This window comes from Periophthalmus magnuspinnatus, chromosome 3 (assembly GCF_009829125.3).
Source record: "Periophthalmus magnuspinnatus isolate fPerMag1 chromosome 3, fPerMag1.2.pri, whole genome shotgun sequence".
NCBI lineage: Eukaryota > Metazoa > Chordata > Actinopteri > Gobiiformes > Gobiidae > Periophthalmus > Periophthalmus magnuspinnatus.
Window position 1 is genome coordinate 27,714,082 of NC_047128.1, and position 71,514 is coordinate 27,785,595.

The following is a 71,514-nucleotide window of genomic DNA, read 5'->3' on the forward strand; positions in this document are numbered from 1 at the left end:
ATGGCTGTACCAAAGGCCCATCCACAAAGTTATGTATTTAACTGCATAGAGAGCTTTGTTGTTATGTAATTCAGAAACGTTGGCAATAACATGAAAAAAAAAAACTTTTTTTTTTTTTCTGACATGGGCCTGCTAAGACATTCTTTAAGTTTAGTTCCTCTGATAGAACAATGCTTTAAGGTTGTCGGTCTCAAGATTAGGAAGTGAGAGTTAATGAGCTGAGTATTTTTTTAATCTATGCATAAGCACAGTTGCACAGCATATTTTTTAATTATTTGATATCTGAAATGACACACCAAATCCTTAGAAAGAACTGAAACACTGCAATGCAATAAAGTCAAATTATTATATTCAGAATAAACTTTCCTGGAGTTTAAGGAAGTGGTGAAAGATGTGTCTTTTGCAATCTGAGTTTAACAGAAATGCACATGCTGATGTAACCTCTCACCCACCAAGGCTTAACTTTAGCTGTTATTAATACATGTGTGTTTGTATTTGCAGGTTCTTGTGCCAGAATGTGATGGCTACTTTGGGGAGGTTGTACTACTTTAGTATGGGCTTCAGGGTGATAGTGAAGGGGAAGCAGGTGAGCAGCAGTGAGGCTCCTATCCTGGCTGTGGCGCCACACTCCACTTTCTTTGATGGGATTGTTTGCCTTGTGGCTGGTCTGCCCTCCACAGTGTCCCGTGTGGAAAACCTGGCTACACCCATCTTTGGCCGTGAGTCAGTTTACATTTCCCACACTAATGACAAAAGAGTTTATGTGATGGTGTGTAATAAAAAATGGATGCCTTTTACAAAACAATCTTGTTTTGTATCATAGGATTTGTGCGCTGCCTTCAGCCTGTGCTGGTATCCAGAAAAGACCCAGACTCTAGGAAGAATACAATAAAAGAGATTGAGAACCGAGCTAAGTCTGGAGGTCACTGGCCACAGGTCAGTAAACGACTGTTAGATTGCACTAATTAGAGTTACATGAAGATAATCTTTTGATTTTTCTGTAGCTTCTGATTTTTCCAGAGGGAACTTGCACAAATCGCTCATGTCTTATTACATTTAAACAAGGTGTGTAATTGTGATACTATTGGTATGCTCAAAGATGGTACCTGTCTTTTCCATTAATTATTTTTGAAACATTATCCTATGTAAAACATTACAGTATTTTACTTTAGATAATGTTCCTGTTACAGAGGTTAAGTATGTTACATCTTGTATTAAATCTTGTTTTGTTTTAGGTGCCTTCATTCCAGGTGTTCCTGTACAGCCTGTTATTTTAAGATATCCAAATAAAATGGTAAGATATTGCCAGACAAAACTTAGAGTGATGTAATTTTAATAAATTAAATCTCCTTAAGCAAAGCTGAATTTATGAATGTGTTTTTGCAGGACACAGTGACCTGGACCTGGCAGGGATTTGGCTCGTAAGTTTCTGACTCACAGGTATTTCCTCACTTCTTATTTTAGAAATAGTACTACTGAATTTCACTGTTTACACAGGACCACTCTACTTCTCCTTACATTATGCCAGCCCTACACCACAGTGGAGATAGAGGTAACACGTGCATCTCTGTTTGGTGTTTTTTCACTGCCTTGCTGACCCTAAAACATTTCTGGTATTAGTTCCTTCCTCCATGCATTCCCTCAGAGGAGGAGAAGAAAAGCCCCACTCTGTTTGCAAACCATGTGCGAGATGTAATGGGCAGGTAGGTGTTCATATACATTTTTGTTAGAGAAAAACATTTGTATCTTAAATATTACACATGATATGAAACATAACATGATCTTTTTTATAGAGCTTTGGGTGTTCCTGTTACTGATCACACTTATGAAGACTGTCGCCTCATGATCTCTGCTGGAGAACTAACCTTACCAATGGAGGCTGGGCTGGTAGAGTTCACCAAAATTAGTCGCAAACTAAAGTATGACTCCCTGAATAATATGAACCAAATCATAGTCAACAAATACTACAAGTTTCTGTTGTATTCACAGTTTAAAATGGGATAATGTGAAGAAGGAGCTAGAAGGATTTGCTAATATTGCGAGATCATGCAAAGGAGGGCGCATTACCATAGAGGAGTTTGCCAAATTCCTTCAATTGCCTCTTAACCCAGCCCTCAAAGAACTATTTACACTTTTTGACAGGGTGAGGAAAAAAATATACAACATTATAAATTGTATATAATATTATAACTTTTGGTACTTGATATCTTCTAGGATGGAGATGGCACCATAGACTTCAGGGAATATGTTATCGGGGTAACAATCTTGTGTCGCCCTGCCAACACAGAAGATGTTCTCCGTATGGCTTTCCGGGTAAGAACACAGATTTCAACATAACTTTGTTGGTTCGTATATGAAATCACTTAAAGCTGGGTTTTCTGATTCAGAGTCTTGTTTTTGGCTCTGTGTTTGAGTTTTTGGCACTTGTTACTGCATTGATAAGAGATAGAATACATAACTAGATGCAGACAGTACACAGTGGTCTCATTTCATCACAAAGTGCTGCTTTTACAGTATGTTCTTTGGAGGAAAAGAAAAAGTCAGTTATCCAAGTTCTAATGACTGTTGGCTTAGTTAAGAGTCAACATGTAAGATACTATATTTGATCAAAAGATACATCCCTTGCATTACAAAATACATTTTGGCATACATAAAAGTGTAATATTTGTATGGAGCCAGAAAAATATAAACAAAAAATACATGCATTGTTTCCACTAAAATTCTCTAAAGAGCAAGTGATTTTTTTTTTTTTTTTTTTACATGGATCATGTGAACTACATGTCTATCCTTTTAATCTGCAGTGTACAGTACATTCTGTAGAAATCCATTTTAAAAAAGTGTATTGTTTAATATAACTCTTTTATAGCTGTGTTTTTTTCCAATTTAATAGCTGAATCTGAGGAGGATGTATGATCCAGGGGCAGGAAGAGTGTGCTAAATCACCCAGCACTTTACTAAGTTGATGTGAAGGCCCAGCAGACAGTTGGTTCTATAGTACTGAGCCAGTGTAGACAAAACAGAAGCAGCAGTTGCCGCTGGTTGGACAATGTCATGTTGATAAAGTGTTGCGGTTGTTAGTGTGACTGTTTGATGCCTTTTTAAACGCCACTTGTGGTGTTTATTTACTGTAGATCTTTATAGTAAAACCAACCTCCAGTCAGTTCAATAAATCTTGCTCTTATTTAGACCGACACATATTTGGAGAGCTTGATTTTTCTACCATATATAATGTAATTTATTAAAATACACATTTATTAAAACAACTTTTTCCATAAGATGTCAAAGAATGATGGACAGCATGACATTTAAATATGACCAAGTACTATGTCATGTCACTGATGATTATTCATGTGTATGTTTTGTTTCTACAGTTGTTTGACACAGACGAGGATGAGAAAATCACCCATGAGGAGTTCACTGCTCTTCTGCGCTCTGCTCTGGGTGTGTCCAGTCTCAACATGACCAAGCTCTTCAAGGACATCGATGCAGACGGTTCTGGCTTCATCACATTCAGTTAGTATTAGCGTTGCAAAATATTTATCAAAGATTTAACATAATATCCACAGATCTTATTTTTCAAATTTTCCTTTTTTTTATTAGGTGAATTCCAAGCCTTTGCATCGACACACCCAGAGTATGCTAAGCTGTTTACTACTTACTTGGAGCTTCAGAGATACCAGGCCATTCAGGAGGCCCCACCTGGGGATCTGGAACTGAGCAGTCCCAGCATTTCAGAGGACAAGATGGAGGACAGCGTTTCAGACAAGAAAGAGGACTGACAACTTGGACTGAGGAGTTACATTAACAGTCAAGGGTAACACTTTACAATAATCCACATTCAGTTATATCTCAGAAATCTCAGTAGTATTTTAATTCAATACTTTATTAACAGAACATGGGCAATGTATTCACCGCTCTGGAATTATATTTTAATACAAAATTTCAGTAGAAAATAGACAAAAAAGTAGAAAATATCAGCCAAACAATAGTTACTCTGAGTTATTTCCATGTCATTACAAAGTTACACAACGGTTACATGCTTTTTTACTGAAACATTGCTTTGAGTGTGTTTATGCTATGAATTATAGTGCCTTATATTTTAAAACCACTAAGGGTTAAACTGACGTAGAATATGAATTCACACCCATGTTCTGTCTGAGCTGTGAGCTTATTCATCGTGGTTTCCTGTAAATAGATGTGAAATTTGCCACATCGACATCATTTTAAACAGAAGCAAAGACTCCTTGTGCTTCTGTGTTGCAGTATAATTAGTACTTCATTATGGTCTCCTATTGCTAGCCCACCATGTTCTGTCTACTACACATGCTGTGTTTTACACTTTTTGCAGCGCTCAGGGACACAGACCGTTGTAAGATGGCTGTATAATTAGCCAGAGGTTTGCTTTGCATGTGTATCCATTTGCATTTCCACTGAAGATCCATGTTGCTGAGTTTGCAGTACAGCTTTAACTTCGCTAAAGCAAATCCACTGTGGAAAAAATGGGGCAATTTGTGAGCAAAAAGGCAACAGCACTCCACGCATCCAGCATTCCAACAGGGTATATAGTTATTTATACTGTGCAACCATTAAGTCATTATTTTATCTTTTTGTTAATACAGCAAAGTTTGTGTTCAAAATAAACCACTTTGCTTTTTTTTTTTTTTTTTTTTTTTTTTTTTACATTTTTGCATTTTATTAAATTACTAAGAAGCTCTGTCCAGACTAATTAGGTACACGTGTAAATAATTCTCATTCTCACCACAAGGTGCCAGTAGTTACCTGTAAAAAGTTGTCCTGTTTTATTCTTACATAATCTTATTTAATTATAAGGTAAACTCAAAATACGTAAATATATTTGGTCTTAAAAAAGAAAAAATAAATATTCTGTTAGACAAACTAAAACAATATAAAATACCATATCATGATGCATAGATTCTACAGCAGGTCAATATTAACAGGGATCTTAAGCTTTGAAATGTTTTTGGGGTTTTTTAAAGCTGACATGACAAATTATAGTTACAAGGTGAGATTGTACCAAACAAATGTTCTAAGATAACTGTGTGCCAAGTACAACTGAATCTATCATGACAACACGTTCTCTCCATTATGGTCTTAAATCTTAACATTTCAAGAATTTTTTTGAGTAAATAAATGATATGTCTGTGTTGACTTATGTGTGTGCTCTTGTACTGTCCTGTATGTCATTTTGTATAGGAATGACTGAAAACTATGGGCATACAGGTTTTACAGATTTTACATTTAATGATCATCTTTTTTTGTTCTTTTTTTATCAAACATCAAATAAATCATGAAGAAAATATTAATAAAATAAATGTATTTGGGTAAAAAACACTTGCAATAGTATTATTTATACAAGTTTATAATAACTACACCTTAACTAGTCTTATTAAACATGAACAAAGACTTAATTCATGAAGAAAACAGTTTATTTAGAATGATTCAGAGTTAGTAACTACAGTAATTACTTAATAAAAAACCCTATGATAAATACTCCTAAACTCTTTACGAAGTTACCAAGCCCAGACCATTCTTTATAAAGTATTTTTTCATTATAATTTTAAGTATTTGTTCATGTTTTATAAAGGCTAAAGTGGATTTTTTTTTTTTTTAGTTGTGTTCTGTCACTGTTCTGTTGTTTCTGCAAATGCATACAGACTTTGTCCTATAGCCTAGTCTTTATCAGCCTAATTATATATGCAAATGTAAATTGGCTCACATTATTAAAGACCTGTTGCTGGACATACTGTCATTATCAGCCGCGGATCCCACCTTCAATTTGCTGTAACCTTTTCCAATGCACAGAGCTTCATTTCTTTTTAATCACAATTGATGAGAAGGCAAGTAATCAATTAGGTCCGCTGTTACAACTGTGTGCACCAATACCTCAGAAAGAGACATCTTTTTCGTCCCTTTGGTCCCCGTTGCCTTAGTGCTGCTCTGTGGATATTGCTGTATCCATTTGAGCCGTGGCCGGAGGCTGGCCCTGTCACGGCTGATTGTGGGAGATATGCATGGGTAATGTGATTTGGCCTCCCCGGGACCTGGATGAGTGAGTGGTCGCTGCAGGTACGGAGGGCCGGCTCGACCGGGGCCTCACATCGCCAGGCAGAGGTAAAGGTCACCGCAGACAAGCCGCTGTGAAACTGTTAAACTGAAGTGACACCGGGAGTGGCCCCTCATGAGCAGGTGCCCCCACGCTCACGGGGCAGAGGAGAGGGCCCGGCTCCAGCCGCGTGGCATTTGGGACCATCTGCACAACACTGTCCTCTGTGTCCACTGTGTCCTCTGTGTCCACAAGAAACTGAGGATTTACTCTGTTATCCGCTGACTTTTGGGCGTAAAGTCACGTTTCTCTGGTCCTCGTTGTTTTAGGCCTACATGTAGTTGTAGTAGTAGTAGTCGTAGTAATAGCAGTAGTAGTAGCAGTAGCAGTTAGTAGTTGTAGTAGTTGTTGTTGTTGAAGGTGTAAAGTCAAGTCTCTTGTTCTGGTTGCTTTAAGCCTACATGCTACAGTAGTAGTAATAGTAGTAGTATTAGTAGTTGTAGTTGTAGTAGCACTAGTAGTAGTAGTAGTAGTAGTAGTAGTAGTAGTTGTAGTAACAGTAGTAGTAGTAGTAGTAGTAGTAGTAGTAGTAGTAGTAACAGTAGTAGTAGTAGTTGTAGTAATAGTAATAGAAGTAGTAGTTGTAGTAATAGTAGTAATAGTAGTTGTTGTAGTAGCAGTAGTAGTAGTAGTACTAGTACTAATAGTAGTTCTAGTAGCAGTAGTAGTAGTTGTAGTAATAGAAGTAGTAGTTCTAGTAATAGTAGTAGTAATAGTAGTAGTAGTAGTAGTAGTGGTTGTAGTACTAGAAGTTGTTTTTGTTGTAGAAGGTGTAAAGTCAAGTTTCTCTTTGATTTGTTCTGGCTGCTTTAGGCCTACATGTTGTGTAGTAGTAGTAGCAGTAGTAGTAATAGTAGCAGCAGTAGTAGTAGTAGTAGTAGTAGTAGTAGTGTTGAATGCATGGTTTGTGGTGAAGGGTCTTAAACTTCTTTGTCTCCATGCAGATGTTATTGTTTTGCCTGGAATTGTCATAAAAACCATCTCCATGGAAAGACTAGTACTGTTGCCTCACAGTGAGAAGGTTGTGGGTTTGACTGCCAGACAGGCTCAGCCCTTTTGGTGCAGAGTTTGCAGATTTATCCCCGGGCTCTTCGTTTTCCCCCATTATCCCAAAACATGCACAGGAGGTTAAGCTAAAGTAGTCCTGACCAAGCCTAGCTCAAGATGTGCTCCGGCTCCTGACAGATCCCCCAGAGGTAATGAAGGACAGGTCAGATACTCAGGATGAATTTCACTACACGAATAATAAAGTATAACCCAAAATACTTACCATTACTCAACACTTTTTGTCAAGTAATTATTTCCTACTATTCAATGCTAGAGTGGTGTGATTTGTCATGTACAGTGTTCTATTTTTATAATTATTTCAGTTCTTTCACTTCTAAGAACATATGTCCAACCGTGTTAATTACGAGACAATGATAAACAGAAGATACACGTCCAAACTCTGATGACCCCAAACCTCATATACGATGACAGTTTCCCTTGCATCCCCCGCTGTTAGAAAAGTGTTAATAGGTTTCTTTCCACAGAATAGTTTCTTTTCTCATACATTATGCAGCCAAAACTATGGGCAGTTCTGGCAGCTCTTTTATTCCAAGAGCAAAAGTTCAAGAGACAGTTTCTTTTTACTTATTAGACTTTTGTTAGCACAGGGATATTTTGGGAAGCATTGCACAGGGAAGAACACATTTATTTTGGATTTATGTTGACTTTCCTGTCTGAAATAACAGGATACCTCAAAGTGTGTATATTTGACCAGGGCTTTTGTCTTGTATGACAAACATTTTTCAGATTGTCAATATCCTATGTGTTATAGGTAATTGTTTGAAAAGAATGATTCACTTTAAGGATATGTACACCTAGATGTTTTCACAGTAAATGGCTCCATCAATCTTACAAGGAAAACATTTGGAATACACTTTACATCCTCACACGCAACGGATGGGTTTCCACCCGTTGGCATCGCTGGCATAATTTATTGTGTTTTCTGATTAGTGTCTGGCAGATTAACTACCATACAATCAACCTGTGGAATTTGAGACAAACATGGCTTCTGTCCAGCACAGAGTTAAATGTGTTTTGAGTTGTTCAGGGAGCGACTCAAGGTGCAAGCCCCTGGTCATGGTTCCTGATCTCACCCTATGACTCCTTTTTAACAATGTCTTTTCCAGTATTTTCTTTTTTTCCAAGTATTGTTTTTGGTAGACTTAGGGGTCATGACACCATGGGACAAGGCCAATAAAAGTTTGTAAACCTCTTGAATTAGCTGGTGTTGAAAGTGAAGTTGCACGGCGATATGGAACTGAAACTACAGTATGGTGCCTGTTACTGCTTACGGGAAAGTTTTGCTTCATACGATCCAGTCACAGAACTTGGTTGCAGTTTGAGAAATACTTTATAACTCATAATAAAAGGAGATAAGTAGCACTGTATATCGCTTAAACACTAAAGTTAAATGACTTATACTGTGCATTGTATCTGTCTCAAGTTCAAATAAGTCAAATGAGCCAAATCTGTGTAAAATATATGCTAAAAAACAGTCCATAGAATTACTGCACCACACACAAAAGCTGAAAGCAAAACACAAAACATAACTTGTCATTGAAAATAAAGACTTAAGTGGATAATAAAAACTCTGTGAGCCTTGCAAAGTGACTACTATGTTCTCTGCATTTGGCCCATTTGCTGGGATATGCTTCAGCCAGGCATGACTTGACTAATGGAAACAAGCAGAAGAAGCAGAATTAATTATTATTAGGACAAAGCGGGTCTGAACAAAACCGTAGTACACTGTCCAGCAAGCGCACATCAACCGCACACATGCTTGAATAATCATAATAGGTCACTAAAAGTCTTATCACAAGCAGCCGACGTTGTGTTATAGAAACGTCATACACCAAATCTCTTAAGACATTCCCATTCCCGTTTATTAATGTACTAAAAAGGCCTTCAGCTAAACTTCATGATGTTGAATTACACTCGTCTCTGGATAATTAACTTTTTTCTACTGTCTTGCTTCAGGTACTTTCATAGAACACAATACACAATAACGCACTGCAGTTCTGAGCCGTCCATTCTCATTAGTGCGACTGTAGTTACTGTTAGAATAAATGTGGTTGCTACGATGGAGTAATCAACAGCTGAAATTGTGAAATAATGTTCTTAGTTTATGCATTTTGATCAAGGGAAATCATAGAGCGTCAGAACTGCAGAAGTGGAACGTAACAAAGCAGAAATTGCAAAGTATTATGCAAATTTTAGGTATTATTATTACATTTTTAAGCGGATACTTTTTACTTTTACTTTACTACATTTGAGAGCAGTTTGTGTATTTTCTAGTCCACTACATTTTTGAGCAGGATTGAAAACGTAAAGTATTTTTATTATTCTTTGAGACCTGCTGAAAATGCTGAGGGGTTTATTTTCATCAAGTTTATAAATTGAGCAAAGAAAACTATGCAAAAAAAAAAAAAAAAAAAACCTAGACAAAAACAAAAATTCAGTTGTTTCTGCAGAAATCTTTACCAAAGTCAATGCATCTGAAGCGTTATCAGATCTCAGAATCTGTGTGAAATACTTTAATCTTTACACCTTATGTACTTTTATGTACACTTCAATACTTTTACTTAAGTAGATTTTTTCCATGTGATACTGCAGAACTGTAATAATACACATTGCTCATCCAGTGACCTTTATATTTGATAGAGTCACCAGATGTGTATTGTGATATAAAGCGTCAACATGTATATGGCTTCAGACTGTCAAAAAGTAGTATAGGTACAAGCATAAAAAACAAAAAAAACTAAAACAAAAACAAATTGTGTAAGATTATCCATTATATTTTGAGGCAGGCTATGCAAAATTGAGAATTTTTTTAGCTTTCTACCACATTATAACATTGTTCTCTCATCAAAAACATGTCTGAAGAAGTTCTAAATGTCATCCTTGCATGTTTGAGTAATCTAGTGATCTCTCCCGGGGCCTATTCAGATCCTCCTTATGGTCAGCTGTAAGATTCTGTGGAATACTCAGCCCACAAACCTACGTCATCAATGCTCCCACACGACAATTATCCATAAATATACAAAACATGATGCAAAACTGTTGACAAACCTAATGAGATGTGCAGTAGTTTCAATAGTGACAGCGCTCTGAAGGGGGAGTGACTTAACGTGGAGAGCAAAAGACTAAAAGTGAAACTAGAATGAAACTTATACAATATGTTAATATGTTGTTTTTGACAAATGCAGCATTTTCAAAACAATAAAAGGTAACATGGTAATCTAAATATGTGTTCGCAGTTAATACCCCCACAATAAAATACTCCCTCTATGAGTAATCAATGAGTAGATTTAACTTTATACTTTTACGTAATGTTTTGCAACCACCAAGACTAGTATATCTAACTCAAAATACCAAAACTTAAGAATAGAGGAAGACATTGTTTAATCCATGAGCGGAGACAAAGGCAGAGCTTCTAAGACAATCTGAGTGTGATGGGACATGGGAAAGCTATTTCAGCCGGTTCAGAGAGCTTTAACTAGGCCCCCAATATAAGCCCACTTAATGCTAATGCTATGGCCGAAGGAACGGGGAGTCGTAACTTGAGTACACACACTTTAAACTGTACAGATGCCATAAATGGTAAAAAAATATACAATAATACTTCAACTGATTAACAACTACTGCTTCCTGTATTATTTTCCACTGTAATTACTCCATATTGTGCTATAATACTTATAAAGAACAGCTAACACAATATACATTTATTAAAGATTAGATACACTACCCTCTTTTTACAGCTTACCAGGATTGTTACGAAAGACAAGTAGTGTTTGCTCTCAAAATCCAAATCATCACAAATAAAGTAGATAAAGTAGATCATTTTAATAATCCTAATTTTTGACCATTACAAAATTGTATTTGTTTTGCATCATGGTAGCAAGTGGGTCAAGAGTCATGAAGGGATGAGGGGAGAGTTAAGTGGTTGAGAAAATCCACATAACACTGGATTTATTGTAAAGGAGGTAAAGTACCAGTACATGAACTAATTTAGGAAGGTCCCAAGCTTAGTGACATATAATTAAATGTTGTTTTACTTTGCTTAATTGTGGGATCACGCGCAGTATTTTTGATATGGTAAAACGGAATACATACATACATATATGTTTAAACCTGTTGCAGCTCTACATTGTATGTCTATGTACCTACACAAATTATTAACGATGGGTTTTGGACATTAACAAGCTGATGAGCCAGAAAACAACAGTAGCAACACATGAGACATGTCTTGTTACATACTGTGTGGCTTTACCATCAGTGCAGATATTCAATCTTCACAAACAAAACACACAAAACCAGCCCTATTAGGCTTTTGTAAAAACAGAAGCAGAGAGCCAAAAAGACATTCATTGACTTTAATGGGATGAAGTGATCAACCATATCTAATAGAAATCATTGCCCCTGGCCAAAGCTGCTGTGGAATTGGATTACACATGGAACACAATGCTTTTACGGCTTCTAAGAAAACTGTAATCCAATCAGTTTAGTACAGAGAAGAAACAGATAAACTCCAAATTATAACATTAAAAAGTTTTTGTTTTATGTAGAAATTAACTATTGATATAAAATGGGAGTAAAGTGGACTAAGCCTGGACCAGTGCAGGTGTCAGAGTGGTTGAGCCAGGTATCTTGAATCTACCGTCCCAAGGATGTCTTATCAAACTGAAGAAAGTTCATGTTTTCAGCATATGTGCCACTGAAACGAACAGGTGGTTTAGTAATGAACCAGTGTTGAAACAACTGCTGTGTGTTGCTTTTTGTACTATCGGAGGAAGTCCCAAATAAAACCAATTCTCAAGTGTACATCACATTTGGGAGGACAGTGTTCAATTATGATGGATCACGTGAGGGAGAGAGAGGAAAAGGCGGTTTAAAAAGCTCGCTTTTTAATGTGGTCCATGTTAGAAGGAGGCGAGTCTTGGTTGCTTTAGAATGGGCAGTCTTTCATCACACTCTTCTGGACGTCAGGGGCACAAAGTCATGGAGAGCTGCCTGTAGCTCGAGCACCAACGCCACACGCGAGAGTAACGGTTGGTGATTTTTTGAAATGACAACGTAGACACCTGGCCGTTTTTATACATTTCTTATGCCGTTCAATGGCACATAGGATTTTGCATTTTGACTTATCTTCTTCCACTAATTCATTTGTTATTATGAATGCACAATCACAAGGAGTTCCAGTGATCTGTCGTGCGTAACTGTAATCCTCACAACTTTACGCAAACCTCCAAACCTCTCCAAACCTCACTTAATCTTCCTTTCTCTGCAACCAATGTGCACAGATGTGTGGCCAGTAGTTCCCGGGGACAGCACTGGCCTATTTCATTTTTTAAAGCAAACTCTTGGCGTCCTTCTTGTTCAAACGCAGCGGCTCGAACCAGCAGCTCCACCGCAGGGGGCCAACACGCAGTGTGGGCTTTCCGACGCACTTCTCACCAAGAGAAGATGAATATCCAAGTCGTGCCAGAACACAAGCTCTCTTCAGTAGCTCCGCTTAAGCAATGCAACGTGGAGAAGAAGGAGGTAGAACTCATACTCGTCAAAGACCAGAATGGCGTGCAATACACCAGCTCGTCCATCATGCCCACCACTGGACACCGGTCAGGTCCGCCCGGTTCTCCCGAGGATGACCGAGAAACATGGGGCAAGAAAATAGACTTTCTCCTGTCAGTGATTGGTTTTGCAGTAGACCTGGCCAATGTTTGGAGATTTCCTTACTTGTGCTACAAAAATGGGGGAGGTAAGTGAACAAACTTGTGATTATGGTCAAAGTTCGTATTACTGTTAAAGAGGACATCAAAATCTATTATCTTTTGAGATCAAAAATGTTCTGTAGTGTTTAAACCCGCGTGCCACGTCTTCAGTTTAAATTATGAATCAGAATAGACATTTCACGTGATCATGTTGGGAAATAGTTTCTTTGCGAATTGTCAGTGCGACAGGAGTAAATAACAAACATGTAAACATATAGTATATACGTAAGCAATGGAAAAGCTTTAGTTCTGTCTTTAATAAATTTGTGAATCAGATCAAATGTCTTTAATATAATTATAGCTGTGCATTTTGATACTATGCAAAGGTAAAGTGATATGACTTTAGAGTAAGACAAGTGGCCACAGCATTTCACTGTACTCATACTGTACATTATTGCACTGCTCTGTTTGTGTACCTGACATCAGTGACCCCCGGTTGTACTCATGACCTTTCACCTCGTCTGACTGACTAACAAAGTTATAACTTCCTTGTCTTTCAGGTGCCTTCTTGATCCCTTATGTCCTATTTTTGTTCATTGCGGGAATGCCATTGTTCTATATGGAGCTAGCCCTGGGCCAGTTCAACAGAGAAGGGGCAGCCACAGTTTGGAAGATTTGTCCTGTTTTCAAAGGTGATTTGGACACACAGACTCTCACATGCACCCACCTGCTCACCGCGCACATAACAGACCATCCACCCACCCCCCCACCCCTTTCACTCATCTCTGACAACCTCTCATTTGCTGTTAATCTCTCTTGGGCCCTGGCTTTTCATTTTATCCCACAGTTCTGTTTTTTTGTTTTTTTTTCCCCCCTCAAGGTGTCACTTAAAACTAATCTCTCTGTCACAGCAAGCCCCATGTTTCACCTCTGGCTTTTTCTGCTTCCCTTCTCTTGTTCTTGAACTCCTCACCCCCGTTCATGTTTTATTGTAAATGTCAAATCAATATCAATTCAACAAGAGCACTGTTTGTGTTCATTAGAAGTTGAATCAATCCATCTGAGACATGTATCTGAATGAGCTTGATCATGAAAAAGGTCAAATTATATACAGTTACATTAGAGGTTTTTTGCGTTCAGTTTAGGAACTTTGTAAGTGGAATGCCAAAAGTGCTGAAACGGGAGGGGATACTGTTTTTATTGGCTGCAGTGGTCAGAATGGGTTTGTTTTTGTGCAGAGACAGATGAGAGTTTGATGTTTTATGACTTTTGGTTTTGTTAAAAAAAAATAAAAATAAAATATTGTCTTCCAAATTTAGCAAAAATATTTCCTTAACTTAGCAGAGAAATATAATGAAACATTGTACTGACAACAACTAGGAGCGTAAGACTTAAGTACTTTAGTCAATTAATCGGTCGATGGTGTTTTAGTTGACCAACATTTTAATTTGTCAACTTTATTTGAATTATGAAGGATTCATGGGCATGGCAGCAGAAAGTAGAGGGGATGGAGGGAGAGAGTTGGAGTTTTTAAAGTTAATTGAGTGTTAAACTCCTTTCTTATCTATGAAGACATAGTTTACTGATATTTCTCTGTAATAAATTGTTCTTATTTTGTCTTGTAAGGACAGTCTGGGTCAGATCATACAGAAAATGAATTGCTTTGAGAGCTCACGCTACGCCCACTTTATTCGACTAATTGATGCACAGATCATGTCTTTATTCAACCAAAAATTGATTTAGTCGTCTTTATCCCTACTTGTAACCCTAATATCTGGTATTGTGCCCATCAGGTGTGGGATACACCGTGATCCTCATAGCCCTGTATGTGGGCTTCTACTACAATGTCATCATCGCCTGGTCACTGCACTACCTGTTCTCCTCCATGACAAGGGAACTGCCCTGGCTCAGGTGCGGCAACAGCTGGAACAGTCCCAACTGCACTGACCCCCAGGCCATCAATGGCTCTGTCCTCGGCAACGGGACGTCCTACGCCAAGTATAAGATCACCCCAGCAGCAGAGTACTATGAGTGAGTTTTCATTTATTCTCAGATTTCTAAAGCCATAAAGTAACGAGCAATATGTAATCCAGGCACTCTTGAAGAGGGCTCATTTTACTTCTGTGGGGTATATACATATTTAGATAACCATGTTAACTTGTATTGTTTTGAAAATGCTATATTTGCTGAAAACAACATATTAACATGTTTTATAAGTTTCACTTTGGTTTTTGATGCTCCACTCTCTTTGCTCTCCATGTTAAGTCACTCACTCTTCAGAGCGCTATTACAACTCAATCAGCATGTATCCCGCTAATGAAACTACTGCACATTGCATTAGGTTTGTCAAGTTGTTGTGTAGTTTTGACTCATGTCTTTGTATATTTATGGAGAATTGTTGTGAGTGAGCATGAGTGATGTAGACCGGTGGACTGAGCATTGCACAGAATCTTACAGCTGACCGCAAGGAGAGTTCGAATAGGGCGTGAGAGAGAGGGGGCTAAAATACTCAAACATGCATGAATAACAAATGAAACCTTTTCAGGCATGTTTTTGATGCATGGTAGAAAGCAAGATTTTGTTTAATACCCCGTCTTTAAACACCACAACACTGCTCTCTTTTGGCAGTGTATGTCCTGACGCATGTCGTAGATCCAACAAGATTATGGATGTAGTTGTGCGATTGTATGATAGGTGCTGGTGCAGTGAGGCTATAGGTGCAGAATGGCACCAATAGGCTTGCTCTTTGAGTAAGCTGAGGTACAAATAAGTCAAAACGTTTTGTGTTGTACAAGTTTACGATCATTGATTTAATTTAGATAACACCTTTTATGCATCAATTACATTTTTTTTTTATGCAGACTTTGTAGACCACAAAGACCGCTTGTATTCATGATTTGCAAATGTGGTTCCTTGATCCCTATAATTGTCTATGATGGCCAAGTTATTTTTGTGGAAAATCCAGCTTCAAAAATAGTCGCTCATTTTTGGTATTCCTATCTAAACGGTGAAATATGCAAGTGTTCCTGGAATGATTCTCTGTTGAAAAGTGTAAACCCCAGACACTGTAAATTGAAGACTCCTAAAATTTTCCACGCTTCACTGTTTGTCTTGTGAAAGGTGTGTACATAAAAAGTTCAAATGCACTCTTTGAAGTATGCAGGAAAAACAGTCCATCTGTGTATGCTTCAAAGACAGCTCGCTCTTCCCGGCCTCTGTGTGCATTGGTGGTGCAGCCCAGAGGAAGTCTGTTAGAGTGACCAGGGACAATACCTGGGAAATGTGCCACTGAGGAAGCAATATGATGACAGTGTCTCTGTCTCTCAAATAATATTAAGCTTCTTTGATTTCCTTTTACTCCTCCAAATCATTCAATCCATAAGTTTTAGTTTTTCACTTTGAAATCAGACTGGAACCAATCTAAAGCCTGATATACAGGTCTTAGGAGTTGATATTGGTCTAATTCCAAGTGGACTTATCTGAGATGGACAGTGTAACAATGGGGCCCTTCTAGACAGAATCTGGTAAGGGGTGAGCCTCTGTTGGGGGCAGTAAATCCTTCTCAAGCAGTGAAGCAATGCCAAGGCACAGCATGAACCTACTGAATCAACAGTGTCTGGCTGCACCTCTTTCACTGACATGCCCAAGATGTAATGTACAACTACAGTAAATGTGTGCTTTATGACAGCTAATCTTCCAAAGTACAAACGTTTGCATGATGTGACTATTCATCCATCACTCTTTGCCATCACTGCATTACGTCATTCAGTAACAGTCCTAAGCTGGTGCAGGATAAATCATATTAAGTTTTGGGCTTAAGACATCTCATTCATTCATATTCAAATACATGAATGATATGTTAGAGAGGCAGGAGCAGGTTTAATATAAAGTGGGCAGGCCTTCAGCTTAATGCTTTGTAAAAGACACATTTCTGACCATTTTAAAGTGTATTATTTGGCAGCATCAAGTATCGCAGTGGAGATGTTTGAACAGTTGGCACTAGTGCCACTGTAGATCACAGGTTAAAATGGCAGAGTTAGACAAAAATGGGAAAATAATAATGAATGAATAACGAAATGAATGATTACATCTGGGTTCATTATTTGTCTTATTATATTTTCTATTTTGATAATTGTATTTATTTATTGCATTTATGTGCATTTGTTCATTTAGGTTTATCGTGTAGGTCTGGTATATGAATATCATTTCTCTCTTCTCCCTATTCTCTCTGTATTTGCCAAAAAAAGGCTACAGTTTGACCAGCACTTAATATTGTGACCCCCATTACCTCATATTCTTGTAATGGTTTATACAACTTGACATTATGTGAATAAAACAATAGTATTATGATTCAAATCATGGAACAATATGTGTCAGATATTGAGGTGGGGAAAAGACTGGGAGAAAAAACAGATCTGCCAAAGAAGTAGATGATGTGGGCATATTGCTGTAATTGTCTTAACACCAGGCTTCAGGATGTAAAAGTAATCTCAAACCTGGTCTTTAGCTTTGCACATCGCATGATTAAAGGAACAGAAATAATAATATGATTATTGCCCTGGAACTGGAAGTCAGCCACAAGAGGTCACAAGCCACTGTACTCTTTGTGCTTGTGCCAAACCTAAATAAACACGGAGGTTTGGGTCAGTGAAGGCACCCGGCATTAAACATATTCTTTTACAAATCTTTGCACGCAAGGGGCAAGGTTTAAAGTGGAAAACCCTAATGGGAAAAAAACAAGTCCATAGTGGCAGAGAGAATTTGGCATGACAAGCAATGTAACATTTTTTAAGTTATCGTTCCCATAAGGATATGTTTTAAATTATCCTCTCTGCTGTTCACCCCATTCTTTAATGCCACTGACCTAGGTACCCTGGGTAAGCAGTTGGGTAAGCAGCTTGAGAAGCAGGGCGCACAGTACTTTGCCACAATCCACCACTATACTCAGCATCTTCATTTAAAACAGCATCATTAGAGAAGCATGTGCACTTCATCAGCTCTGACCAACAGGCCACAGCTAATGACCTTTCATGGTTTGATGGGTTTACTTTGCTCCTGGAACAAATAAAGTGTGTTGAAAGAGAACTGTTTCTGATTTTATGGATTGGAGGATTACACACACTGGCCTTGGCTTAACCACAGGAGTATCAGTTAGACAGCTATGATGTATAGTCAGGGAAATGCATTATGTGAAAAGCGAAATGTTTTATTAGAAAGCCGTTCTTCATCAGTACAGACTAAGTACTGGCTTATGATTCTCATAGCTCATTTTTTATCTATTTTGAAGACATCCGTTTGTCTCATTTGCAAATTACCTAACATACACTGTCATTCGCATCAGGGATTCCACTTAAGCTCTAAGTAGACTTAATAAAATGTGCACATTTATACCAAATCTAATTACACACAGACTTGAGGAAATTGCATTTAGTTTTAGCAGACAATCCCCATGGTTCTTTAAGTAAAGCTTTTAAAATGGAGTGGAGACAACAATCAATTAAAATATTTGGCTATTACTGATAACTTCATATACTCGTAATTATTTCTTTATTTGCTTTTTACAGCTAGTTTGGGGTAAAATATTTTATGCAGTACGCACACAACACCATTCCACCTTTGAGTACACAAAGGACAACTAATGGCAACAGTGAGTTTCAGGAAAGTGGCGTATAGGCAGCTTGCTGAGTGATGATAAGAGTAAATGTGTTTAGAGTAACAGGACCAAAGGGACAGGGATTGATGTTACAGCACGCACTTACTTATCAACTTTATCAAATGAACAAGGGGACCTAGGGGCATTACAACGCTAATTCTAGATGTCCAGACTCTAAATTTCCCTTACCAAACAAATTGTATCCTCTTGTCACTATCTGCTTCCCAAAAGACCTAATGTCTTTGAATGTATTATCAGATGAGATACAAGAGAAGAGAGGCTGCATCAGACACTTGTGTACTTTAGGGTACATGTTAGCGTGTTGAGCTGGAGCGTTCCGTGATTTCATCTGTTGTGTAAGGAGGATTCACTGTATCAGACCAACGTCACTGTTTACGAACCATACATCACTGTACATGCCAGTGTAAACCCCCCTTAAAAAGGCACTCGGGGGAGAAAGAGCACTTAAGGGAATAGTGTTGCTCTGGAAAAATGAAAGACCAAATTAAAAAATAATATATTTACAAGAAATGAGCACCTACTTTAGGAGACATAGTATGATACATGTACATTGTCAGTCACAGACCTCACATGGTGTGGGCCTGTCTCACCGGACCATCCATGGCATAAACACTGTCTGCCACAAACCAGCCACACGTCAGAGATTTGTGTCTACTGCCAGGAATAACAAGTGTAAGTGCATTCCAATATGTCACTGGAACTGCAGCTACTGTGTTTGCAGTATTCCACCCATGTGTAAAGACCCACGCGGCTTTCCATGAATATGTAGAAAAAAAATTATGCATCATTGATAAATCTGTGTTTATTTGAAGACATGCTTGTAGTTGTTACAAATGGAATAACCACATACTTTTATATTTAACTATGACAGTGTGTTACTATTAAAGATCTGTGTAAAATGTGTGTTTTGTTTTTTTTTGGAAATAATTATTTTTCAGAATCCATTTTCTGTATCATTGATACATTTGAAAACATAACGTGGAAGAAGACCAACACAATGTTCACTATGTTGGACCTTGAGCACATTATAGGCCTCTAAAGTGAGAATTGGATGTGCTGTTTTTGTCCTGTGAGCCCTGGGAGGTGGATGATACTCCCTTGTATCAAAAGGCTGAACTCTTGTTGTTGCTAGTGTTCCTGCAGACAATTGCATTTACAATTGTCCAGTCTGAGTCTGACCAGAGCTGGGGCTGGGTCCCTGGGTCACAGTTACATCCAAACCTATATAACTGAGAATACAATGTGCCAATAGCACAATGTATCCATAATCAGATCAGATGAGCAAGTCACCTCTGCTGGGTCCTCTACATGTAGAGGAGCAGCAGCTATACACCAAGCTCTCTTTGGGTAACAGTGCTCCTGTGGTACTTTTTCTTTTTGGTCATGAAAAGCATGGGTCATGACAATAGACCACATGGTCATTGATTAGTCATTGAATGAGTCATTGATTAGTAAATTCAAAGTCTTTTTAGCTCCCTCATCAAGTCTTTACTAAGTTCTAAGCTAAATGTGCAAGGAGTTTGATATATATATATATATATATATATATATATATATATATATATATATATATATATATATATATATATATATATATATATATATATATATATATATATATATATATATATATATATATATATATATATATATATATATAAAAAAGAAAGCATGAATGATAACTCTAATTCTGATCAAATGCTTTGATCCATGACTCTTTGGTTTAACATTTAGATTTCAAATTAAAGGATAGATATTTGTGGGTAACAGTCAACAATATGATCAGGGAATGATTTAGTGTTTTCCTCCTGTGCAGACGGGGGGTGTTGCACCTCCACGAGAGCAGAGGGATCGATGACCTGGGCATGCCACGATGGGATCTGACTTTATGTCTGATTTCAGTGCTTTTCATTCTGTTCTTCAGTCTGTGGAAAGGTGTCAAGTCATCAGGGAAGGTATGGCCTTCTAAAATCTCTTCCCCCACAAACTTACTGAGAAAAGTGAATTGTGAAAAGTGAACAATTCTATTGTTAAACTAGTTGTCATGCAAACATCTTTTGTAGTTACTGTTTACTTTTTCTTTTCCTTCTTTCAGGTGGTATACATTACTGCCACTATGCCCTATGTGGTGCTGTTTGTGCTGCTGATCCGTGGGGTCACTCTACCAGGCTCTATGGATGGAATAAGAGCCTATCTCCACATTGACTTTAAAAGACTCAACAATTTAGAGGTTAGTAGTGGTACTGCGCTAACATTCAAAGTAGTTTTCTTGGTAAGGGAGACATTTCCTACTGCCACTTTGTAATGTTTATGTCGGCAAAGCTTTCCACATGCCTGGTGACTGATTCATGGGGTGGAGAAAACATACTGAATTCACGAACTGTTCTGTGTATACATTTCACTGATATAATCTTGACTCAAAGTGTACCATGTATTTGTCAGGGTGAGGAAAAGTTTACCCCGTTGAACATGTACGGGCAGTTATGTAAATACTAATTTAACCTTTAAGCAGTGCATGCAAATTGAGTCCTCACAGATGAGTAATAACAGAAGCTACTTATACCAGTGTCAGAAACATTCTTCTGTAATGAAGAATTGTTCTGATTATATTTGCATATTTCAAAAACAAGTATTTACTTGAATGAATAGTTGAGTTTAAATTAGCATGCATCTTTCGCTACACAGCGGAGATTTGTAATCACTGACAGCCAGTCAGTACTTTTTATTATATTTTTTACATTTTATCTAGGTATGGATAGACGCTGCTACCCAGATCTTCTACTCGTTAGGAGCAGGATTTGGTGTTCTCATTGCATTTGCCAGTTACAACAAATTTGACAACAACTGCTACAGGTGAGACAATGATAAAAAGGTATAATACGCTTACTAATCCAAAAGCAAATATCTATTCATACCATAGTGTGCAGCCATACAATACCAACTGAAAACACGGGAAAAGTCATGGCCAAAGGCAGTGTTGACTGTTTGGTGCTGCTCTGCCTCACAGAAAGCACACATTGAATTGAGGCCGGCTTATCTTTTTTCCACATAATTGGTTGCAGTGCCTCAGTTATAAGAAAATGCTGTCGGCAAAACATCAGTCAAGTCAATTATTTATTTTAATACATTATACCCCACAGACAAAACATATTTTGCTGCAGCTAAAGTTTATAAATTCTGAATTCTTTTGCCAGTACAATGGTTTGGCTGATTGGTTTCTCAAATGCTATGGTCTTGTCCAATTTGTCTGCTTTCCTTTCATGATATCAGCTTCATAGTTTGAAACCTAACAATAACAACACAGTATACACGCACACGCACACACACACACACACACACACCCCCCCCCACACACACACACACACATATATACATATATATATATTAATATTCTCACTTTCAAATATTTGATTACTGTTTCTTAATGTTTCATTGCATTGTTTTCAGGGATGCCCTTCTGACTAGCACTGTGAACTGCGTTACCAGTTTCTTCTCTGGATTTGCTATTTTCTCAGTACTGGGCTACATGGCTCACAAACACGGGGTGAAAATAGAAGATGTAGCTACTGAGGGTAAGAAAGTCTATACATTGAACAGCAGTAATTCTCTTTTGAAGATGTTTTTCTTCTATGAATGTTTTTTTTTTTTTGTTTGTTCCAGGGGCGGGCTTGGTATTCATCATCTACCCAGAAGCCATATCCACACTGCCTGGCTCCACGTTTTGGGCCATAGTCTTCTTCATCATGTTGTTGACTCTGGGCCTTGACAGTGCTGTAAGTTCACATGAGCTGTAAATGATGAGGCAACAATCACCTCACATGTCTAATTTTGCTAGTGTTGTGTCTGCGTTTATTTTCTAGATGGGAGGCATGGAGGCCGTCATCACAGGTCTGACCGATGACTTTAAGATTCTCAAGAGGAATAGGAAGGCATTCACCTTTGCAACAGCCTTTGGGACCTTTCTTATTGCTCTGTGCTGTATAACAAATGTCAGTAATAACTTTTATTTCACTCTTTTCACACCTACGTTTAACTTTTTGAGGTTGATGCCTCTACCTCAAGTTTTATTTAATAATATGATGTATATGGTCAAACATGCTTTTTAGGGCTCTGTTTCAGATAAAAGCATGTCCTTTATTGAATAACTTAAGTAAATACTGCTAAAATGCTGCTATATTTCAGGTAATAGAAACTTGTGTACAAAGCAGCAAACTGATATCTCATGATACTGGGAGCAAAATGTGTCAAAACAAAAGGTTTTCTTAAAGAAACATTCAAATAGCAGTCTAACTATGAACTTTATGATCTATTAAAATTAGATTATTAACTATATATTAATTCAATTGGTTATAAAGGAAATTACAGTGCATAAGGTTACAATGCATAAGGTTAACTAATAAATCATTATTTAAACCAATATTACTCTTGCCAATGCCTTAGCCAGCAATGATGGGTTCATGGTAGTAGTATACAAACTCGATTCAAATATCATCAAACATAAAAAAGTATAGTACATATACAACAGTGTGACAGCAGCCCTACTGGGCAAATCACTGCTGTGCTTATGCAAGTAGGTTCCTAGAAAGTTTTTATCTAGAAAGGTTTTTTCATACTATTAGAATTAGAGAACATGGCTTTGCTTTTCACCAGTTTACCAATTCAGCACGTTAAAATGTTGTATGCATCATTTACTGTATATGAGCTGTTGAATAATTATTTCCAAATACATGTTCTATATAGTAGTATAAATATAAGTTTGCTTAATAAATAGTTATTCTTCACTGCTAGATCTACGAGACAATTGTCACTTCAGCCTTTTTTCTTGCATTGTCGATTGTCTCTTCAGTGTTTTTTTCTTGCATTGTTTGAATAACATTCTCTTCACGTATCACACTGTAGCAGAGACTAGAGATTAGCACAGCACTAACACTGAATATGTCTGTCTCCCTGGTGCAGGGTGGAATCTATGTGTTGACTCTTCTAGATAAGTATGCAGCTGGGACTTCCATACTGTTCGGTGTGCTGATTGAGGCTATTGGAGTGTCATGGTTTTATGGTAAGAAACTCACAATCACACTCACAATACAAAACAGAAGAGGGAGCACATTTGTTATAGACAGAGGATAATCTTTACAGACATCACCATGGTACTTTTGATACAATCACTAAGCAAATAGATCATGCAGTGTCCTGGGGTGTAGCCAGTCATTGTTTTACTATATCTTCCCGTGGGAATGTATACAACAAAATGTATTGTCCCGAACATGTGTGATGTAACATTTGTTCTGTATCTGCCTACAGGTGTGGACCGCTTCAGTGATGATATTGAGCAAATGATGGGCTTTAGGCCAGGCCTGTACTGGAGGCTATGCTGGAAGTATGTTAGCCCAGCTTTCCTGCTGGTGAGAGAAACACAATACAGCTCAATAGTTTATGAATTTCCAAAATATGCAATATTTTCTTAAAGCATGTGTAAGTAGACTACTGGGACTTTATGATATACATAATGCCCCATCATATTTTATTGGATATAATCCATCTATACATTTAATATAGGGTCTAATAAAATTATATAGTTACTTATTTATTTTATTACTTCAAATACTTGTTATCCACATGCTATTCAAAAGAATGCAAAATAATATGAAAGTCCTTGCAAGTGACACCCTTAAAATAAAAATAAAATTATTTGAAATATGAAAAATGTCATTACACTCTCAAAATGTAAATTACTGACATCCACTGGTACTTCTATGAACTTACAAAGTACACTTATAGCATTTTAGCACCTCAAACGAGTTTCTGTGTGGTCTGAAGGGGGGGCAGTCCACGTGCATTAGCGGAAGAGCATAGCTGTGTCAACTGTTGTCCAGCGGAGGGTGGAGAGATCACGTGCTTCCTGTCATTCACAGGGCTGTCTGTGCCATCATCCAAATTGTGCAAATTAACAGCTGTAGTCAGGGATAATTGTCCATGAGACAAAAAGAACAAACCATTATAAGTGAACATAGTGCCAACGTTTGTTTTGGTATGTAAATGGACCCTGACAAGCTTTTGTGTCTCAGAAGAAAGTAGTGTGCTTGTCCGACATATGACCTTTGAATTAGCAATATCACACAATCTAACTGCAAACAGTGTACACTGTGGAAAATAGGCAAGGCAAGTTTATTCGTATAGCACAATTCATACACAAAGTAATTCAAAGTGAAAGAAAATAAGAAAGAGAATAAAATCACAGAAATCAAAACATAAATAATCACAAATAATCATCATAAAATTTACATTAAAACAGAAGAGTGCAGAATAAAAACCTTTCAGTCATATGCACAGCTAAACAGAACTGTTTGAGCTTGGGTTTAAACATTGTCAAAGTAGAGGCCTCTTCGGGAATCTTCAGAAATATTGTTGGTTTTAGCTGCATAAAACTGAAACACTGATTCTCCATGTTTAGTCCTGACTCTGGGCACCAGTAGAAGGCTGGTCCCTGAAGTCCTCAGAGTGTGAGATGGTTCATATGATATTAACATGTCAGAGATGTACTTTGGGCCTAAGCCATGGAGAGACCTCTACACAAGCAGATCTGCTTTAAAGTCTATTCTCTGAGCTACAGGAGCCAGTGCAGAGACCTGAGCACAAGACACATGTGCTCATACTTCCTGGTTCTAGTCAGGACCCGAGCAGCAGTGTTCTGGAAGTACTGCAGCTGTCTTAATGCTCGTTTGGAGAAGCCAGTGAGCAGGACGTTACAGTAGTGTAACCTACTTGAAACAAATGCATGGATAAGTCTCTCTAAGTCTGGCTTTGACAATGTACCTTTGATTTTTGTAATGGTTTTTAGATGGTAAAAAGCTGCAGATGTTATTGATTTGATGTGGCTGTTAAAGTTCAAGTCTGAGTCCATTATTACCCCGAGATTTCTAGCCTGATTTGAAGGTTTTAGAGAGAGAGACTGGAGGTGGCTGCTAACACTTTCTCTATGTTTCTGTGGGCCAAACACGATGACTTCAGTCTTGTCTGAGTTTAGCTGGAGAACATTTGTTTTGCATCCACTCACTTAGGCACTTAGTTATGTTTTTATGTAAATACAATGAAAATTACTGTTAGTAGTAATAGCAGTACACATCTATTGTGTAATGATTGTCCTATTTAATGGTACTGTATGAGCCATTTCTGGTGGGGCTCTGCTACCTGCATATCCTGGAGATGTTATTGTTTTGCCTAGTATATTCCACAGTATGACATTAAACATATCTCTATGACATTAAACACATCTCGATCTATACCATGGTCACAAGCGGTTGACGCAACCAACAGTACAAATTAAACTGAACAAATGTCAGATAGATAATTGTAATATCATATGGTGGATCATTCTGGTAAAAGCAATAACAGCTCCATGGAGACAAGCAGCTGCCAGATCCACCAGACAAAATTACATAGTACACCTTTAAGTAGTATATGTACGGCTAAAAACTACAGATTTTGAATACTACTTTTTAGTCTGCGTGGCGACTGTCGCCCTTGGTCCTTTCAGCCCTTTGGCATTTGTTACATGTCAGGCAAAGTTCTGTAGAATGGCCTTTTACATGGACCTGCAGTGGCTCCAGGCATAAAGGCCAACTGCGAGTTGTGTCGGGAACAGGTGGATCGGGTTAGAGTCTGAGTGAATTGTTTGATTTGAGTGTATATATATCCTCCGGCAAAAGCACTTGATGAATAATGTTTTTGATGAGGTTTGTAATTCAGAGCATGTGTTCTGCCATTGGCCGGACTTTCTATGTATCTGTTTGTCTCTCTCAGTTATTTGCTTTTCTTAAAAAACTGTCATTTTTGTCTTTCCTTGAGCTGAACACATATTTACACAGACCATATTTCATTTCTTCTCCACAGTTTGTTGTTATAGCCAGCACCCTTACAGCAACAAGCCTCAAGTATGACGAGTATGTCTTCCCTCACTGGTCTAACATCATGGGCTGGGGCATCGCCATGTCGTCCATGCTTTTTGTTCCTGTTTACGCCTTTTATAAATTCTGTACTGTACCAGGAAGTTTCAAAGAGGTCAGTATCAAAATGTGTGGAAAAAGGAAATTGCTGTCATTTAGGTGCTAAAGGGTCTACTTAGTCCTGTTCATGTGCAATATGACTACAACAGGATCTCACACACTCCACATAAGTCATTGCGTAACCATTCCTAGATGTTGCGATATGAGACACACTACTGTGCTGTTTTTTCCAACTTGAAGGAAAAAAAAACATAATTCATAACTACCATTCATCACTGTACATTCTTGTTTAAGCTGAGGACACAAGTGCAGGGGGAGCAGAGTGATTGCATCAAACCAATGAGGATTTATTGACCCTCATCATCAAAGCATTTTACAGCTATTTGAATCTGCCATCAGTAAAGTCCTGCCGGCTTTACTCCTGTGTACACAGAACCTTTCCTGTTGTGTAAAGGATTTCTCATCCATCACAGTTCCTGGAGAACACTAGCAAAACCAAGAACTGGCCATCCGTAGTCAATTATTTATTAAATTTATAGGAAAAAATTAGAACTTTTTTTTTTCTTGTGTTAGTTAAACATTTTTCGAGTGCACCTTGTCTCACACCAAACCAGAAGAACTTTCACTTCCTGTTGCTTTGCTCACTGTATTTCTGATCTGTACCTGAACCGTATTTTGACATAGTGATTGTATATTAGAAAAAAGGGTTAACAGAGCGAACAGATTTTCCCCTGCAATGTCCAAGTATGACTTATCTTTCAGTCTACACATGATTCTTTGCATGCATGTTTTTAAATTTAGTAGCAAGATTTAATCAGTAACAGTTAGGGATAGGAGGAGACGCAATTCCCACAACACATGAAACATGAAATTGGATCCACAAGAACAAAACGAGATAAGACTTTGACATCAATTATAACAAATACATTTTGGAGTCCAGTTTACTAGTTTGCCCCCACAATTGTTGATTTATTTCATTTGGTATATTTTCTGTCTGCTTTTTTGGACTACGGCTCCGCAAAAACCTCACCAGTGTTATCCCTTCTTTTTCTCTAAGTCAGTTGTAAACACATTTTGTGGCATGAGGTTTTGTCCCATCAATATTACCAGTGTTGTTGTTTTTTTTACCTCACTTACTGCTTCAACGTACACACTCATAGCATCGTGTAGATTAATTTGTGTTATTATGCTAATGGTATTAATCCAGCTGCAGAATGTGCCAGACAAATGCACAAGATTCTACCATCAGTATTGAACTCAAGGAACTCAAAAGCGTGTTTACTGTGATCATCCCTAAAGCGAAACAAACTAAATACTGAAATCTTGCTTTGTTTCTTGTAGCGAATAGCCTACTGCATCACACCAGAACAAGACCATCACAAGGTCGCAGAGGGTGACGTACGCCAGTTTAGAGTAAGTATCTGTCTTATTTTTATCATTAAATAAATAACAACGTTTGAATAACTGTGATTCCTTTTTCTTCCTTTAGCTGAAACACTGGTTAGCCATCTAAAAATCCTGGTGTACCACAAGGCTTAGGACCCCCTCTCCCCCATGCTGCCCGAGGTTGTACAAGTACTATAATACTTAAACACTAATTATACTACATCATGCGTACTCATTCTAACTCTTACACAAAGCACACAAATGGGGCAGCACATAGAGATGGATATGTTTTGATTGTATCTGTGGACATAATTTTGTGTAGGTTTTATACACACTTTTAAACTCAAGTATTTTTATTTTTTATTATTATCTAGGGTGAGGGTGCACATACTTATATTTACATAATGTTTTGGAAGTTGTATTATTTATTTATTATGCTACCGTGTATTATGCTGTTCTCGTTCTCGCCTCTATTGGCAGAATTTCTCATCTGTGTTAGTGCCTTATCAACCAAGACACTTCATATTTTACTGTACAAAAGGAGAGACAGTTTAAAGTGTTGACTCAGGAACCCACTAAATTCAGTGTGTAGACTGTTATCTGTTGCTTTTCACTGGAGCGTATAGCAGACGGCTGAGGAAAAAATGCGCCATGTTTACCTGGGTATGTTTCTGGTTGGAACAAGACAATGGTCACGTACGATTTCAGGATATTTTGTTTTTCAAGATATTCTTGCGTGTGATGCTGGATACACTACAGTAACAGTGGTATTATGTATCAAAATAACATCAACATTGAAATGTTCTAGTTCTAACAGAAACATACTGTACCAAGTTTAGCTGGCAGCCATCCTCTTGAGTTTGTTTTGAGCCTGTCCATGTCATTCAGATTTTAAAACAAGGGGTCAAGGCCGGAGGAAGAGGAAAAGGTCTAGTCTGCCACAGTATGTTAAAAGGGAATTACATTTACAAGCTTTAAAATAACCAAGGAGGGCTTCTTTTCTGGAAACTAATCTAGATTAGAGTTAACATTATTAGCTCTTTTGGCAATCGCCAATAAATGACTGTTGCTACTGTTGTGAACTGATTTTAGCCTTTAATGTTTGTGTGGAAGAATGTGTGTATTCTGTCTAGTCTATGGAGAACATTGTAAAAGTCAAATATTGTCTTTATGTTATCAATGTCCCAAGTCCTGGTATGTGAGAGAAGGTTTTCTTTTCTTTTCTTTTTTTTTTACAAAATGTATTTATTGTAAAAAGATAAATTTAAAACCCCTATTTGAAGGAAATAAGCCAGAGAAGTAAACTAATATATGTGGACTATATGAAAATCTATAAATATATTCTTTTGTTATATCTAAACATATAGGCTATTTATCAAATTGTTTATATCAAGACGTGAATGTAAAGTATTTTAGGCATAGCTGTTTATTGTTATCACATAGTGTTTGATGTATAAGAAGTATAAGATTCTCCTGTGTAACTCCTGGCTCTTTCAGCAATTAAGAACTGTGACCAATTACCACTTGGCTTTCCTGGACTATGTTTACAGACAATATTGTGTACCATACCCATGTGACGTCCAGAGTGAGTGACACCTACAGTATCTATGGAGAAGTATGACATATTTACAAATATAAAAATAAAGAATTCCTCTAATGTTATTGTATTAATGTATTATTCTATATTTTTAAATGGTGATATTTAGTATATGTGTGATAGAGCGTTTGTGGCTCAGCAATGGCAGTCGTTGAATATATGAGCAAGATCTTCACCCTGTATACGTGTAGTTGAAGAGGCCATTCACACTGACTGGTCATTAGCGTGGATTGCCAGTCATGTTTCTATATATCAGCCCCAAGGCAGCTGAGGCTACAGCAGCTTATCACCCCAGAGTGTGGGGACTTAACGATGCCATGTGTAGTGCCTTGGGTGCATTATCATTTTGTATCATGGCTTATGTGGGTTTCTGCTAAATATAATATAACTAACTAAGGAATACACATGGGAACAAGGATTTTTGTGGTGACCATGGGAGATTCTTTAAAGAACCACAAGATTACTCTTGAATTTAATTAAAGCCTATTATGTTATTACAAAATCCCCTGCTGTGCATAATGCTGAAGAAATGTTTGTGTCTGGCCCTCGCTAACTGATCTCTTCAGTGTTTTTTCAGAGCTCTGTCCCTAATGCAACAACAAAGGTCAAAACCACAACTTGGTATCAAATTTGTTTAGACAATAAAAGTCAAGTGAGATCACCGCAGACTGCTTTGTAATTGTAAACTAAATCGACTCCTTGTTAATGTGCCTTTAAAGAATCATTCAAACCTAATTTCAAGAGCACAGTCCATGTGGGCGAGCTAAAGGTGAGATGTGTGAAGTCTGGTAAGCTTACATAAATGATGTTATTGGTCATAAATAGTTAAATACCTTCAAAACGAACTGGTCCAGTTAAACATATATTAGAGATTTAACTCAGTGAGATGATAGCCCACTGCAAAGGCCAACTATGATGCATCTTTCTGTACATGAATAAAACTTTACATACTTTAAGTAGTCCTTCATGGATGCAGTGTCTAAAGAGCACCTTTGTAACTGTTTGACACTTTTCAATTCCCACGGGTACAACATGCATGATTCATGCATTTCCTGTTTACACCCTGAGCCACCTTTACCAGTCAATGGGTTTTTATGAAAACTCTGACTCCCAGGAATTTGTGGCACTGACTCTGTTGTGGTCCTCACATATGCTATTAATGCTGCCATGATAAACTGCAGCCTTCTCTTGGACTCACTGTCATAACAGACATCAGAGCTGCGTACAGTCACAGTTGGATTAAACACAGAATAACCTTATTTTGTATTTTGTAACCTCAATTCTAAATCTGAACCAGATTATTATAATTCACAGCTACTACAGATCACGCACTGCACAACACAGCAGGATCACATATACACTTAACTCCAGCAGAGGATTTATATATATATAAATATGTAAACTCTGCTTTAGCAGTGGATGTAAAATGTGCATCAGTTATTGTCGTCATTAGTACAGGCCTATACACAAAAACAACTCTGCGTCAGAAATAGATAGAAAAATAAGCACCAAAGGGTAATGATAATGTGTCGTTGGTCTTTGACGTCCTCAGAGTGAGTGAGTGAGTGAGTGTTGAACACATGCTCCAGACTACGAGTCTTTTTTTTTTTCTTTTTCTTAATTCTATGTTGTGGTCTGCAATCTATCAAGAGCATGTGCTGATGGTATCAACTCCATCAGGAGGTTACTTCCTGGGAGGATGAAGAGGCTATTCCAGACACAGCATACACATACCCTAGTCAGAAGGTCAAATGTTTGTCAAATGAATCAGTACAAATAACCATGTGAACTAATAATAATGTGAAAGATCTGTCATTTCCAAGTATTTATATGTAGTCCTGTCAAGCTATAACTGCAGCAAACGTACATGTGCTCTTGATTGGATGGACAGTTAATGGTCATGATTATGAAGTAGTCTTGGCCATTATTTGACAATAATCTTGAGCTACATGAAAGATATACATATTACTTAGGCCATGATAATGTTGTGAAAGCGTCATAGCATTGTAAGACTTCAGTCAAGAAATCTATCTATCTATCTATCTATCTATCTATCTATCTATCTATCTATCTATCTATCTATCTATCTATCTATCTATCTATCTATCTATCTATCTATCTATCTATCTATCTATCTATCTATCTATCTATCTATCTATCTATCTATCTATCTATCAGATTCAAATGTATAGTTTCAAGATAATCAGGCGGTGTGTTTTGGCTAACCATTGCATATACATGAATCAGATGCAGGTTTGAAAGAACAGTCTGGTTGACATTCATTGTCCACAGCAGAGCTTCTGAGGAGGGGACCAAGTGAAAGTTCCTTGGGGCCAAGTCAAACTAATGATGGCAGCTAAAGGTAATTGGATCGACTTAAGTCTCCTCAGGCACAGTATGAGAAAAGCCCAATCAATGTCAGAGCTAGAGAGATGGGGGTGCTGAACTTTCACATCCAATTAGATTTCGCCAGTATTAAGCACCAATCAAAATGCAAAGAAACCGTTGTTTTGATCAAATGCCCCAAATGACTTTTTTAGGCTGTTAGTAAACATGGGCAACAGCATTAGGGCACTTTTTAATATGAATGTGATCTAAAAATATTGGAAAATAGGCTATGAACATTACCTTAAGTATGGAGAAACAATGTATTGTAGATTGAGACATCGTATTTTACTGTTATAGAAATCTTTTGTTGTACTGTGAGGACACTTGTGGAAAGATAAGGCTTTTAAAACGTTCAGATGCTGCCATCTGCTGATGCTTTTCTATATGACACATTTCAAAGTTCTCAATATATGGCACCAAAACGTGTTTTACTTTTTCAGTGAAACACGTTTGTTTTGAATCACTCATCATTCATACTTATGTGGCGTGGTTGTAGTACTTTCCTAGCAGTAGCAGTAGTAGGCTAGAAGTAGGCCTATTAGTAGGGCTGTCACAAATGATCAATACCTAGACATTAATTGATAATAAAACTAGTTTAAAAACAATAGACTTTTACACTAAGTACTGATCTTGTAAAAAATAAATACAAAATAAAATAAAATAAATACATAAATTAAATGGAGTGAAGTGAAGTCTGACTCTGGATCTATATTTTTGTTGTGAAAAAAATAGTTTATCTAGTTTGATTGTAGTTTTAAAATCAGCATTGACCTGTGATATATTTTAAATTCAAACCTTACATTTCACCTCCCTATTGGATATTATTTTCTCCTCAATACTGACACAAAAAAACTTTCTGAAAGCTTCTGAAACACCATCTCAAAAGCGGTGTTGTCTAAGCATTGTCTTGTTAAAATAACCACCCTGAGAACAGACCTTTGATGTGAAACTTTTACAGCTCTAAATGAGACTATAAACTACTGAAAGACCCAACTTTATGCTATTTAAAGAAAGAGAAGCTATTTGTCATTCGTTTCCCATGTCTTAGCCCCTCCTCCACTGACTGTGCACATCCTAGTTTGTCATAGTTTGATTATTTTCCAGACTGCCACGTTTAGTCTGGTGGGAAGGCAGTGCCAAATAGATGGTTCAAAGTTTACTACAAGCAAAAGGACATAGATAACAACTTCATCTGACCCAGCACTTTCTCAGGATAACTCAAGGATGAAAGTACTCCTCTCTTCTATCAGAGCTTTTCCTAAGTGGTCAGTAATAGACTTTCTAGGCACATTCAAGCCCAAAACACCCAAAAGGGGGCTGTCCCAGGGGCGGGGAGTATGGTAATGGGCCCCTGGAGGAAGTGAGCGCAGTCTAGTGGAATGTAGTTGCCATTATAGTTAAGCTGGGACTGGCTAACAGGCTAACTTGCTATGTGGAGTTAGAGTTTGGATGTGATGAAAATATGCCTCATTTTACAGTGGTGCCAGTGAAAGACAGAGGACAGAGCAGCTATGACAGCCTGGAGGGGGTTAACTGGGTGGATTACAGAGACACTGGACAAGACTACACTGACAATCAAGACACTGTCAGCTCTGATGGTGAGTTCAAACTTTTTTCTTGTCATCCTAACTCTCTCCATCTTCTAGACACATGTTTAAGTTTGGATACTGTGACAAACAGGCCTGTGTTATGCAGTACCAATGTGAATCACTGCACTTGTCTAGATGATCACAACAACAACAACAACAACAACTTGTATAGTCTCCATGACAACTTAACAGGGATACAAACTAGTTTTCTTAATCACTTAATAAGGTCTAGTTACATTAAGATTTGTGGACGCAGAAGCTTGAAAATGTTAGTCTTCGTAAAGTGTGACAAAACACAATGGAAGGCCTGAGAATCTTGCTCAGAAAGGATCAGAAGGGGGTGGGGTTGTAGTGGGGGCAGAGTGCCACCCCTACAAGAAAAGCTGTGAGTTCATCTCTATACAAAAGATAGAAGGAAGGGGGATTTGCTTTCACACGTATTTGAGCAGAACTCTTTTTCATATGTGCCTCTGCCCAAGCATGTCTCATTCATTAGTTTTAACTGCGTTTGTATGCATTGGAAAGGGAAGAGCAGGAGGGAATGGTAAGGCAAGAAAACAGATACAAGCTCCTGATTTATGTGGGTTGAGAAGAAAGAAAAAAGTTTGAAAAGCCAGGCACATGGGTGGGGCACTGGTTTGAGGCACTGGCAGGGCCACAAATGTCGGGTAGACTCTCTAACTATATTTGCAATGAGAGAACCAAGCCTCCCAGTGTTCACAGCCATTCTAACCCGTGTTCAAGCCAATATAGGACACTCTACGCAGCTTGGGTTACAACAACAATGGTCTTACAAAGTTTGAAAAGGCTGACACTGACAGATTATTGAGAATGGTGAGATAACTTTCTACAAGAGTATTATCTTATTTTGTACTTTGCCATTTTAAAAGTTTTGGGTGAGCAGAAGAGGTAATATAGCCTGAAATAACCCTTTAGAGCATGGGAATTTACTATGTGTATTCTGCTGTCAAAGTCCATTCTAGATAAATGTAGGATGCCTGAAATACATGACAGTTTTGAGCTCAGGCCAAGTGCGTTGCAGTGAATACATGTGGTAGGCAGTAATGCTTCTTCAACACATGTTCAACATCTGCTTTTGCGATATATATTTCAGGTGCTTTCAAATGAATTTAGTACGAATAGGGAAGTTTTGACTAATCCAGTGACTTCATGATGGGAGTAGATGGCTTGTACAAGGGTGTAACGTGCTGTGTTAGAGGGGCAGTGTGACGTCAGCATGCAGCATGGAGGATATGACAGTGCACAGTCTGTTTGGGCGCAGGCTCCAGCCATGTCCAGGGTAAACAGTGGGGTCATTGTGGCTGGAGCAACTAGCCTGAACCAACTTTTGCTCTGGGACTGCTTGCGTTTAGATTTTGTTGTTGGTTGTGATCCAGCAAGTTGCAGAATACAGAGTTGCATTTACTGTTAAATAGGACAGGGTGATCTAAGAAAAGAAAATGAATCAAATATTTTCTCATACCATTTGTTTTATTTTCTTTTAGTTACAATTAAAATGCCTTTCAATAATAGTTTACTGAAGATAAAGACAGATGTTATAATAATTTGAAATAACTGTCTGAATCTCTATCTTCTTTAAAATTAGACTCAGGTTCAGGTTTCGTTTATTCTCCCTTTGCTCATGGAGAAATTTGGCTCAGAGCAGGGGTCAGTAGCATTAACATACAGACATGACATAACAAAAGACAAAAACAACTGGGCAATATTCAATCACCCAGGCTTCACACATCGGCAAAGTCAGTCCATGTTGTTAATCCGTTTCATGGACAGGGGCATGGACGAGTTTTTATACCTGCTATTTTTACATAAAGGGACCGTGTATCTCCTCCCAGACTGCAGGAGCTCATACTGTGTGTCGAGCACATAAGACGGGTCTCTGATGATCTTCAGAGCCTGTCGCACAACTGACTGTTCAAAGATGGTCTGTGGTCCAGTCAGATTAAATACACCCATGATGTTACCAGCCAGTTTTACCAGTAGATTTGTACTTTATAGGTCTCCAAACCAGCGGACTATTCTAGTTAGATTAATTGTACAACCCTACTTTTAAATAATCCCATGCAGTTGTTGATGATAAAACATAAAGTAACATAAATTCTTCAAGCATTGTTCTTGGTTTGTGAACTTGAAATACTATGAATTCCAAATGTGTTGTTGAGAGATGGCTATGGTATAAATGTGACAGTGATGATGAAGGAGCTGGAACAAATATACTGTAGCAAAAAAACATACACCAACCACTGGGAACTCGCTTGCCTGTTCTGGTCTGTATGCTCAAAAACAAGCCAGGATCTTTAATAATTCCATCTGAATGCATTAAGCTATTTTACATGGTTCTATAAATTGTACATTTGGCATTTACATGTAATCAATCACAAATATAATGGGCAATGAAATGTTCTGTTTATAATGAGAAACCAAACTTCTATTCTAAAGGTGTTTTTGTTAAGAATCACAGGCCGTACATCCAGCGTCATCCCTTAATTTACCTTACCTAACCTGACTAACCCCATTAAAATACAGTGAACTTGTAATTGCCCCTTTTCAGACTGCAGCGCCTCTGTTTTGATCATTAGCAAGAACATCAAAGCTAATATGTCTTAGCACAGCGGGATCACATTCCTAACTTCAGCTCAGCCATGGGCCAATTACTGTTGCTTGCTGAAACAGTGTAGAGGATACTTAAGGTAAAACTGTCTTATTTTTCCTGCGTGCTGCACTAACATGATTTGGACTAGACCAACACAAGCACAGAGTGTTTGTATTGTCCTGAACGTTCATACCTTGTTGACAAAAAGCCCCACACAGTTCATAAGGCCTGAACTGAGCTAAGCTGTGTACCGTGTTAAGTCTTCATTAAAGAGGAAATTTAGCAAAGAGGCTTTTAACTGCATAAGAAGCTAATGATCTGTGATATTGCTTTCTGTGATCGGCTTTCAAAAGGGCAACTTGTGGTTAGGGGTGGGCGATGTTGACAAAAAAGAATATATCTGTATATTTTGTAGTAACCTGATAACAATATTCATATGATATCATGTCAATTCTCACTTATACTCTATTTCACATTTAGCATATCTTCAAAACAACATTCACAACATTTACAATAAACCATTCATCAACCCCCCTCTACTTGTCGCTTTTTGCTTCTTATAAGTAGTGTCTATTTGTTTACCTTTGTTTAACTTTAACTATAATATGTTCAGATGGAATATGGCTATCTTTCTTCTTGTGAGATGTTATGTATTTGCTAGAAAAATCTAAATAAAATGCCTTGTTTCAAACAGAGTAGCATAAACCTTGCTGGGTCAGAGTGTGGGCTATAATCCAAACTGTTCAGGTGAGAGCTGGCATGTTGCTGCTTGTCACTTGTGCAGTGTTTGGTGCTCCCAGGGTGACTTTTGTACGCTTTCATAACTGGCCTCCTAATCTTTAATCTTCTTAATTTCACATTTATCTTGAGGTTTTTAACCATGGCCCCCGTAGTGCTTTTGACTGGAAAGATTCATTTAGCAACCAAGAATAGCCACTCACTAAAGCAACAAAAGTCTGAGTGAAAACCGCACTTGTATTTTACTGTAATGCCATATGTAATGTATGTTATATGTCCAATTTTCACAGTACTACCCAGTCTGAACACACTAGGCTTTTCAACCAAATCTTTGGACTAAATGCTCTTGCAAGAAGTCAACACTAGAGGGCAGTGGAACTCTTCAAAACATTCCAGTTAATAGTGTGAAGTCATAGAGTAAATCAAAACCATAGGCCTTACTCTTACAGTGTGCTGGTATCACAAACATATTTCAGGTTTAAAGTTACACAATTTAACTTGTAACTGCAGGTATAGTGTCAGTCACTTGCTGTTGCTGAGATGTTTCTGTTTTGCCTAGAATATTCTGGTACTACACATATCTATCTCCATGGGAACAAGCAGGTGACACCTCTAGACAAAATTACAGGTAACAGAGCTGTGCACAAGTGATTCTACTCGCAGTGAGAATATGTGTTTTCCAAGTCATTTTTGAGCAATGAAAACACTCGTAATTGAATGAACGCTAGATAGATAAGTACTATTCTTTGCAGCATACAGTGACAAGAGTTACATAGTGCACCTTTAAACAAATGACTGCAAACATCTGAATATTATCTTAATATTAACACTGAAATATACCAAAATTACAACAGTGATTTAAGAAAATACCCAAATGCATTTGCACCCAGTGTATGTGTGCCTAAATCCCCCAGAGGCACTGGCACCTGCACCACCCTCTCTGTGCACCATGTGGTCAAACGGGCCTTTGGTGTCACCCTGAGTGACCGGGCGTCCTGGATAGTCATCGACGATACCCCTCAGCCGCAGCACACTACACTGTACTCTGCACATAGACACAGCCATGCTCAGCACCAGCGGCACTACTGAGCTTTACAACGCAGGTGAGTCTGGACATGCTCTCAACTATTTTCTGTCAGGCAAGGAAGCAGTTTGATAACATGCTTGGTGAGTGGGTGGATTTTTAGTTTTTGCACAAGAACATTTATGTAAGGAGACATGCGGGACTATGATGTCTGTTTTTACACAACTAATTAACTCCAGCACAGTGGACAACTCTGCTTGAAACTTTTTATAATTGGATATTTATTATGAAACCTCCTGTAATCTGTCTGACCTTTGTGCTTGCTTTCTCTGTTCAGCAAGTTTCATATAATGTTTCAGCTGAAATACCAGTTATTCGGATCTCATTATTGTAATTTTCCAACAATAATGTATTAATTAAATCTGTATTTGTACTAATTATGCTATTTTTGTGTGTCGTTTTGCAGGACACCAAAAAGAAGACAGCCCTTTTTTCAATTATGCCGAGGCCGCGGGGAAAAAGACCGACTACTATGACAAGAACCTGGCGTTGTTTGAGGTCCCTATATTTCTTTCCATACATTTCCATATAATCAAGTCAAAACTTTGCAACTTACTTTATGTCTAAATCTGTTTTGGTGCTATAGGAAGAGCTGGACACCAGGCCCAAAGTCTCATCATTGCTCAGCCGCCTTGTCAACTACACCAACATCACCCAAGGGGCCAAGGAGCATGAAGAGGAGGAGATCTCTCAGACTTTACGCAGCCACACGCCCAAGGTCAGACGTGGTCACTCTCTGCACACTGGCTCTATTGAATCCAATGTCATCTTTCATTTCCTCCACTTTTTCTATTAAGACGTGTTGATTGATTGCCTCAGAGAACACACTGAAGCTATGGCAGTGTAAGATCTAGGTTGTATTCGCAAGCTGGCTTTACTGAATGACCTTTCAACGAACAGCGGTCGATACAAGTGATCAATGGTGAATACATGGCCCTCTAACTTTAGCTCTCCTCTCTTTCAGTCACCCAACATGGGTACTCTGATGGGGGTCTACCTGCCCTGCTTACAGAACATACTTGGGGTCATTCTGTTTCTTAGATTGACATGGATCGTCGGGATGGCCGGCATCATGCAATCTCTTCTGATCGTCCTGATGTGCTGCACTTGTGTTAGTATGCACACACTGAAACACATAACACATTAATTTACCGTGATAAAAAGGTTAGACAATAATCATTTGTTGGAAATTTTATATACCGTAATCATGATAATCAACAGCAGAGATAATTGCCAATTTGTCTCCAAAATGTGCAGAAAAAAGCTACTTATACATAATGTTTTCTTTTAAATCACTGTTGTTTTCACTTATAACAAAGTAAAATACTATAACTGTTGTTTAAATATGGAAACTGTAAAGTGAATATTAATAATTATTCATATCCATAGTATTTTTAAACTGACAGCAACTATAATAATTATCATGACATAATCATTAATCACAATTATTTTGGCCATGAAAAATTTCAAATGTCAATATCGTCTCGTGCCTGATAATGGGAACATTACATTGGCTTCATTGCATTTATTTCATGGAGACTTAGCCTAACTGTAGTCATTACTTGTCTAACTTAAATTATAGTTTATCTTTAAATCATGTTGTATACAGGTTTAAATGTCCACACTAACAAGCTTACTAAAAAATGGGATTTTCTTTTTTTTAAGTTTTAAAATACTCACCATTGTGAAAAAAGTACAAAACACTAAATTCTACGGTCATTTAATTCTGTACTTATTAATGTCATCTGAAGGTAATAATGTAGTAGTAGTAGTAATAGTACACAATTAAATTTCGTGAGTGATAAAGAATATCTTAATCAAAAGTCAAAAGTTTGGAAGCACCCCCTCATTCAGTTTTTATTTTTTAATGTTTTCTACTTTCTGCATTTCAGATACATAGAGAAGAAATCAAATATGACGTAAGATAAATGGAAATATGTAGTAAAGTTAAAATAAATATAGAAAATAGCTCTACTATCCTCAAATTAACCCTTCGCTTTGTCGAAACATATTTAGTAGTTATTTAACTTTTTTTCTTTACTACATAATTCCATATGTCTTGCTTCATATATTTGATGTCTTCTGTATGTATCTAAAATGTAGAAAGTATTAAAAAAAAAACATTGAATGAGAGCGTGTGTCCAAACTTTTGCCTGGAAGTGTGTGAATGTCTCTAAATGATCTACCTACAGTTTACTAATGTTTTCTCTCTTTTTTTTCTCTGCAGACGATGCTTACTGCCATATCTATGAGTGCCATTGCTACAAATGGAGTTGTTCCAGGTAAAATAGTGCAAATCAAATTCAAGACCAGAAAATGAAAATGTGTTTTTGTGCTTCTCCACAAGGTGGCAACATTGTGTAAGTGTTAGTTGTGGATTAGTAATATCCCTGTTTGCTGCTTTTTTAGCTGGTGGATCCTATTTCATGATCTCTCGTTCCCTTGGCCCAGAGTTTGGAGGAGCAGTCGGCCTGTGTTTCTACTTGGGCACTACATTTGCTTCAGCTATGTATATTCTTGGAGCTATTGAAATCTTTTTGGTCAGTTCACTGTATTCATGCTTTGTTCAAATGTGCCAGTTCAGTTTTATTTCATGATCCTAATATTTAGTTTGTATATTTTTTAGAAATATCTCGTCCCACAAGCGGCTATCTTCCACGCTACTGATCACCATGGTACTGACAGTGCCAGCCTAAACAACATGAGAGTGTATGGATCTATCTGCCTGAGTCTGATGGCTGTAGTGGTTTTTGTTGGAGTCAAATACGTTAACAAGTTGGCCTCCCTGTTCCTCGCCTGTGTTCTTATCTCTATTGTGTCTATCTACATCGGGGCAATCAAATCTATAAGCCACCCTCCAGAATTCCCGTAAGTCAAAGGAAGAGATTGCCAGAATCAAACTACTATTGTAAAAGTAGCTTTTCCTGTTTTGGAGGTTTGGGTGACTGCAGAATATAGGTACAGTTGAAACTAGATGTTTACGTACACTATATAAATAGACACATACACTTTTTCCTCACTGTCTGACATGAAATCAGACTAAACGTTTCCTGTTTTAGGTCAAATAGGATTGCCAAAATTATGTCTATTTGCTAAATTCCTTTGTAATGAGAGAAGGATTTTAGACACTTTTTCATTACTTTCGTCAAAGTCTACATACATTTCGTTAGTATTTGGTACCATTGCCTTTAAATGCTTTGGATATCCTCCCACAAGCCTATCACAATGGTAGGCAGGATGTTTTGGCCCATTGCTCCTGACAAAACTGGTGTAACTGAGTCATGTGTCGCCTTGCTCGCACATGCCTTTTCATGTCTGCCCATACATTTTCAATATGATTGAGCTCAGGGTAATGTGACGGCCGAAACACTGACTTTGGCTACCTCTCAGAGAGTCCTTTCAGTCCATGTTGGTACAGTACTCATTTCAATGTGGATAATGACACAGTCTTACCAGTTTCCGCCAGCATCTTCACAAGGTCTTCATCTTTTGTTCTTGGGTTGATATACACATTTCAGACCAAAGCACGTCCATCTCTGGGGCACAGAACCTGTCTTGGTACAGTGGCTGGAGATTTCCATAGTGTTTATAGTTGCGTATAATTGTTTGAACAGATGAACGTGGCTTTTGACTTTGAAGAAAATAATGAAAATTTCACTCAGACAGTGAGGAAACAAAGCGTATGTGTCTTCTATATAGTGTATGTGAACTTCTGGTTTCAACTGTATGTCTGTTAATGTTGTAATAAAAGTGACATTTCTTTCTGCTCTTCAAAAGAATATGTATGCTGGGAAATCGGACTTTGGTGAGCAGCAAATTTGACGTGTGCGCCAAGACTGTAATGCAGGGCAATATGACAGTGCCCAGTCAACTATGGGAGAATTTCTGTACTCCTGGCAACCTGAGCAACAGCCAGTGTGACGATTATTTTCTTCAAAACAATCTGACACAGATTCAGGGCATCCCAGGTCTGAGCAGTGGGATCATCAGTGGTAAGAAGTGATGTCTTTTGGTCTCTTTCTGCTTCCCATTTGTTTACCACATGCACAATGATGGACTCTTCATTTTGCCCATAACAGACAACATGTGGGGCAACTACATGTACAAAGGGCAGATTCTTGAAAAGGGAAGACTGCCATCTGAGGATGCTAATGGGGGTCTGGAGAAGGTCTCCATGTATTTGACAGCCGATATCGCCACATCCTTCACTCTACTAGTGGGAATCTTCTTCCCTTCTGCCACAGGTATGATTTACTGTTATTGTTGCCAATATGATGCATGTCCTTATTATTATAATTATTACTCATTTTTTTTCTTAATTTCTATAGGAATCATGGCAGGCTCTAACAGATCTGGTGATCTGAGAGATGCTCAGAAGTCCATCCCAGTAGGAACTATATTAGCTATTGCCACCACTACACTTATCTGTATCCTTGTATGTCCATTATACTTTTGATCTCTTTATAGACATGTTGTTTTAGTTGTCTTTTTCTTGACATCTGGTTTAAGATATAAGCTCTGTGGTTCTGTTTGGAGCCTGCATTGAAGGAGTTGTCCTTCGAGACAAGTAAGTTCTCTAGTAATATTACTAAAGGCATATTATAATTCCATACACCACATCAATGTACACACTGTTTGTCCTTTCAGATTCGGGGATGCAGTCAATAACTACTTGGTGGTGGGGACTCTGTCTTGGCCATCTCCCTGGGTGATTGTGATTGGCTCTTTCTTCTCCACAGTTGGGGCTGGTCTGCAGTGTCTCACTGGAGCTCCTCGGCTCCTGCAGGCCATTGCCAAAGACAACATCATCCCTTTCCTCAGGGTGGGACAGACTTGTGTTGTATAACAAATATAATTGCGTATTCCAGAAAACGTAAAACATAAGATTGCCTAATAGAGGATTAATTAACAGAATGTTCAGGTTAGGAGCTTTGCTGTTTTGAATCCATAAACCTCTGACAGATGTGTATTTGAGTGCTTCCATGCCACAATTACAACATTTGGACCAGATCTGATAAGAACACAGTCCAGACTAATTGCACTGTAAATGTGATTGTGATTTGTCATGTGTTAGGTATTTGGCCATGGAAAAACAAATGGTGAACCCACATGGGCTCTGCTGCTAACAGGGCTCATAGCTGAGCTGGGGATACTGATCGCCTCGCTGGATATGGTAGCTCCTATCCTTTCAATGTGAGTAAACATGCACATGCAAATGAAACACTGTTCATGCAAAACTGGTTCTAGGTCAGTGTTTTTGTGAATATGTTAAAAGTTATCTATCTTTGCAGGTTCTTTTTGATGTGCTATCTGTTTGTAAACCTGGCCTGTGCAGTACAGACTTTGCTGCGTACACCAAACTGGAGGCCAAGATTCAAATACTATCACTGGTGAGAGGTGCTTTTGTAATACGTGCAATAACAAACAAATGCAAATCTTTTGTATATCCACATATAGGACGTTATCATTCCTTGGAATGAGCATGTGCCTGGCCCTGATGTTCATTTCATCTTGGTACTATGCAATTGTGGCCATGGGTATTGCTGGGATGATCTACAAGTACATTGAATACCAAGGGTATGTTTTATTTGCCTTACATTTGAACTTCAACTAAAATGTTAAGTACATGTATCACAACAGCTTCTCTATAGACATGTTTTTATGTTTATGTTTTTATTTCTTTAAATCAGGGCTGAAAAGGAGTGGGGTGATGGCATAAGAGGACTTTCTCTAAGTGCTGCACGTTATGCCTTGTTAAGATTGGAGGTTGGACCCCCACATACCAAAAACTGGAGGTACTCCTGTTTGTAACAAAGTAAAACAAATCTCGTTTCATTTTGAAAATAACTGTTTTGTAACAACACATTTTTCCAGTAATAGTTATAGTTATTTCATGGTTATTTCACCAGATCACATTAAATACATCACATTTTTGCACTGGGTAGTTATAGTATTTTAAACCTCACTGGAATGATTGTCCTGAGTTTCTTATGATCCATCTGAAACTGATTAAAGGGATTGAACATGGTTATTTTGACCTACAGACCTCAGCTGCTGGTTTTGTTGAAGTTGGATGAGGACTTGCACGTGAAATATCCCAGAATGCTCACCTTTGCCTCCCAGCTGAAAGCAGGAAAGGGCCTCACTATTGTGGGAACAGTCATTCAAGGAAACTTCCTGGAAAGCTTTGGTGAACTGCAGGCTGCTGAACAGGTCCCTGAACAAACATGCCATCCAAATTTGAATTAACTTACATTACTGTACTAAAATTTGTTTACCATGTGTTCCTACTAGGCTGTGAAAAACATGATGGAGATAGAACGGGTCAAAGGTTTCTGTCAGGTTGTGGTGGCAAATAAGGTGCGAGAGGGTATCGTCCACCTCATTCAGTCCTGTGGTCTCGGGGGCATGAAGCACAACACTGTGGTCATGGGCTGGCCGTATGGTTGGAGACAGAGTGAAGACCCACGCGCTTGGAAGACCTTCATCAGTAAGCTGCTTTTCCTCATAGCACTGCTCTCTGCCTGTTTATCTGTAATAAGATATGTACACTTATATTTACACATTTACTCAATTTGTCCTTCTCAGACACTGTTCGCTGTGTAACTGCTGCTCATCTGGCTCTTATGGTGCCCAAAAATGTGTCGTTCTACCCAAGCAACCACGAGCGCTTCATCGACGGCAACATTGACGTGTGGTGGATTGTCCATGACGGAGGGATGCTGATGCTGCTACCGTTCTTACTGAAACAACATAAAGTAATAAAGATCTCCCATATGTTTTCATTATGTCAAAAACATGATAACAAATCTTTTTTTTTTTTTTTTTTTCAATGGTTAGGTTTGGAGAAAGTGCAAAATGCGCATTTTCACAGTAGCTCAAATGGATGACAATAGCATCCAGATGAAAAAGGATCTGGCCACTTTTCTTTACCAGTTAAGAATAGAAGCTGAGGTGGAAGTAGTGGAAATGGTAAGGATTTGTAACGAAAACTGAACCGCAAACATTGACTTTTGAAATGATAAACTCTCAAATTTTACAGCATGACAGTGACATCTCGGCTTACACATATGAGCGCACATTGATGATGGAGCAGAGATCACAGATGCTGAGGCAAATGAGGCTCTCCACAGCAGAACGACAGAGAGAAGTATGTGCTATTTTTCCTGCGACTTTACTTCATTAATTTAGATGATATTCACTCACTATGACTTTTCTGCCAGGCCCAGCTGGTAAAGGACAGGCACTCTTTGGTTCGCATGGGTAGCCTGTACTCAGACGAGGAAGAGGAAGTGTTCGAGTCCCCACCAGAGAAGGTCCACATGACATGGACAAAAGAGAAGGTGGAGGCAGAGAGAAGAAACAAGAGCAACGCACCTGAGAACTTTAGGGAGCTCATCAGCCTTAAACCGTAAGTTACACATGTTTATTCATCACTTTATCACTCCATTTCATATTATTTGCGTGCGATTTGAATATTTTTTTCTCATCTTGCAGAGATCAGTCCAATGTCCGACGAATGCACACAGCTGTGAAGTTGAATGAGGTCATAGTGAACAGGTCACACGATGCTCGATTAGTTCTTCTCAACATGCCAGGGCCTCCCAGGAACAGTGATGGGGATGAGAATTGTATCCTTTGGCTAGTTTTCAGTGGCTTGTTTTATATTTATTCGGTATCGTGTGTATAGAAACCTGACTGCTTGGTTGCGTGTGTTTCTTAACCTTCTCCTCAGATATGGAGTTTTTGGAAGTGTTGACCGAGGGGCTGGAGCGAGTATTATTGGTCAGAGGTGGAGGTCGCGAGGTTATCACCATCTACTCATGACCGGCCCACTTCCTTTTAGAACGGACTGCACTCTGCCTGAACTGCCAAGGACATTAAACTGTTGGAGGAGGAAAAAATATGAACGTTGGGAAATGTATTTTATTTTTGTAGAATTTAAAACAGCAGTATTCATATTCTTCACAGTTCTGACGTTTATAGCAAATCAAAGCTGTCCGTGTGTTTCAGAAATGAACATTTTGATCATGGAGGTAACTATTTGACTTTGACAGTATTATAAATTTCACTATGAAAGGATCAGCATTTCACCATTTTGCAGTGATCATCTGTCACTTGTGTCACAGATAAACTAATTTGATTTTGAATGCACAGTTTATTTATTTATTTATTTTTCTATAAACTATTCCCGGGACATTTTCTATAAATGTTTATTGTAAATATTAAAAGAATAACTCACAGGTTTACTGTTAATCTTGACATGGCTGCCATAGTTGGATGCTACAAAACAGAATCTAACAAAGATATGTTTTATTAACCATGTTTGTTTCTATGTCACGAATATAAATGTCTTTTGCCTTCTTGAATGACTTGTTTTGATCATAAAATACATAAGAACTGCTGTCCGACTACAGACTATGGCTATTTAACAGCAACTGTAATTTTATCAATTTATTGCTGCATGCAAGTAATTTACATATGAATCTCTAATCGCATACAGATCATTACAGTAAAGAGAGAGTAGAAAGAAGCAGGACTGCAGTTAAAAGAATGTGCAGCGCTGATGGTCCATGTTGGTCAGAGGCGGAGGGTGAGTCTGGGTGCCTCAACACCAGCCTGCAGGGGTTGTGCACTTCCTCCAGACTGATCTGCACCTCACTGGGCGGCTCCATGACCATTTTGTCACGCATCTGTAGATGATTTGAGTAGTTTAGTTTGACAAGTTTTTAAATGCTTGGTAAAGTTTTTTTTTTTTTTTCTTTTGACCTTTTCCACTTCATCAAAAACTCTCACGAAGTTTCGTCGAAGAATATCCGCCAATTCTTGCTCAGTCCAGTTCCTCTGCAGTAATTCCTTGATCAAGGCGGGATACTTTGATACATCATCTAACCCCTTGGGAAAGCTAAAAAAAATAAGACTAACTTACACGCCCAGCCATTTACAGCACATCTGTCCAAATCCATCAATGTTACAAACAGCCTGTTGAAATACACGTTTTTTTCTCCAAGTTCATACCTTATAGCACCCTCAAAGTCACTTCCAATTCCTATTGAATCTACACCAATTATATTCTTAATATGATCGAAATGATCTGCAAGAAATTGTAAAAACACAAATGAATTCAGCATTGAAATATTTCAAATTATGAATAAACAAAGCTACCTCACCAGCCACAAGAGATATGTTTGCCTCCCTTTTACAGGAAATGAAATTAGAATGAAAATTAACCATGATCAGACCCCGGTTCTTTTTCTGAAATACAATATCATTATAGTACAACATTAGAAGAGAAGAAGTATTTATTATTAAACTGAAATTGCAAACCCTCAGTAGGTAAACACATTCATACAGCTTCAGTCGTACCCCTTAGAGATATATTTTATTTGTTGCTGTGTATGGGCAAGAGTATTTTTACTATCCCACTACTACCACTGATATTGAACCCATCAGTACAATATAAAATAAAGCTTCTTGGATTGCTAGCTAGATTTTCTTACCAGTTCTTTCAACATCCAATCGGGTACATTGCGGTCACTGTTACATAAACTATATGAAGACGAATGGCTGAAAATCACAGGGGCTTTTGAAAGTTTTAGCACTGCTTGAGCTGTTCCCCATGAAGTGTGGGAGAGGTCTATGATCATGCCCAGCCGGTTCATCTCCTCTACCACAGCCTAATGACATAAACACATATTTCTTGTATCACAGATAAGAAAAAAATTACTAAACTGGTATTGATCTGACACATCCTCACTTACTCTTCCAAAAGTTGTCAAGCTGTTGTTTTGTCTTTGATAAAAACTGTATCGTTTGGAAGATGATTCAGCCCTGTGTGAAATAAAAACAACTGTTTTCAGAAATGTGCTTCTTGTGCAGACACAATCCTCAAGCAGTATGATGTACAGTAGAGTTTAATTTAGTCAATGGGGAGTAAACATGATGACAATGATTAATCTATGCCTCTAGCAGTTCTGACTAAGTAACATAATGATATGTGAAAACCTTTTTTTTTTTTTTCAGTTCCATTCAGTCAACTTGCATCCATAGATCTTTATGGAACATATAAAGGAAATTTGGATTTTTGACACCAATTTTCAGTAAGTACATATTTTCTTTTTTCCTTTTTTGTATGATATAGCAACAAAATGAAGTAAGAAATGTATACCTGGCTCTACATTTTTCCTATTCCCCTTCTGTGTGTTGCCTTAATATGAACTGTGTTTTCATCATAGGCTTCTTCATATACTGTGCATATTTTTCTTTTTAATCAGATTTGTCTCATAAAAGAATAATGCAGATAAATACATTACCATGGTGTGTTGCATGTGTGTGTGAGAGCCATGGACCGAACCCCGAGTTGGTAAAACATCCGCAGAACTGGCAGGCTGCTGTCAATGGAGTGTCCTCCCTCGACACTCAGCATACACGCTATCTTATGCTTCAGGTGAGAGTCTCTCAGTTCTACAGTAACACAAGATGGATAAGCCATAATGCGTGACAAACGTAATGTACAAATGTTTACCCTGTGTGGATGTGACCAGCTCAAAGTCTTTATTCTGTGTGCACATTCGTTTCAGCACATCTATTTGTTCCAGTGTGAGCCTCACAGCATCTTTCTCCTGAGCTCCACACAGCACATACACTGAAAACATCTAGAAATACATTTACAACATGTGTAACTTTTAAGTACACTGACTTTATACAACATTTGGAAAAAAAAAAAAAAAAAAAAAATGTGATTGTTACCTGTCCCTGGACATGACCAGCCTGGAGACGGCTGATGTCAGTGGCAATTTCTTTAATGTCATAGAAGTTAATATGGTTCAACTGGTTATTATAGTGTTTTCTCAGCTGAAGAGCAAGATCATTGTGACTGAGAGAAAGTTAGATTTGTATTAGATTTGCGTGTGTAACTTAAGAGATAGAAATGTTTATAGACAAAGCTCTTACCCATCAATAAGAGGATATCTAGACATTAGATCACGCACTCTGTCTTCTTCTGAATAGCCAGAGATCAAGGCGCACAGGGAGAAAAGGGTGATGCACTGCGACTGGAACATGGCTCTACAGCTGCACCCTTATAAAGTTATAAAGTTTAATCTTACAGAGAAGGAAAAAAAAGATCACCATGTTTCCACTGTGGTTCAATCTCCAACACTGACCACATTCTTGCAGAGATAAACACGAATTTAATGACTTTCTAATAATACATAAATAAATGAATAAAACAAACAAATAAAATAAATAAAACTAAATCAATAAATACAATAAAATAAATAAAATAAAATACATACATACACATATATACATACACACATACATCATAAAAAAAACAAAAAAAAAAAAACAAACATACCCTACCATCCTTTGTAGTGAATCACTTTCAGTTCCACATTAAGCCCCCAAACCAATGACTTTGCCGTTCACTTACCCGCTGGCTCGCTGAAAAGTGTTGCTGAGTGTCTGCTTCACTGAACAACTGTCCGCACAGTGCGAACTTTCCAGCGCACTGACCCTCACATGGACCGCGCACAGTGGACCTTTAGAAAGGGACACACCGGCAGCGCGCGGGACTGTTCCGGACCAATAACAAGTACATCTGTCCTAATTAATAATGGCCTAAAGATAATATGTAGCTTACAGCCACAAGATATTTTATCCGTGTTTAGTAAAAGAAAAGTGAAGGCTCAAATGTTTAACAGCTCACTGACGCCATCTGCTGGTCAAAGTGTATTCACAGCATGCCTTCTCTGTTAGGCAAATTAGGGTAATAAAAAAAAAAGTAACTAGTTTCATATTATATCATTTTTATTTTTCAATCATTCTTTTCTCACAGATGAATTAATAAATATATTGTTTATTAATGTGGACATGGCCTTGGCCTACAATCAGAAACCACATCCTGGTCTGACTCCCTCACACAAAACACAACACAATTTTACTAGGCCTATGTATATTTGTATTCATGATTTTGCCAAATTGACATGTAGCCTGATGTAACCTCTAACAGTAAGGCAATTAAATTAAATTCAGGTACAAGATATATATGCTTGATTCGCTGTCATGAGAAACGTGGCTCCTGTGTGATTAAAGCATCCTGCTGTTTGGCCAAGGTAATCACAACTGTGTGGATATTACTCTACCAGATTCTCACTGCGCACAGTGGACCCTCAACTCGCTATGTTTCAGTTCAGACTAGCTGAATAAATAGGCTAAAAAAGTAACTTAACAATAGGCAGAAATAATGAAGTCTAGAGGAAGATTTAAGCTGTTGGATTTCCTGATTTATTTTACTCTAGAACATCACTGCAGAAAAGAGTTATTCAATCCAGGAGTTCCAAAAGGACAATATAGAGGAATGAATGAACTTCTTGTGTAGGCTATGGAAGGTGCCATGGCAGTGGAGGTAGTAGAGTCACATTAGTGAAATGCAGCTGTGAGCACATTGGTTTTTATGATAACAGCCAATCCCTCCCTCATACACGACTTTCACATGGTGTCTTGTCCAAGGACACATTGAAAGTAAACAAAAGTAAACTGATCAAAATCAAATGACCACTATCACCTCATCCCAGGTATTTGTTTATTTATGTTTGTATGTATAGCACTGAAACTGATAAAAATCAACAATGAAGTAGCCTATAACAAGCTAGAATATTTGAGTTTAGGCTATATTAGAAGAAACAATGTGCTTAATACTTTGTTTCTGCAAGCCAATAGCAAGAATGACTTTGCTAAAAATATAATATTATTCATGAGCTATAGAAACTGCCCTAATAATTAAACAATTCAAATAAATAAAAAAAAAAAGAAGAAATCTCATGAATGGAGAATAGTCCCCATAAAAAACAACAAACAAATAAACAAAATAAACGTAACAAAACAGCAACTTTCAGACCAGGACGGGATCATTTGCCTGAAATGCATGAATAGTGATCCTGGATACTGCTGCTGTGCTGCAGTCCTTTAAACAAAATACACTTCTTCTTTTCCCCACCAGAGGGCAGCAGCATTCTGGACAAGTTATTTTTGTATGTGTGATTTGGAAAAATAATAAATCCATGCAAAATAATACATACAGGCCTATTTATAAAAACTAGAAGTGCCTCAATTCATAACTCAAATTAATTGTCACATTTATTTATTTTTACTTTGTGCGTACTACTTTACCGTAAATTATGTTTGCCCAAATGCTAGCATTTGCAAATTCAATGGGATAATCTGCAATGTCTTCCTCGAGGCAGCTGGGGACATTTTGTTTCGCTGAACTTTCTCATTTCTTGTGCCCTGGATGCTGGCAGCCCTGTAGTCAGTATTCATTATCGCCACTTACAGCTTTGACTTAAGCACGGCAATTACATCCTCAACTGCTCTGATTAATCCAACATGGAGGCATTTTACAAAAAGACATTTTCAAGACACTTACCAGGGAGTAGCTGGGGCACGGCTTGTTTATGCTGATAGACCAGCCAGTCATATTGGAAATAATATGTTTTCACTGGCTGCTTAAGTGTTCTCCTAACCTCTTGTGTACACTGCAGAGAAAACAATGGACCATTGAGTGAAGTGATTAATTTAGCCTTTTTCTTTAGACATAAGATGGAAGTGTGTCTTGTGTCATGGTTATTATTGCAGTTTTCTATAGTTGCAACAGCCATTTGCCAACATCTTCACTGCTCCCCACTTAACTGCTTAACCTTTTCTATTCTCTCGCAGCAATCACATGATCAATCACTGTCCCATTACTTGACAGAGGCAGACAAAGTGTATTGAGAGTGAGAAAAAGCAAGAGAAATGCTGACTTGAGAGCAGCTAACACAGGCAAAAAACATAGCCCCAGTAAATATTCAATTTAAAGGATTCCTAGATAAGGCGGGTTGAAAAATTGAGGCAGCACGCATTCTTCTAGATAAGAGAAGACGGAGCCATCTGGAGGCTGGGAGATAGCAAACTCCCACGCCATCCCCAAGACCTCACTCTCATCTGCAGCAGCGGCAGAGAGGGGGAAAGTGAGTGCCAACACTTTCATTATGTTAACTTCAAAATGAATTCATTCACATTCACGGCATGCACTTATTGGCTTTGGTAAACAGGAGGTTACTCTTTTGTCCGCCACAATAGACAGCGATAATTTGTCAGGCTGAGCAGAATTTTGCCACAGTTGGTTAAGAATTTGTAAATGGTTATTAGAACATTAAAAAAGTGTACCAGAACATGCAAATAATAAATATTTTTTTGGCGTTTTTTTTTTAAGTAAATGCAATTTCATGGTGATTCTAAATGAAAAAAAAAGTCTGATAAAAAATATAACATAAAAAAAACACATTAGATACAGGCCTAAAGCTGGTCTGTTATAGTCATGCTTATTTGGGGGATTTTTTTTTTTCCTCTTGTATTTGAATATTTCACTGTGTGCTGAATGTTTTTGCCTTAGCTTAGTAACATGCATGAACGTGTAGAGAAAAACTTGCCTGTATTTTAGATATAGATCGCCTTTTTAACAACTAAATAATGTATCAGCTTTTGTGGTTCTGTTTGCATTAAAATACAATTACATTTTATGACTAACAACCACCCAAACAAACAAAAAAACAAACACACACTTGGCATTTCATATTCTGAGCTTTGCAGAGGACAGATAAGTTTTCTCTCATTGGATTAAATGAAGCAGAAAAGTCATTGTGCAGCTGGTTAAAGATGCACACGCAGTCACAGTCTGGCCTGGATCCCCTCCTAATCAACCTTGACTTGAAAACAAACATTATCGGCTGTAGAGAGGCTCTGGTAAATAACCCTCCTCACCTTCTAATGCACTTTGTCGACTCGTACACTCAACCATTTCATGCCAGTCACATTGAATTTGGCTCTGGGATAATACTTTTGTCACTACATTTTATCTGTTCTCTCACTCAGGTATGCAGCGCTGCTATCCCCAATTACCTTCTCCTGTATTTCCGCATTGGGCCCGGGAAACTTTCTGCTTGATAAGAGATGAGGGTCGATAGGAAATTTACCTATAGCATCACTATCTCTTTGACCGACATCTAGGACTAACTCTCCTCATGGGCTCTTGTGTAAAAAGCTGTTAACTGTGTGATAACAATGACCCATAGTGATAACCTTCCAGACTTAAGGACACACAGTTAGCTGCATGCTGTTGCCGTTGCAGCGTTCCTTATTCAACCTTGGATGCTCTGCTATACCGTGATGCGCTTAATGGGATCGAGAGGGAGGCTAATCACTCTGCGTGGCACCTGACCATTATATAAAACTGTTCTGTGGTAGTCAGGAAGAAGAAGCTTTAGCATTTCCTTGAAGCGTATTGTCACTTTGATTAATATAGCAAAGGAGGGCAACATCTGCTTTTGGAGATTTTCATTAAGATCAATGGTAAGGCTGCAGACAAGAGTTAGCGAGTGTAATTTATTATACCCTGAAGTCAGAGCAGATGAGATGGTAACAGTCCTACAGGATTTCACGATGCTACGGTCTGAATTAAGACGTGGAATTACACAGAATATACAGATACATTCTATATTGCCGTTGTTATTTGTCCAGTAATGTCTAGTTTAAATCACCGCCTTTGAATTATAAGGTTCTAGTTACGTTCTGGGTAGTTCTGAGATATTGAGGTTTAAAGTTCTGAGCAGTTTTAGAGAACATTGGAATCAGGAAATAGGTTTTTGCTCATATATACCTAAAGTAAAAAGTATTCAGGAAAGAGAATATATGAATAACTCAGCAAAGAACCTCAGATAGAACCTTATAATTCACATGGAAATTAAAAAAGAACATTACTTTTTTCTTTATGGTATTTCTCAGAATAGAAATCAGTCAAATTTACAGAATGAATGAACGTTCTGTAAAACTATTCTAATGAAATGTCATGTTTACTTATTGACAAGAAGTCTGTGTAATCCCTAACTCGTCCAGGTATGATCCATAGCAAAAGAAAAAGGTTTTAGACCGAAGACGTTTCGCCGCTCGAACCGAAGAAGCCGATGGGATGAGTGGCGAAACCTTTTCACTCTAAAACTTTGGTTCATTTGACAAAATTGAATTGTTCTTAAGTTACTGACAAGAAGTGACTCATGTTGCTTTTATTTTTTTATTTCCTATGTTTGTTATCTGTTGTTTTGCGTTATTAATAGATGGAACTAGATCAAAACAATATGGAGGAATATTTGACTTACCCTGTCGACCGTATTGTTAGACTAAAAGGTAGTGCGTTTTTTTTAAAGGCAGGTGGTTCAAAGAATGGATCTCATGGTTGACTTGCCTTATATTTTGCAGGATAGTATGTGAGAGTCTATCAGACCTAGTTTTAATCCATTTCCACACTGTGTTGTGCTATGTTGCTATCTTAATGATAATCTTAGCCTGTATTTTTGCCCTGGGCGTTCCTGTCAGACCGTGGTGGTTACAGGGAGCTGCGCCTTATCAACAGCTTTGTCATTAAATCTGCTTTTCTACCCACAAATTTGACTTCCATTATCAGACCATCAACGCACTGATTTCCTTTAGTCAGTTCAATCAAAGCTTTGCAAATGGGGTGTGAAAGTTGGGAAGATTAAATACAAAATAAAATGGCGGATGGAGACAATATTTAATTTGCTTTTGTAATCAGACATGGAATTATTTGCATTTATTTTTATCAATGGCTTGAAATAGTTTTGTTTTTTATTCTTTCAGAAGCTACATAGTAACGATGGAAGGGCCAAAAGTCTCTCACAGGATGCAAGCAGAAATCTGTTCCCTGTGACTTTCATGGCTTTTACTCATATCAATGTGAAAAATGCATTGGATGAAAATGTCAGTTTTGATATGTGATGCAGGACGTCCCAAGAAAAAAAACATCCCATTAAATGCTGTTGAGTCGAGCTTCAAAATGGTACTATGCCCTCCAGTAGTTCTTCTTGGAGTGCACGGTTCTATCTGAGTGAGTGTTCTGATTGTCTCAGCATTGTGCTTGAGCGGAGGGCAGCTCCAAATGAACTCCTTCTGATTCAATCCTCTACACTGTTTGACACAAGTCCAGCCTGGAGTCACAGAGGGGGGAGCGCCGCCCGGGCCCCTTCCCCCAGACACACTCTTTTACCGGGGGGAAAAGCCGCGCTGTATGGCAAAGGTCCTGGAGGTCTTTTACATGCTGCTGACTGTGATGAATTGAACCCCTCTCTCTCCTCCCAAAGCGCACTCAGAGCCTCCGGAGGTTGGTAGCCGGGTTCTGTGGGGTCAAGCGGGTCTTTGGATAGCAAAATACTGATGGAAGGGACTGACCTGTGCACTGTCATCTCGGACGCCCCCCCTTCGCTGTTCTCCCACACCTCTTTGACTGTTTTGTACCGCAGTTTGGTGAGCTGGTGGAGGGAGCCCACTTTCCGCTTCATGATCTCAGCGCAAGTGATCGTTTTGGTAACAGCTCGGCCCGACCCGCTGAAGACCACCTGCCTTAGACCTCTGGCGCTGCCTTCGGTTCCACTCGCTCCCTTGTCGCCTTGCATCCGAGCCATGGCGAAACCCATTAGGTTACGGATTTTGCTACCCTCCTTCACGCGCATCTCCAACACTCCGGAGGGCAGTCCTGGAAATGGGCTGGGGCTGTCCTCTTCACTTCTACAGACTTTTTTGAAGCCTTCTTGTCCTAGTTTGACTGCTGGAGGTGGGGCTATAGGTGGCATTGGTTTTGGTGGGATTGGGACACTGTTGACCACTGGTGTTTGGACTGGAGGGTTATAGGTCTGACCCTGGTACACAGAGCACATCGCCATGCTTCCACTATTCTGTATTTGCATCTGTCTATTCACATCCAGTCCTGGGTATATCCCGGTATTGTCCCTGCTTAGATACTGGCTGTGGGCACTGGTCACTTGGCACCCCGTGAACATTTTTACTAACTGTAACTCTCACCCTATCTTATGCGACAAAAAAAAAAAAACGCTCACCAAATTTTCCGTGACATTTTTCCTTCCTCCCAGTCAACAGTAGTAAAGTTTTAAAGACTTCATAAGAAATATTCCCCAGTCCCCAGGAGCACTATCAGTGGAGCCTTTAATGTTTCCTCTCAGTAAGAGCTGGAGAAATAAGATAAACGACAGACTGCTGAATTAACAGCACTGTTGGGACATTTGAAGATATTCTTTAAAGAGCATCTCAATTTCAGACCACAAATGGCGAGTGGGAAAGAAGCCTGGTGACAGATACAACAAAAAGTGTTCTCAGTTATGCATCGTATTTACATTAGTCATGCATTTCACAAGTATTGACACAACTATTTTTCTCTTTAAAAACTTTCTTTAAAACATATGAAAGAAACATAATTCAAGGCTTTACCTTATTCTCTGAGACTCCTTTTTCTGTGGCATGATTGCATCTTCTGATCATGTTTCATCAACTGAAAGCAAACCCTCTGCTTGGACACAGCTGTGAAAGTTGCAGTCCCGGCGTTTGTGCTTCTGGATGTTTTACTCCAGATTGGCTACAGCTGTGTCTCCCCTTCTTGCTCTCATCCTAGCAGTGCCGCTGAGTCCACTGGAGGTCGACACCTGGGGCGTCATCCTGGGAGCACTGTCCGTCTCTGCTGTGCTGCTCTGGGAAGTGTGTTCTGTTCCCTCCATAGAGACATAAGGGACACAAGCTGCCTCACTAATGCTCACAGGAGGAGTGTCAGTGTGGTTGAGGCAGAGCATGAGGGAGAGCAGAGACAGCCCTCTTAAAGGCACCGGTCTCTTCATCCTTTACAACAATGCACTCCCTCCCACAATTATACCATATACGGCGTGCAAAAAAAGGAAAAGTGGGTAGGGCCATATCCCTTTAAAACCCAGAGCCCAGATCCCCGGCAACTTTGTCAGTCTCTTTAGAGGACGTTCTAGTGTGCAATGTACATGACTGATTAAACTCGAGTTCTGAAATAGAGATTCAGTCAACCTTTAAAAATGCATTTTCAGCCATGAAACAGTGAATTAAATTAGCTGGGCTTATAATTGAAAACATCCTTCAAAGAGCCAGTGAAAGTCAGCAGCATTAAATTGCACTGTAGTTACCCTTTATCCTATTAGATGTTTGCGACCATTACGATTTACATAATGCGGCATTAATAGCTTCATTGTGGAGGCAATCAAGTGGCGCGGCGAGAATGCTGTCTCTTAACGCATGGATCGTTATAATGTTTCAAAGGCTGCGATCAAGGACACGAGGGCCCCAAAAACCCACAGAACCATGACTTCTATGTTCAGGGCGCTATATTAATGCTGACTGTCTTCATTAGGCTGTCATATCTGTGTAGGTGAAGGAGATGGGGCTGACAGCTGCGGTAATAAGTATCTTAATGGGCTTTCCATCACCAGTGGGGGGCGCTGCACGGTCCAGAGTACAGGGCGCAGACAGCTGTGGCACTGCCCGTTCAGCCCAGCCTGGCGGTGGACAGGTGGATTTGTTTTGGTGTGTGACTGACAGATGGGAGAATAGGTAAAGACAGACCAGTGAGGCTGAACCTATGGGGCCAGGAGAAAGAGACAGACAAGCCCTAACTACTCTTAGCTCAGTATCTGTGAAGTCCAGGCTCTGCACAAACAATAAACTCAAGGTGGCTCAGTCCCCACTGTATACAGCCGTTACACTTCTTTTCTTTATATTGAATTTGGCTTATCCTTGTCAGATTCACTTTGATTTTTAAGACCATGTAAAACAAAAAAAGAAAAGAAGATTATCCATAGACAGTGAAAGCCACGCGTAACTCGTTATGATGCCGAAAGCAATGTTTGAGGCTTGATTATATGCTAAGGAGGTTGACCTGGTTGAATAGTGATTACTGTGATATGTATTGTAGCATTCTGGTGTAAGGAATCACGCCACATTTCTTCTAGTTGTTTATTTTCTGAACACAAGGGCTACTGTAGGCTGTAACCCACCCCAAAACTAGAGCAAAACAACAGCAGTCTCAACTCACTAGAGCCAGTCTCCAGACCAGCAACTCACGAATACAACTTGTCGGAATAGCAACCAAGTATAACATACAAAAGCAGTTACATTAACAACAACAAATGGTGTCAACCCTGAACTAAACACAAAATATCAGATCATTACATTGTTATTTTTGCATTTTTTTAATGTAGTATTTTAGAGACTTTTGCTGTTATCATAGCTTAAATTTTATGTTCCATCCTTTGTTTTGCACTTGTTTATACTGGATGAAGTGCTAAATGATAAGCCGATTACATTGAAAAGTATACTAAGCAAATATAGTGTATGGTGTAAACTGTGCCTCTTCCTACAGTATAATAGCATAATGACAACAATTACTCTGGGAAAAGTTCAACAATAAAAATTATCTACTTACATTAGAACGTTCTTTTGTCTTCTCCAACTCTGCTGCATGTTGGAGTGGTCCTAAATATATATCATTGCTTGTGTTTTTTGTAAGTTAAGAATGAGACAGGAGCAAGAGAAGACCATGGAGGGGGAGGGCCTGTAGCTCACACTAGCAAAGTGATCATTCTGTTGTTTGGAAGAAATTACCCTCATCAGTCATACGGAGATGCACAGCTGCCTAAGGGGATGTGGTAATGTTACTGCATAATAAACTGTGTTAGTGTGTGTGTGCACATGTATATGTGTAGGGAGAGCAGGCAGAAGGTGACAGAAGTTTGACTTAACAACTAAGAGGTTAGAATTGATGTGGTGTAATCACCCTTCTTTACAACCCAAAATTGGCACCTTATTTAGTGCTTTTCAGCTCCAACCCAAAGACTCCTCACTCACAACATCTGATAGATTAAACTGTTTATCTGAAATGCTGGTGTCCCCCAAACATTCTGTGTCTCCATTGCAGGGCGAACGATTCTCCTGATAGCGGTGTAAAACCATCACGTTTTATAGAGTGCCTCGTATTGACCTTTTTGAGCGAAGCATTTTTTCTTTAAGTGGCTTCGTTTAATGATGGGTAAAGGCAGCAGCGCTCATGGCTGGCCTCACCCTCCTCCTCCACAACTCCTCCACACAAGTGTCTCTTGTTTTGTAGCTTTTCAAGCACTTACTCCTCACTTTATCTGACCCCGACAGACGCCTGTGATGGTCAGGCATTCTCTTCATTCACAGGCTCAGCTTTTATTCTTGCCCACCTCAACCTTTAAGAGTTTTTAGAGTAAGAGGGAGAGACTGACAAATTGCAGTGGTCCTTTCTTGACTTTGCGAGACACTTTCAAACTCCAAAGTGGTTGTGAGGCATTGGCGCAATTGGGTTATTGTTTGTTGTAAGCCTACATGTGAGTATTGTCGCAGATGCACCTTACAGTGACAGCCGGTTGCTCACTTTACGTTAACCGCAATGTCTTCACGGTCATCAACCAACAGTGGCCTGGAGACTGTCATTTCACTCAGTGTGCCTGCTAGCCTGCAGCGTGGTTCTGCCCCACAAACTCACAGCCGGGCAAATGTGTATGTGTGTATGTAGGGAGGGGGGGCAACACAGACGTGCATATGTGCCCCAAAGAGAGGTACACACTCACACAAAACTATACACTCAGCATAAGGCAGGCTGTTGAAGCAATTACAGAAACATGGCAGAACACGGTGAAGCAAGCCCACTATCAGGGAAATAGAGTGAGTAGAGAAAAAAATGATGACGCCGTTAATAACAGTGATGCTTAGAGGTTAGGGCAGAGGAGGAGGGGTGACCCTTTTGGTGATTTCCCTGTGACAGCACTTTGAGAGGCAAATGGTTGTGTTTGTATTGCATATTTGGATGTTTAAATGGACCCATTTTACAACGTCAATGCAGTCTTCAAGAACCGCAGTACAGTATTCCAAATGTTGTAGAATGATGCGTTTACTGACATTCTTGCGTCCGTTATTTTGATTAACGACAGGTCAAATGTGTATTGTTGTCAACCGTGAGCGTCCAGCTATTCATATCCACTGTCTTTATCGTCAGCACTGAGATGTGTCATACAGAAGAAAAGAGACGCTTTTGGAAACATTTACAAAAGAAGGATGGAGCTGAACAGAGGGGGGAAAAAAAGTGTTGTGGGTGATAGAAGCGGTGGCGCAGTATAGCCAAAGATGTTGAAGAAATTCTGGTGCAAAACATATGGCAAGTCATGATTTATGAGGCCTGCCTGCAACATGATGACTTCAGCTTTCAAAACCAAACTATTTTACAGAGCTGTCATTGTCATTCTTTATACAGCAGTAGCGGCACGTGCATTGTCAGAATAAAAGCTTATGACTTGGTGGAGACTTTTTGATTTGCTACAGAATTGATAAATTACGGGAGTGGAAAATGAAGTAAGAATGCCTTGGAGAATCTGTCCTCTCAACTTTTAGTGGCAAGTGCCCAACATAGCTATCTTTATATTTAAAAGGGTTCATTGTGCTTGGTAATGTTAAAGAAGAACTATTGTGCTTCTGTCTGCTGTGTAGTTATAATATATGACACCTTTGGATCATTATGTTATAATTTGCACATTTTAAATTGTAATATTCATCTAAAATATCTTAATAAAAGAAATAGGTCAGCTGATTTCCATATTAAACAACTGCCGTGCCCAATGGGAGCTGACATCGCCGTAAACGTCATCACAACAAAAAGTCGACACTTGCAACAGATTAGTTTTCACTTTTACCGAAATAACTATGCAGCACTGCCAAATCCTGCGTGTATCACTGATTAATAAAATACAACTGGACAACAGAGTAAGTGCACACTAGTGGGCATATACCGGTGGCGGTGAAAACTGAGAATGATCGGCAGTATGGTGTCTTGAAAATAATTAAAAGACTGATAAAACATGCACGAATCACTGCAAATACAACTTCAGGTGAGTAAATGGTGAGAGGAAACAACTATAACATGATTAAAAGCTCTAAAAAGTCAATTTCGCAAAATAGGTCTGCTTTAAAATTTATACAGTGGGGTTATTTTGATCTAGCCTAATACAAGATCTCAAATCTCTAAGACTCCCTTACCCGTATCTCAGGTCAAACTCCGACAGAGCAATCAGGTTTGTTTATACCAATGACACAAGGGAAACAAACAAGGTCACTGGTCATCCATCATTTAGTGAAAAACACAACATCTCTCACCTCAGATTTCATCAGTATTACATGCTTTGCTCATTGATTGTGCAGAAGTCGGCGCTGTTCCTCCATAGCAGACAGGCTTTTATTCATTATTTTTATTTATTTATTTATTTAGGACACAAACAGACCATCATGATCCATCTGTAAATTATGCCCATTTGAATTCTGGAGGTTGGACTGCAGTGTTGGACTGCAAGTCTTTTTGATGTATAAACCCCACCAAATATAATAACTAATTATCTTTTTTTAATGAGAAATTAACATTAGAGAAAAATGACAAATTTGAAACAATGTTTTTAGGAACAGAATAAAATGATTTCCTTTATGTGGTGGCTGGACGTAGCCTGTGAAAGAATAAGACTATTTCATCATCAGATCCAGACTGTCCAGCTAAATGAAATAATTGTGTCTTCTGTTTGCTAATTATGTTCATTTTATCATTATCCAATTATTTTCACCACTCACTGTTACATGGCCCATTGCACAATGATAAAACAATAGACGAAAACACCTGTAATTAATATTAATTAAGCTTACCCAGCTTATACACCTGTGCGAAGAAAGCTTTTTTGCTTTGTTTTGCCTACTTCACACCATCTAAACCACTAATGTCCCCAAAATCCAGAGCCTATAATTATCACTGTCATGTAACCATCAAAAGCATGTGAAAATAAAAGTGAGCTATAAAGTTACTACCAACATTTGTTATCCTCTTGATAGTGCTCAGAAATAACAAGTAGCTAGTTAAGAATACGCTGCATGCTGTTCTGGCGAGTCATATTTTTTCCTTACTCTCAAAGACAGTGAAGAAACTGGTAAATTTACACAGCAAACCTTTGCCTCACAGTAGTCTATGTATGTAGCCAACTGTATCGTAATAGTTTCTGGTTATTTTAATAGACTATACAGAATGCATTCATCTTTTTCATTTTAGAGCTGACAAAAGTTTGTGGGAAAACATAAGTGAACTTTCCAAGATGCAATTACACGTCCAAATGTATCCTGTATTTAATTGCCCTGGGAGCAATCATTCTCTGCCCTGCAAATCTTTGGTAACGCCGTACTTTACAATAGAGTCATAATTGCAGAAGTTTAATTGCCTGCCAATGCCCTGCTCCCCCTGCCTGCTTGCATTGAAGAGCCCAATAATTAGAAACAGGGAGAAATTAGGTGGCAATTTTGTCTTGGCAATTATCATAATGCAAAAGAAGTGCCATTAGTATTGTTAGCCTCACAGTACATAATCCTTTGACACTGTCAAGTCCCTCTCTAGCTGCTGGGTACAACAACTCTTGATTTCCCTGTAGCCTTTGCACTTCCTCCGTCACTGCTTGAGTCAGCTCCCCTCACGCGACAGGCTAACTGTGCTAACAGCGCTAACAGACGGAGCCCATCCATGCCCCGAGTGCTGGAGGATTAGCGGCTACAGTATTAACAGTCTGCTTCTATTAAAGGTAGAAAAATTGGGTGTTAATCCTCTTCCACCATGTCAACCATGAAATTGTGTTTGATATAACAAAAAAGTATACATTTATACACAGATATTGTACTAGTGCCACACACCCATTTAACTAAGTTTTATAAATATGCAAGAAGTTAATAAGTTTTTAAAAATGCCCTCCCCTGAATTTATTCTGACTTGTCTTTGACTCAATTAAAATCATGTCAAACTTATAAAAGCTTATTTCACAAACAGGCCAGATCACACAGACTCCAGTGAGTCTACTGAGGCGTAGTTAAGCTGCACATTGGACCGTGTAGGCCTAATAATGATATCTGCACTTAAAACACTATCACAGTGAATTGGCATGGCCCACCTCACTTTAACAAAGCTCTAACCAATGCCAAATTAAGTATTAGACCTTTATGTATTGTACAGAAAATTACCTAAGAGGAGTATAGAACGTAAAACGCAAAAGGTGAAAGGGGTCCTCACTTATTCTGACAAAAATAGAGTTTGACGCTTTCAGTTTGAGACATATGAGTATGATATTCAGAGCACCTATAGTTCATGAATGGGAGCATATAGATTGTGTATATGGTCCAGAGCACATCACGCAGTAAATGATTCTTTTGCCTACATGATTGTACTCTATTCACTGACCTGTTTCATGCATTTCACCTGCTCCCCTAGTCATGATTGTTTCTAGTGTCGGGCCATTTATTTTGGTTTGATGTTATTCAATTACATCAATAAAAAAATAAAATAAAAATTTGGCCAATTTAAAATGCAATTAAATGTGCATTACGGGACTAAAACCTATATAACTATATAACTTTTCTGGTGGAGGTTCCATCTTCCGGATTGTCCCCATTGAATATCCCACACTAAAGCCTTTTTTTTCCATTGTTTTGGTGTGCTTGGGGCTGCCTTGGTGCAGGTCAATTTGATGGTTCCACCCAAGATATGTACCCATGCTGTGGGCACAGCTCTGGGTTCAGACATAACAATGATTTCTCGATAAATAAAATCTAAATTGTACCTGAATTATGTTTTAATTATAAGGCCGATCTCAGCAATTCTCAAAAAGACATTCAGTAGTTTCAAGTATACACTGGAAATACACCTTCTTGATGTGAGTGCCGTGAATAGATGGACAGGAAACAGCTGCTGCTAATGTGTTAGCTTTGTTTTGCTAAGCATGTTGGCTCAACAGACAAGGAGCCATCACTGTAAATACACTACTTTATCACAAGATCAAATCGGCGGTGAGTAGTTAATATTCTCTGTTTATATTTGTTTTTTGCCATCTTCTTTTTGCCTGCATCTTGAGTTCTCTCTTGTCCGATTATCTCGCTCTACTTATTAGCTCCTCCTTATAACTAAAGCGTACTGAGCCAAAACAAGTCAGATCCCTCGGGGAGCTAGTACAGACCCCTCAAACGGGCCAGAATGGTTCACTTTGGACAGTGGAGACACTTTCGGACCACGGAAACTAAGTTTATGTCATTCAACTTACTACCCGCATAGAGACAATCAGGTGACACTGTGGGCATGTTAAGTTAGATCTGTGGAAAGGTGAGCCCGAACACGGTCAGAATGCATCCATAACCTAAGACAGTAGACAAAAATTACACACATGTCACACACACATATAGCGTATGTGTGTGTGTGTGTGTGTGTGTGTGTGTGTGTGTGACATATGTGTAATTTTTGTCTGTTGTCCTTAATCTGTGTATTGTGAATGATTTAATTTTACTAATATGATGACATTTTGTATCTCCCTCATCATTAATGTCTTTGTCACGTGTATGGACTAAATGTTTTGTGCCCATGTCCTGTTTTCTGTCTTGCCACCAACCTGCCAATGGGACTACTAATGAAAATGAGCCTGACTAATTCTGGCACATTTATATGCTGTACAAACACAGGTTGATTCATGTGCACTGTCACATTTTTAATTAATAAATAAACATAAAAAACATGACATTTTGACATCTTAAGTTTCCCTTCGTCAATTACAACTGAAAAATTCTTTAACTTACAAATATCCACAAATAGTGACATGGTTGTAAGAGCCAGCTTAGGTACAGAGTGTTATCTCTGTATAAAACAAGAGGTGCTAATACCCGCGTGAGTAATGAGGAGAAAATGACTTTGGGAATCAGAAAGTCCTTCAGCATTAACGCTGTACAATTCTCAGTGGCTCCAGAGCAATCAAGCAATGGGATTTACAAAGGATTTTCATTTGGGTGCATTAGCCAAGCTTCTGGTGCCCAGGATGGCATGCGATAGCTCCAGCAGGAAGATATGCTCTGATAAGTTTTAGGGTCAACAAGCTGCTGCAGTGAAGATGATAACAGTGTCCTGACTGCACACACTTCATACAACAAAGAGTACCCAGGTAGCACAAAGCCCACGTACAGCAGGCCGTGTACATGTTTAGTCAGTCGTATGGTTAAAGGTAATATTTTAGGCGGGACATATGCCATATTAACTTTATGAGCATTAAACTATGTCATAATATTTTTTCCATCATTATTAGCTTAAAAGTACTAGTGCATTTGAGGCTTGCCTGTTCTGAAAATTCCTCTTTTTATCTACCCCCTAGCCCCACCTACAGCCCTACTTACTTGATAACATTTTAGTTTAGTTACTCAAAAAAGATCCAGGCTCTGGATTACATGGAAAGGTTTAAAAAATGTTGCCTAGCCAATTTTCAAAAATAAAAACACCTTAAATTAATTTTAAAGTGTAAATTCCACATGACGTCAAATTGACCCGATTCTGTTATCACAATGTAAAATCTTGACTTATGTTATAAATGATCACGTTTTCTTTAAACTAATATGAAAACATTAATCTTGGTATGTCCTAATACTGAAGTATAAATACAATACACAGCTTGTGTGTTGTAGGAAATAAAAACAATCCTGGCTTCCATCAGAAACACTGAAGTGATTACAACGAGTCTGGTGAAGGGAGCGAGTTTCGTCAATCACAACGTATAGGCCAGTGAGGGACATGCTTTTTGAGCTCTAGCAACGTCTGGCTCTGGAGCAATATGCAGGGTTACTGACACTTTCATAAACAAAACAAAGCCACTTTATAAAAATTATCATTGTTAATAAAGCATGAACAAAGACTTAATTCATAATGATGTTTATTCACAATGATTCAGGCTTAGTAACTACTTCATTAAGGGGTTGAAGTTGGACGTTAGGATAATAATAACATTCTTGATAAACTATTTGTTCATTAAGTCTTTGTTTTTGCTTTATTGAATCCCGCTCTTGACATAAACATCATTGGTAGTTTGGCCCGATCCACTGAACCACAGGTGCGGGTGCGATTCTAGCTCCCACAGATAAATACTGTTGCGTCCTTGGGTAAAACACTTAACCCCCTTTGCCTCCAGTGTCTGTGTATACTGGTGTGTGAATGTGTGTGTGAATGGGTGAGTGGTTTCTTGATGTAAAGCTCTTTGAGTGCCTTGAAGGTAGAAAAGCCCTGTATAAAAGTGACCATTTATTAAGGCTATTAAAAGTGTAGTTAGTGACGCCAGTGAAACAAACACAACTCCACGTTTCTGATTAAGATGCACCATTATGAACAGGTCTGTTAGGCTAAATATAGGCCCTTTAAAGTCATTAAATGTGTCAGACAGTTATAGACCCTTAGATCCCACTGTTTGACATAAATAAATGTGTTAAACAGGAAAAACATGGCGTCAAGAGACAACCAGTATGGAAAAGCAATGGTAGGCGGGAGAAATGAGCGGGTTTATGCATGTTCCCATAGTATTGAATGGCCGACACCGCGCTTGGAGGAGCATTCTGCTGATGGAATCAAAACCCCTTTTACAGATTCAAATGAGGTGCACTCAGCTGTGATTGGTATTGGAAAAGCATTTGTCGGAACAGCGGCTCACAGAAGGCTTCTTAAATACGAGGCAATCACAGTGTCGAGCGCGAGCGAGACGAGGCGAGAGGTGTGCCCGGACTGCAGAGCGCCGAGGAGAAAAAAAGGACAAAGGATTATGATGGTAATAAGCGGTAAACCAAAACAATGTCATCCCCTGATCCTGTACTCTCTCTCTTTCTCTTTCCACTGTTTCTGTCTATGCCGCTTAACCCTAAACCCTTCTAACACCCCCCTCCTTTCACCCTCCACATCACATATTGACAAGGCCCATTTTTCCACAGCACCTCAGCCACAATTTAAAACTCATTTCTCATTATTTGTGGTGAATCCTCCGAACATACAATTTCTAATCTGTCGTAGAGGCTATGATGGCTGCCTCCAGAAAGTATAGGGACTTTATGCAGATGCCCGAACACCTCTACGCAATGTCAACTCCTGCACACCCGACTGGCCTTTTTTTATTATAGACGTCAGCAAATCTGCATGCTGTCAACCGGGAACCTTTTGTGCTAATATCTTTTTTTCTCTCCTCTTTTATCTGAGCGCGTGCAATTCCAACTCGAGGTATTTTTACATCCCAGTGATAATGTGCCGGCACGGATCAGACAACCCCAATCTTCAAAAAGATACAGCCTTTTGACAAACTGGTGATAAAAAAAAAATCTGCAGGACTGGCCCACAAAGGACAAGGTAGAGGCGGGTGTATTCAGAAGGGAATTGTAGGAGGGACTTTGTAAACCTATAATTTGGCCTATGCAATGAATGGTTGTCAGGGCTTAAGCTACATACAAAGTTGTGTATGTGCAAAAGTGAACAAAAAAAAGCAAGGATGGAAAGAGCTATTATTATGCCAGCAAGAGAAGGTTTTGGCAGCTGGGGATGAAGAAGAATTCAGGAAGAGATTGCGTGATGGTGGTAGTGGTCCTCAGTCACTTTATCAGAGCTAAAGCGGTGATTTTTATGTTATTATTTTTTTAACCACCAATATGTCTGCCCACTGACTGTTTCTTTCCTCACAAAACCAGAGACTTGCTGCTTTACTGGGCAGCTGGGCAAGACTGTGAGTGCTTCAGTGACCTTTGTTTTTTCTGTCTTTTTCCTTAGTATATATAATATAGTATGTGTAATCTAAAAGGAATGCTAGTTTTACTGATACAGAAGTGATTTTTACCAACAAGTCACAGTACTCATTTAAAAAGTTTGTATCTGTCTTTCTCACTTTGTTCAAATTATTTATGCATTAATGTTCTTTGTCTTTTGTTGGTGTCTGTTTGTGATATTTACGCTGCCAAACGCCCACAGCGGTGGCTATGAGTGGAATTTAGTTAAAACTTGTACTAATTGTCCTAGAAAATATTATATTTTTACCAAACAATATGATGAGAATGAGACAAAACATATTTTACACATAAAACTATACCCGTCTTCTTTCTGAGCCACTATCCCGAGTTTTTGTTCAGTCAGACATAAAGATGAGATAACCCAGTAATCCTTTGCTACAAGGTGAAGTAAACAACATTGTGGTCTACAGGAACATGTTGTCCTCAATAAATAACTACAGTGCAAACGCCTTTTAAAAATTCCAAAAAGAGAGGGTAAAAATGTGTATTAATGTACAAACATATCCAAATTTGCATGAGAAAATTCAAAAGAAAAGCATACCACCAGTGTGGGTCCTGTTGCATAGTGCTGTCTGCACTTGCTGTGCATCATAATTTATCTACAAAGAAAATGAAAAAGGATTTTGTAAAATTTAATTTCAGATTTTGATTTGTAAAATGATCTCAAAATAATATTAAAATCCTTCCGACCACATTGTGGAACATGACCCAGTCTCCATAGCAAAATCATTTTGTATTAACCTACTGAAATATGTAAACGTTTGAGCCATGTCTTGATTGATAGATAAAGATTTGCTCTGACCTGAGGAGCAGTTCTAAAATCTAAAACAGTTTCATAAATAGCTCAGTGAGCTTGCTTGTCATTTGCTGCAGCAGAAAATCAAAAACAAGTGAAAGGCAGAAAAAAGATGAGCCTGAGCGGATAATTGATCAGTCTGAAATTACCAATGGATTTCTGCACAGCTCGTGCTTGAAAATCCATTGTGCTTCAGGTCATCTATTGGGAATCATAGAGGTATGTAATACAGTGAAATTGGCACACAACACAGCACTAATAATCTGTTTACACCTCAACCTCTCCACCATTGATTTCCATTGTTTTAACATGCCAGCTGACACCCCCACATCAACAACACCAGTCGCACAAAGGCAAAGCTTTTCTAAGCAGGGATAAACCAGATCTTATGCCTATTTGAACTGTGGGGGGCCTCCGTGGTCACAGTGGCAGCATGCAGGGCTGGAAACACAAATGCCTCTATCTTTCCTGCATCGCTAAAAAACACATCTAACTTACCAGAAACTCTGTTGGAGAACACCCACTGAGAATGTATACTAAAAACAAGTAACACATGTACTGAGTTTGACGGAGGTTTCAAACTGTTTTGGGCCACCCCCATGGAGTCAGTAAGGTCATCAGGTGTAAGAAAACAATCAAACAGAAAATAAAGAAAAATAAATACATAAAAAGAAAACATAAGTTTAGCCTTGTTTATCATTCATAAAGAAAAAATAGGCATTAAAAAACAGGCATCTGAATCATTTTACTATTATTTTTATATATTTATATTATTTCTTCCTGAAGAGTTTCTGAGAAAAGTCCAAAAAGATTCCTCTCTATAACAGCAGGATACAGCTGCTAGATTTTGTTTATGTTTGTGTACTCTGCTCACAGCTCCGGCAGTACATCCATCGCCTGTTTGTGTCTATCTGCCTTTAAAGAGGCTGTGAATGATCTTATTTAGTGTACAATGATTGCTGCTTTAACCTGGCAGCCACGCTGGGTGCTGCTGCATTAATAATCGCAGAAAGGCAGGAGAGCTGGCGCGGCCTGTACCTTGTTCACTGCTCTCTCGTTTGCTATCTCCACAGCACCAAGCAAAGAGCCAGGAACAGCAGGGAAGTGTGGCGGAAAATTACAGTCTTCATATGCCAGCCAGGGAGGCTGCGGCTGTGCTCGGTGGGGGCCAGTGTTGTGTGAAGAAGACAGAGGAATGGGAAGGACTTTTGGGGCTAATGCCTTTGTGTTGGCAACACTGCGTGTGTCTGTGTGTCCGTGATCATGCAAAGATTTCAAACTTTTGGCAGATTTGTTTTTCAATGAGCTGACTCTAAAAACATTGAAATAAACAAACTTGGATGAATCATCAGAGTTACTCTAGTAGTGAAAAGCAGTCTATTTTCAATGTCAAAAAGCAAAACATTCTGAGACATAAGTATTTGCGTGACATTGATATTTAAGATACATTAATAATATCATCATTACTATTTTACAAAAGTGACCTTAAGTAAAGTTTAAAGAACTTGCTATAGAAATGTCATGTATCAACTTTTTGCTTATCTGATTCATTTCACAAAATTTGCCTCCAGCAAAGGCTGAAAACACAACTACTGAAACACTAAATCCATTAATAAATGCATTTTGCCCAAGGTACTTTGACATAGTAAAAGTCAATGCTGCTGCCTCCACAGTCTTCTCTGCAGGGAGCTGAGGAATGATGAATGATGAGGTGTTTCTTTGTGTGGCATATGAAAGACAAACGCACTAAAAGCTTGGGACCACTAGACCTCCTTTGTGTCAATAAGAACTTTAAGGGTTGAAACTGCTGGCCTTTTTAAGTGTGGCCAACAATTCTCTCTTTCAGTGCAGTCCAGACGACATTTTGATTGGTTTTGTGAAGATTAAAGCTCCGCACACTCTCTGCCAGGGAGAACAGTATAATTGATATTTCAGCTCTGGGCAAACTCGCCGCGTGCAGGCCAGTGGCTGTTTCAGCAGAAAATTAATGTTAGCACAGCTTGGCGGCAGAGTGGTCGGCGTGTTTCAGGAAATATACTCAGAGTTAGGTCTCTCTGGTCCACTGGCTTCTGCTGTTACGATATGTGTGTGAAATGGGCATTGTGTGTTTGGGAAAATACATGAACATCTCTGCATGAGTTGTCGCCAGCCACCATCGCGCACACATGGCTGCACTCATTTCTGCTGAAGTTAGAGATCTGGCTGTCTTGCTGTGGTTTTAATGTTGTTGAGCAAATACTTTAAATTACTGAATACAATACAAATAAAATGAAAATATATTATAACTGCTGTATAATGGTTTGGTGACCTACTGCCTCCAATAATGTGTGTTTACAGCTACAACATGAATTTAGTGGCCAATGCATAAACTCAGATGTATAAACATATAATGGTGTATAAATGGTGTCTTGTCTCCATGAAGATATAGACGTTTAATTCCATGCTGTGGAGTATTCTAGGTAAAGTAATAACATCAAGTAGGTGGCATTCCCTCCTTCAAAAAAGTTAGTTTCCAAGTTTGATTTATTTAGAATTTGAAAGTTGGTTTTATCATGATTATGGGATTTGTTCTAATTTGTTTTGCACCAACAGCTTTCAAGTCCAGTCATGCATGTCAATATTTTTTACTAAAAAATATCAGTTTTACAGGAGTAAGTTGGCAAAATGGAATGAATCAAACTCCCCAAATCATGCGCCCACTTTCTTGGCACAAATTTAGAGTACAAATGTTTTATGGTGCATTTTGAATTAGCCAAGCACATTATAACTGCAGTATATGATTTTGCCTCAGTGCTTCTCAGCATTATCAAGTTGCTCAACAATGAGGAAGCATCTCTCTTCTACTTCATTAGCACATGTATCATTCAACCCCAATGAAGAACATAAAACCCAACCTAGCATGAAACAGCGATGGAGTCCTTGTTCTGATAGCGCCCTCACGGTGCACTTGCTCTGAATGGGCCATTTAAGTTGACACAGGGGATTAGGCAGATGATGGCTGCAGAGGTCCGTCATATTGGTGCAGTGTGATTCGGACCACATTAACAGGACATTAGTCTCATTTCCTATTCCGCTGGCGTCCACTTCCACACAACAGCCAGAGCAAAATCATTGTGACCCCTTCTGCTCCAGCCTTTCATTTCCTGTCTCTATTCAAGGCACTCTTATCTCTCCTCCCTTTTTCCTCTGTGCCCT

General features: G+C 38.6%; 5 protein-coding genes across 5 annotated transcripts in view; 3 read left to right on the top strand and 2 right to left on the bottom strand.

Annotated features, from left to right (window-relative positions):
* The window catches only part of lpcat2 (lysophosphatidylcholine acyltransferase 2), a 5,564-nt gene extending 904 nt beyond the window's left edge, over positions 1–4,660 (top strand). Inside the window, exons 3-14 of the mRNA XM_033991717.2 lie at positions 502–719; positions 824–936; positions 1,005–1,065; positions 1,236–1,294; positions 1,387–1,421; positions 1,498–1,552; positions 1,621–1,703; positions 1,794–1,919; positions 1,990–2,143; positions 2,215–2,313; positions 3,372–3,513; positions 3,601–4,660. Coding sequence (XP_033847608.1) covers positions 502–719; positions 824–936; positions 1,005–1,065; positions 1,236–1,294; positions 1,387–1,421; positions 1,498–1,552; positions 1,621–1,703; positions 1,794–1,919; positions 1,990–2,143; positions 2,215–2,313; positions 3,372–3,513; positions 3,601–3,779 — 1,324 coding nt within the window. The 3' untranslated portion in view covers positions 3,780–4,660. The remainder of the gene's footprint in view (positions 1–501; positions 720–823; positions 937–1,004; positions 1,066–1,235; positions 1,295–1,386; positions 1,422–1,497; positions 1,553–1,620; positions 1,704–1,793; positions 1,920–1,989; positions 2,144–2,214; positions 2,314–3,371; positions 3,514–3,600) is intronic.
* Positions 4,661–12,089: 7,429 nt separating this feature from the next.
* On the top strand, positions 12,090–29,606 carry slc6a2 (solute carrier family 6 member 2). The gene is made up of 14 exons (XM_033991716.2): positions 12,090–12,929; positions 13,443–13,574; positions 14,676–14,913; positions 20,373–20,511; positions 20,652–20,786; positions 21,306–21,409; positions 22,004–22,128; positions 22,217–22,329; positions 22,417–22,545; positions 23,513–23,612; positions 23,858–23,958; positions 26,447–26,614; positions 27,901–27,972; positions 28,049–29,606. Exons 1-14 carry the CDS (start codon positions 12,635–12,637, stop codon positions 28,070–28,072), a joined length of 1,875 nt encoding a protein of 624 aa, XP_033847607.1. The 5' UTR covers positions 12,090–12,634; the 3' UTR covers positions 28,073–29,606.
* A 3,582-nt stretch (positions 29,607–33,188) lies between these two features.
* slc12a4 (solute carrier family 12 member 4) lies at positions 33,189–45,824 on the top strand. Its single transcript, XM_033984665.2, has 24 exons — positions 33,189–33,528; positions 38,359–38,450; positions 38,539–38,670; positions 38,917–39,063; positions 40,180–40,234; positions 40,362–40,492; positions 40,579–40,820; positions 41,730–41,944; positions 42,032–42,196; positions 42,281–42,379; positions 42,462–42,519; positions 42,600–42,774; positions 43,027–43,145; positions 43,244–43,342; positions 43,410–43,529; positions 43,643–43,747; positions 43,997–44,165; positions 44,247–44,442; positions 44,541–44,710; positions 44,793–44,924; positions 44,995–45,102; positions 45,176–45,363; positions 45,450–45,583; positions 45,688–45,824. The coding sequence occupies exons 1-24, from the start codon at positions 33,393–33,395 to the stop codon at positions 45,777–45,779; spliced, it is 3,279 nt and encodes a 1,092-aa protein (XP_033840556.1). The 5' UTR covers positions 33,189–33,392; the 3' UTR covers positions 45,780–45,824.
* A 546-nt stretch (positions 45,825–46,370) lies between these two features.
* On the bottom strand, positions 46,371–49,533 carry dpep2 (dipeptidase 2). The gene is made up of 11 exons (XM_033987356.2): positions 49,387–49,533; positions 48,906–49,025; positions 48,702–48,828; positions 48,478–48,607; positions 48,266–48,416; positions 47,714–47,783; positions 47,453–47,629; positions 47,123–47,207; positions 46,971–47,046; positions 46,722–46,857; positions 46,371–46,645 (listed from the first exon to the last, which is right to left on the bottom strand). Exons 2-11 carry the CDS (start codon positions 49,013–49,015, stop codon positions 46,460–46,462), a joined length of 1,248 nt encoding a protein of 415 aa, XP_033843247.1. The 5' UTR covers positions 49,016–49,025; positions 49,387–49,533; the 3' UTR covers positions 46,371–46,459.
* Positions 49,534–52,688: 3,155 nt separating this feature from the next.
* On the bottom strand, positions 52,689–56,629 carry LOC117393705 (ribonuclease P protein subunit p25-like protein). Its single transcript, XM_033991702.2, has 2 exons — positions 56,289–56,629; positions 52,689–56,145 (listed from the first exon to the last, which is right to left on the bottom strand). Exon 2 carries the CDS (start codon positions 55,841–55,843, stop codon positions 55,001–55,003), a length of 843 nt encoding a protein of 280 aa, XP_033847593.1. The 5' UTR covers positions 55,844–56,145; positions 56,289–56,629; the 3' UTR covers positions 52,689–55,000.
* Between the last annotated feature and the right edge of the window lie 14,885 nt (positions 56,630–71,514).

What these genes read in the sequence shown, in the direction of transcription:
- slc6a2 (XM_033991716.2), top strand. Translation starts at nt 12,635, where the DNA reads ATGAATATCCAAGTCGTGCCAGAACACAAGCTCTCTTCAGTAGCTCCG. An exon ending in GTGCTACAAAAATGGGGGAG is followed by an intron (nt 12,930 to 13,442) that starts GTAAGTGAACAA and finishes CTTGTCTTTCAG; the next exon opens with GTGCCTTCTTGATCCCTTAT. An exon ending in GTGACGTACGCCAGTTTAGA is followed by an intron (nt 27,973 to 28,048) that starts GTAAGTATCTGT and finishes TTCTTCCTTTAG; the next exon opens with CTGAAACACTGGTTAGCCAT.
- slc12a4 (XM_033984665.2), top strand. Translation starts at nt 33,393, where the DNA reads ATGCCTCATTTTACAGTGGTGCCAGTGAAAGACAGAGGACAGAGCAGC. An exon ending in GTAGCTCCTATCCTTTCAAT is followed by an intron (nt 43,146 to 43,243) that starts GTGAGTAAACAT and finishes CTATCTTTGCAG; the next exon opens with GTTCTTTTTGATGTGCTATC. An exon ending in CCACATACCAAAAACTGGAG is followed by an intron (nt 43,748 to 43,996) that starts GTACTCCTGTTT and finishes TTTGACCTACAG; the next exon opens with ACCTCAGCTGCTGGTTTTGT.
- dpep2 (XM_033987356.2), bottom strand. Translation starts at nt 49,015, where the DNA reads ATGTTCCAGTCGCAGTGCATCACCCTTTTCTCCCTGTGCGCCTTGATC. An exon ending in ATTGGATGTTGAAAGAACTG is followed by an intron (nt 47,208 to 47,452) that starts GTAAGAAAATCT and finishes ATTGTATTTCAG; the next exon opens with AAAAAGAACCGGGGTCTGAT. An exon ending in AAACATATCTCTTGTGGCTG is followed by an intron (nt 47,047 to 47,122) that starts GTGAGGTAGCTT and finishes AATTTCTTGCAG; the next exon opens with ATCATTTCGATCATATTAAG.
- LOC117393705 (XM_033991702.2), bottom strand. Translation starts at nt 55,843, where the DNA reads ATGTTCACGGGGTGCCAAGTGACCAGTGCCCACAGCCAGTATCTAAGC.